Below are 72,089 nucleotides of genomic sequence, written 5' to 3' on the forward strand. Positions count from 1 at the left end.
TACCCTCCTTGTGAAGGGTGTCATTGATTGTCTTCTGGACAACTGTCAGATCAGCAGTCTTCCCCATGATTGTGTAGCCTAGTGAACCAAACTGAGAGACCATTTTTAAGGCTCAGGAAACCTTTGCAGGTGTTTTGAGTTGATTAGCTGATTGGCATGTCACCATATTCTAATTTTTTGAGATAGTGAATTGGTGGGTTTTTGTTAAATGTGAGCCAAAATCATCACAATTAAAAGAACCAAAGACTTAAACTACTTCAGTCTGTGTGCATTGAATTTATTTAATACACGAGTTTCACAATTTGAGTTGAATTACTGAAATAAATGAACTTTTCCACGACATTCTAATTTATTGAGATGCACCTGTATATATATTAAGAAGAAGCCATTTCTTAGAAGCATCAAAATTTTTTTTTACATTGTGACTATATATATATATATATATATATATATATATATATATATATATATATATGGATTAGCCTGTAGACTATAAATAAAGCAAATAATTATAATTAAATATTATGATGCTATTAGAAATACAAATATATTATGTGCTTTGGTAACAGATGGGGACCAGGTTGGCTGTAGCAATCCAAACGTTATTATAGTGACATTATCGCATAAAGTAGTGTAATAATTAAAGACAATACAGTGGGATTTCATAGTTTTGATGACTAATATTCTAAAATGTGGAGGGAGTATGAGTAGATTTTTCAAAACTTTTGACTGAAACTGTTTATCAAAGTACAATGGTATTACTATCTGATACCGTTACCATGGTACTCACACAGCACTTCTGTAAGAGTAAAATAAAAGTTTCGCTTCGCATGAAGTGTAATCAATGTACATTGGACTTTATCACAGTTGAAATGAGATTGAAGCAAATCACAGGCTGACGGAGAGCGGAGTCACGTGGCTTGTGACATCAGCAGTGACGTCGGCAGGGCCGAGCACAGCCGTTACCGGTGGAAAGAAGATGGTGCTCATCAAGGAATAGTAAGTGGAAGTACACCTTTTATGCTCGTAACATTTCACTTACTGCTTTCTAACACCTACCAAATGTGTTCTCGATGATTCGCGAGTACTTTTAGAGAGGACGGAAGGGCAGTCTCGCGGCCGGTAAGTGCGCGAGGCCCAGTTTTAGCCCCAGTCACAATCCACTTTCAATAGGGAACGCGTTAGCACGTGTGCTATTATAAATACTTCGTATTTGATTCCATTGAATTAGCTTTAGGATTAGTTAAGATATAAATTCCCGTTCCTTTAGGGTTGTGAAACTAGAGTATAGTTAGATTTTAAAGCTCTATTAATAAACTTTCAGCCTCTTTGGTTCCGTATGTTTTTGTACATGTCACTGACAGTTTCTCTCATTTGATGATGCTGAATAGTGTCTATAAGTGTTTAACCTTGTGACTTTCGGGACATTTTTGTCTTTTTCATTTTTGTTTTTTTCGATCATTTTGGCTGTTAATGCCAGTGGCATACATTTTGCCAAAGGTGTGTACTTTGGGGGGAATTTTGATATTTCAACCTCAGTTCCTATAATACATCTATAATACACTGTGTACACAAAATAGTTACACTCAGGACCTTCAGGACAAAAATGTCCCCATTGAAACCCATTAAAACTGCAGTATTTGATCCCAGTGCCATAAAAGCATAAAATCATGAATTCTATATTATGCTTTCATTCCGTATGTTTTAGAGAGGACAGAAGGGCAGTCTTGTTATTTGTTTATATTTTCCACCAGATGGCGCCATTTTTCTCATGTCTAGCTTATGGAGCAAATACATGCTTTTTCCCTATTTTCTGTTTGCTGTATTATAGAGCCCTGCAGGCCAATTGAATAAATGATGCAGTTAAAATTGTGGGTGTGTCTATGGATGTCAGAGTGTGTTTTGTATGCGTGTATGGAGAAATTTGTGTGTGTGTGTGTGTGTGTAAAAAAAACAAGAGTGGCATTATGTAAACAAACTGGCATTTAAAGGGTTAAAATCCTGAAAATGAATGAAGATTTGGTAGTTATGGTCAGGACTGATGTTGGTTAAAAAAATTAACTAATTGAAAGTGGAAAATAATATTCATATATAATATTATTATGGCAGTTTTTTGACTTGGACATTTTTGTACTCTAAGGACCTCTGACTAACTTTTTTTATTAACACACAAGGGTTAATCACTGTTAAACTGAGATAAATTGCTCTCTGGTTTGACATAACGAGTTAGCTCCCCTTGTTAACTGCTTAAGCTAATTATATTCACTTGTGTGACTTTGGTTACTTGGTTATTTTTAGACATTGTCTGATTTAGACTTTCTCTGAATGGTGTAGCATAGGCTTGAGCATTCATGGCAGTGGTGACAGTGATGTATAGGTGCCTGCGATCACTCAACTCCAAGCTTTTCTTGTCTCCTTTCAGGTTTTGTCTTTCTATTCTCATGGGATGTTGGTATCACACTTTGATTAGGCTCTCATCATAGGCACAGGACATTGCATGCGTGAAAACAGTTGCTGTGTAGCCATTTAATCTGAGTGAGAGATCAGATCTAGATCATTTTATCACATCATATTGTCTTATGAAATCCAGCTCTTATTTGTTAGCTATGTCCCCATGATGAAAGTTCAAAGGGTCACACCCTGTAGGTTTTGCAAGAGGATGCAAATTCCAGCAATGCAACAGGTGTGCATTTGCTGCCATTGTGCTCTATTGAGAACTGTCCCTTTAAATTCTGACTTTCATCAGTGACTTTCAGGAGTCATTCTACCAGGTTTGAGTGATCGAGTTCACTAAATAGGAAGACAACTCCTGTTGTGATACCTCCTAGTTTCTGAGTCACACTGCGGCTCAGAGAGCATTTCAGCCTCTTGAGGTTTTCGGGGGAGTTTCTGCTTTGAGGAAATGTTGAGCAATACAGAAACCATTGTAGGTTTTCCTTCCAGATTAAGTGTTAACTGTTGACGTGGATGTTATTACAGAGATCATCATGTTTCTGCAGTGTTTGTCAATTGACTTCCTTTGCTTGCAGGATTTTGACTTTGATTTGATGTTATATCCACTTAGAAAAGAGGGATAATCATATCTGTTACAAAGAGTAGAAGAGATTGATCTGCCTTGTACACCTGAAATTTTTATCATTACGATAACACTTGACTTGAGTAGTTATGTTAGCATGTTAGTTAGGGTTGTGAGTAACGATTCACTCATCTCAAGATTCGGTTCAAGATTCTGAACTCACGGTTCGGTTCACGATTCTTTAAACTAAGCCTGAATCAAGAAAAGTTACGATTGAAAGTTGTTGTTTTTTATTATTATTATTGTTATTTCTTTAAAGACATATGCAAAACAGTTCCTTTCCTTTAAAATTAAGGTAAAAGTTCTGTTCTTAAAAGTGCTAAATGATCCATCAGCGATGTACTGGGACTAAAAATCAGCCCAGAACAGGGCAATGGTGACAGTGACACCAAATGGAACTATTAGGCAATAATTCTGCTTACTGAGAATACAGAATTATGTTATAAACATGCTGCTTACACACTGTCACTGATTACATACATTTAGAATATTTAAAATTAAAATTGTATTTTTCTAAAATAATATTGTCTCTGATTACATCTAAATATTATTTTCAAAAATACATATTCAATGGAAGTGCATGCTTAGTGGGCGTAGTGGGCTAAAGCACATAACTGGTCATCAGAAGGTTGCTGGTTCAATCCCCACAGCAACCACCATTGTGTCCTTGAGCAAGGCACTTAACTCCAGGTTGCTCCAGGGGGATTGTCCCTGTAATAAGGGCACTGTAAGTCACTTTGGATAAAAGCATCTGCCAAATGCATAAATGTAAATGTAAATAATAATTTACTGATGAAATCAAATCAGACATGACATTTGACATTAGGATTATATTCCCCCATAGCATTATTATACATAATATTCAGCATTATATATAGTAGATTAATATGGCACTCTCATTAAACCTCTGTACACTTTCATTTTCTCTCGAGCAGTCAAACGGACATTCGATGCATCACACTGAAAAGGTGCGTATCTCCCCCGCTCATGATGCTCCATGTATTACTTTCACGTTTCAGTCAAACTCATTGTACAACACCTATGGCTGCTAGTGTGCAATTGTATTTTAGAGCTCCTTGTGTACAATGAAGTGATTTCCATTTGTATTCCTGCATTAAGTAGGCATAGGATGTCATGTGTACTGGATAGAATAAACACTAAAAAAAAATTCAATCTCCATGATACGCATCGTCGTATTTTTGAACTGCAATGTATCATTCCACGATAAACCATTACAACCCTAATGTTAGTTATTAAGTGTTAATGTGTCATCATGATATGTCCATCAAACTCCCATAGAGCTTCTAAGATGAGCAGTTAACTTAAACAGTTGTTTAGAATATCAATTGAGTAGTAATACCTAGAAATATTTATCAGGCCAATATTTGGCCATTTATGAGATTATCGTTGCAATATTTGTAGTTAATTTTCAGTTAATGTTGTGTACACAATTTATCATTAGCCATCGTTAAATTGTGTGTTTATCATTTGCTTTCTGAAAATCATGAAAACCTCGCCACTCTTCCATGGATGGCATTTTTGCCCAGTGTCTTTCTGATAGTGGAGTCATGAACAGTGACCTTTATTGATGCAAGAGAGAGGCCTGCAGTTTCTCGGATGCTGTCCTTGGCTTTTTTGTGACTTCCTGGATGAGTCGTCGCTGTGCTCTTGGAGGAATTTTGGAAGGTCGGTCACTTCTGGGAAGGTTCACTACTGTGCCAAGTTTTCTCCATTTGGAGATAATGGCTCTCACTGTGGTTCTCTGGAGTCCCAGAGCCTTTGAAATAGCTTTGTAACCCTTCCCAGACTGATGTATTTCAGTCACCTTTTTCCTCATAATTTCTGGAATTTCTTTCGACCTTGGCATAGTGTGCTACTGGGTGAGACCTTTTAGCCAACTTCATGCTGCTGAAAAAGTTCTATTTAGGTGTTGATTTGATTGAACAGGACTGGCAGTAATCAGGCCTGGTGTGTGTCTAGTCCAGCTGAACCCCATTATGAATGCAGTTTCATAGATTTGGGGATTTAGTAACTAAGGAGCAAATACGTTTTTACGCAGGCCCAGCTTGTATTGGATACATTTTTTGCTTCAATAAATAACATGATCATTTAAAAACTGTATTTTGTGTTTACTCAGATTGCCTTTGTTTTATGTTAGATTTTGTTAGATTTTTTTGAAACAGTTTTTAGTATGAGATAACAGAAGAAATCGGGGGGGCAGTACTTTTTCACAGGACTGTATGCAGCGATCAGCCACAACATTAAAAACATTAAAACCGTCTGCCTAATATTGTGTAGATACCCCTCGTGCCGCCAAAACAGCGCCAACCCGCATCTCAGAACAGCATTCTGAGATGATATTCTTCTCACCACAATTGTACAGAGTGGTTATCTGAGTTACCATAGACTTTGTCAGTTCAAACCAGTCTGGCCATTCTCTGACCTCTCTCATCAACAAGGCATTTCCATCTGCAAAACAAAAATATTGTTACACATATAGGCTATACAATAAATATGGTAAAAATACATGGATTTGGATGCATTTTGAATGAAATACATAGCCTATTATTGAACTGTCCTGGTCAAACTCTTTTAAAATGAATCAAACATCATCTTTTCTTGCATGTATTGCATTTTTCCAAACATTTTGTGTGCATCCAGCCTTATCCATAGGTGTCCGTGATCATTTAAAGATACATGATAAATCCGACAGTTTTATTCAAACTTGCACATTTTCGTCTGCAAAGGCCATAACGTTTAGAATGTGTTTTAGATGGCTTTCATTTAAGCATGTCTTTAACTCCAGCGACCACGCTTTGTGGGCTATGCCATTTATAGGTCAATATATATATATATATATATATATTTATAAATCATGTCTTTGTATGTCATTTATAATTCAAAATAAAGTGTTATTTCATTAATAATTTCCTTTTGTGTTATTTTTCCATGATGCGGTCATAGGTCTTTATTTAGCTCTTTACATCAATGTAAAAAAACATTATTTTCTCGTGGCCACGATTTTGTATGTTGATGGAACGCCATCTTTTTCTCGTGAAAATGATCTCGTTCCCTTGACATATTATCTAGTGGCCACAACATATGATCACATTCCCATGAGTTAATATGACGTGGCCATGACAAACTTAATCGAACCGAATATGTCCATTCATGGGCACCATACTATTGCCATATTTTATTGGAAAAAATAAAAACATAGGGTGACCTCTAAAAAAAGTACTTGGGATTGTTGGGAAAATAACTAGATTGTTGTTTGAGCAACATGCTTGTATGTTCGTTTATTAATATTTTGAGTGATCGTTGCAATGGTGGTATTAAAAGTCCTGAGTCTTGAGTTTGTTTTGTAATTGATTCTTTGTTTCATTTTACAGCCGTGTGGTCTTGCCATGCTCAGTGGAAGAGGTGAGTACTGGTTTTTCCTCTACACTTGTCTGGACAAGTTAAAAATTGATTGCAAATGCACAGCATCACTTTGTCTTGTTGAAACTAGCCAAGACCCCCCATTTCCTGTTTTTTAATATAATGCTGACGGGATATTAATTCCATAGCAGTATCTGAAGAGTCTGTTTTCACCTCTTCAAACTGATGTTTCCTTGGAGTTGAGCACAGTAACAGCCTCACGTGACATCCTTTATTGCTTTGAAATCTTCTGGCACACCGGAGGTTTGATCAGAAAACCAAGGACAAGACAAAGCATGTAATGCATGTAGAACACGGTCGCCCTCGGGGAACATTTGAGTTTCATGTTCTTTGGAAAGGTGTAACCTTGATGATCGCTTGATTGGCATCTTATGATATTTTTCATTTAGAATTCAGACAATTCATAGTGCTTAACACACACTGCAGTGAGACTACGTTTGTAGAGCTCTTTTGAACTGACAGCTGTCAGGCAGCCTATTGTTTAAGTTTTGCATATTGCTGTTGTGTTTAGAAGTGATGCAGTACACACAAGTTTTGCAGAGAGACACTCTACATCAGGGTTTATCATTCTTGCACCAAAAAAGCTACCTTCCTGTAGAGTTTAATTCCAACTCTGCACCAACAAACTGGGCTTTATTGTTCAAGTAGACCTAGCCTAAATACTTTGAATAGTTTAGGTGCTGGAACAAAAATCTGCAGGTTAAGTAGCTCTCTGAGAGCAGGTATGAATAATCTTATAATAGCGGATTTATGTATTTTAATAAATGTGTGTATTAGACCATGATTATCTTCTCCAAAGCAGATTAACTATACATATATATGTATACAGCACTTCCCTTCTTTTGTAAAGCAGGTTGTTTTGCAATGACGCTTGTGGCATCAATCAGTCACACAATGCAGAGCTTTGTCTTTAACTGAAATTGCTGGAGGAGACATATTTTAATTATACGAAAGCTATTAAATGCTCAAGACAATGAGTGTATTACCTATAAGAATTCTATAGGGTCTTGTATCCATGCATGTTAATTAAAGCACTTGGGAGGGAACAGCTTGGTTTTTATTTAGCCTAATACCTTGGAGACGTACAAACAAGCAAAAAAAAAAAAAAAATTCAGAAGTAGCATAGCAGATTTATTATTTAAATTACTCATGGCCAAAAGCTTGATGAAAAAAAGCAAAAAGAAACCAGAACTGTATTTGTTTAAAAAAAAAAAAAATCCTGGTCTTATTGTGCACAATGCACATTTCTTTAAATAAAAAAAGGTTGCATGTGGGTAGGGCTGTGTTGATGATACAATCAAATATCGATATATTGCTATACTTTTTCTCACGATATTGTATCGATACTTGGATCCATGTATCGTGATATATCGTGATGTTTTCAGTGCAGTCAGAGACCCTTCTATGAGGCATGAAAGAAACAAACCGATCCTGCAGGATTCACGGTTTCTCTCACGTTTGGATCTAGGGACGGGCAAAAAAAATAGATTTTCTACTTAATCTTCATTTTTACTATACTAATGTTGATTCTTAAAATGCCAAGATCACTTCTTTCTATCTGCAATCCCCAAACAATCAGATGTGTGAATACTTCCCATTTGCTACAAAAAAATATCAGTGATTATCCACTGGCTGGTAGTTTATTCGATTTTACTCACCAGTGTTTGAGTGGTGTAGTGGCATAGAAGTTCAGCACCGAGATCTTTTCACTGCGTGCTGTGAGTAAAAGCTTTGACTCTTTTTGTGTAATGTGAGTCCAAAGACTAGATCCAAGCAAACCATTTGTTGTTTGTAATAATGTTTCTTAATATCCTTTCTGTTCTCTACAGTCAGTTATTTATCAAAAACAACTAAATAAATATTTAATTATAATCACACATAGCATGGATGCTGTAAAGAAGCAATTCGACCAAACAAACACTACTGCCATAGTCCCTGCAACAGGTCTTAAAGAGACGTACCATTTATTCTGCATATTTAAGTAAATACTTGTAAAAAGTACAAATTAGGCATGTAAACAACAAACATGTAACAATATACTGTACATATTCAATATAATATGCAATTTCAAAACACCATATTTATTGATCTAATACATGGACTACATTTAAAAAAAAAAAGCTATAATGAAAAACTAATGATAATATAAAATGTATATGTCTGTATTTAACAAGTTAGAAGATTCCCTGTATAATGAATAACAGCATTAGCTGAAAGAGAATTTCTTTCATACTGTATGCAAGCAAAATGGACATTATAACTGAACTATACCCAAATTAAAAACGAAATTGAAACATGATATCGTGATGTATCGCGAATTGTGACGTGTATCGCAATACGTATCGTATTGTGAGGTGGCTGGCGATACCCAGCCCTAATGTAGGGCTTGGCTTAAAATATTGTTTTTCGATACACATCTTTAAACATAGCACAGATGTGGTAAAGAAGCTATGTGACTCTACTCTCATTAATAGACCTTATTCACAGCAGCGCCATATTTGATTTTTAACGGGAATGACAAAGAGGCTGTGAGGGATAGACTCTGGGTTTAAGCAGGTCTTAAAAAGGTCTTAAAAAGTCTTAATTCATTCTTCCACAAATTAAGGCCCTAAAAAGGTCTTAAATCGGAGCAACAAGTCTTAAATTCATAAGGTCATTGCATTAAAGGAATAGTTCACCCAAAAATTAAAACTTGCTTGTAATTTACTCACCCTCAGGCCATCCAAGATGTATCTGAGTTTCTTTCTTCATCAAAACAGAATTTAAGACTTTTAGGATTTCATTTCAGGCCTCCTCCTTTAAACAATGCAAGTGAATGTCCTCCATTTTTTGACGGTCCAAATTGCATATTTTGGATGCTTCAAAATAATCCACATGACTCCAGTCGACAAATAAAATTCTTCTGAACGCATACGATTGATTATTTTTAGAAACAAAACAATACTTATATACTTTTTAACTACAAATGTTCGCTTCCGTACATCTCTGTGACGTGCGCTCTTGAGAGGGATGACGTAAGCTCGTTGGTAAGGTCATATGGAGGAGGAGTCAGGAATCGCGTCATTGTTTACAATAGAAACTTGTGCCGTTCACAAACCAAAACAGTCCAAAACAATTAAAAAAATATATATACAACAAAACAATGTAAACAATGCTCAGGACAAAGCAGTGACTCCTGACCAATTATTACTCAAACATTCATTGATCACTGAGAAATCAACACACCATATTAAGAACCTATGAAATGTAAACTTTTGAACGGGATCATTTGTGTAAATTCGGTTACTATTTTGTCTTGTGGAATATACAGTATGTGAGTATCTGTTATGTCATATAGCTTCTTCAGGGCTGTACTAAATAAAAACAAAATGCAATTTTTATGATCCCTCTTTATTGTAAAAAAAAAAAAATAATTTTTTCTCATAGACTAAAGTTTGGTCGACTATTAGGGGCAGCCCTAGTGTATATATACTGTGTGTGTTTGTTTATATATATATATATATATATATATATATATATATATATGTATATATAAAACTTGCATATCCAGCTCAGAAACGCAACAAGCCTACAATAAGGCAACTGCTAAATTAAATAATGTTGGTTGAATACTCACTTGTAAATTGTAATGCCAATTCCAACAGCCGAAGCCGACACGGTAGTGTTCACCCTAGCGGGCAAAGAGGCTCCGCTCAGCATGCGAAGAATGAACTTCAGCACGGGGGTTCTCTTCACTTCTAAATTTCACTCTGTTCACTCCTATAATTGCTTCATCAGATGTGTTTTAATCCCTAATAACAATGACTCACGGTTCCTAACAGCTCGTTCCTCAGGAGGCAAAAAGAGAAAGTCACACAGGGGCGTGATTAATTTGCTATATGTCTCCTGACAGCTTAACCTCAGTGAGGCTGACCCATACTGTGGCGTGTTGACTGAGGTGAAATAGAAATCCAGACAACATGAGTTGTGGAAAATCAACTTTATACCGTTTTATGCATGCCAAATACTGTGTATATATACAATGTATATACACATGCATATATACATGGGTTTTGTACATTTAAAAAAGCTAAAATGTGAATAAATAATAAAAAATAAAAATGTTACGTACCAAGTTAGAAGGTCCCCTGTATAATGAACAGCATTAACTGAGAGATAATTTTTCATTTGTTAGCAAAATAACTAAAATGCACCCAAATATATAGAAATCAGAATATAATGAAGCTTGTGACTCTAAATTAAATTAGGAAATCTGTATCAAAACCCAGTCCTAGTTGCGCAATCATTCACTAATATGCAGTAAAAGTAATTTCAGATGGAGAAGATTATTTTCTATTGATGTAACAAAAGACTGCATGAACAGGAAAAAAAAATATTTTTACCAGTAATTTCTTATCCTAGTTTTCACCAATCCAATCAATTCCTGATGAATAAAGTTAAGTCCCATGACTCCTGTCCTATTCTTGATTTGCCTTATGAATAATATGTTCATCCAATAAATATGATATGATTAATTATATATATATATATATATATATATATATATATATATAATTATTATTATTCCAGCTGATTAGCCTTCTATCTTCTGGACTATTTCTTAAAAAAGAGCTCCATTTTTATATTTTCTCTTTTGTAGTATCAAGTTGGGCAACTCTTCTCAGTGGCCGAGGCCAGTAAAAACGAGACAGGTGGCGGAGAGGGTATTGAAGTGCTGAAGAATGAACCCTATGAGAAAGAGGGCGAGAAAGGACAATACACACACAAAATCTACCACTTAAAGAGGTAAGGAAATATGCACAACAATGTCTTTTTATACTTTAGTTGAGTAAGCCAAACTTTGCTATTATTAAAGCAATTTTTCATCATGAGGGTGTTGTAATTTTCTGTAATCACAAAAATATAATATTTAATTCTTGAAGTTGACACTACCTACAATTTTAGCATTATCATATGTGCCACATCTCAAGTGTTTTGCAATACCCCATTAGATGACGAACTGTTCATCTTAAAGCTGTAAACAATTTGTACTCAAAGCGCTTTGCTTTAGTTGTCTTCTGTTCTGTGTTTGTTCAGTAAAGTGCCAGGCTTTGTGAAGATGATCGCACCAGAGGGGGCTTTAGTTTTCCATGAAAAAGCCTGGAATGCTTATCCGTACTGCCGCACGAGTGAGTGGAACACTATTTCACATGCTATGCCACACAATCCATCACATTTTTATTACATATGCATTAGACAATATGTAATACATTACATATTGGCTCAGATATGGTCATGCATACACATAGCTGAGATTGTTTTTGTTTCAAAAGTTCTCACTTTGTGTGTTGTTTTGTAAAGCATTAGGCCTGAAAAATACTCTACGCAAGTACTCAAAATGCAGACGCGAATGCTTGGCCGACGCATTGCAAGTGCATAACACGCACTCTTACGTTACTTGTGGTAACAACTCTTATTACTCAAGGGGGCGATACCCCGATCGATTTAAACGTTATTATTCATGTCATGTATTCATGTAGCAAGCATCTTGACAACAGTTTAACTAAATGCTAACATATTCTTCGTTTTCTGTGCACCGTTCCATCACACGCACAGTGAAGCGCTTATCCTTTCAGAGTATTCACTTTTGACTGTAGGCCCAAAAGGATGCGTTCAGTGCATGCACGCTACGATTTTGTGATACTCTTTTAGCAGTCAACAGCAGTTGTATGCACCAACAACGGGCTAAAAAGAAGATTGTGTCTGTACATCTCGTGCACATTGCAAGCAACAAATTTTGTCATCAGTACAGTATGTGCGGACTGTCCGTGTGCAGCCATGATTTTCTAGACACATGAACATTGTGCTGATGACAAAATTAGTTGCGTTGTGCACGAGATGTTCCCACACACTGAAAACTGAAGTGTACTTTGGCCTTAATTCTTGCTAATGTCTGCTATAGTGCCCCTTGTGGCAACGCTTAGAATACAAAATGTTTTTTTTTCATTATGTTATGAATTGCGTTTTCGACACATTTCGGAATGCAAGTTTGCGTGAAATCCAGCTTGCATAGCTAGAATTGTTTGTGTTTATGTTCACGTACTTGTGTAGAATATGTTTTGGGCCTTGGAGTTTTGAGTTGTTTCTAGGGCTGAACGATTTGGACAAAAACGTTTTATTTTCTGTGAATTCTGGGTTTTAAAGTTTAATCACATTTTATCATGATTATCAGTGAAGAAACTCGTCCTTGAGATATTGCTTAAATATAATGTAATTATTATTGATTCATTATTATTATTACTACTACTACATTAAATATGACATTTTACTATACAGTAGAATAGTACTGTAAAAAATTATAAGTAATATATTTCTGTTGCATTTATTTCAATTTCATGCATTAAATGGAGCTTTTGTTTTGGCGGAAAACCAGATGTTTTTGATGACTTCACTTCTCACCTCTGGAAACAGTTTGTTGGGCTAATGTGCTTATTAAACCACAAAAGGCTATGATTAAATTATATAAATTTATAGTCTGCATGAGCTACAGGCTTCACAGTGAATAAAGTGCTCTGTTCTTTGTCAATAATACACACAGAGCGCGTGTGATGTTGATGCGGTTAGTGTTTCAGCAGTGGCTTTTCACATTCACTTACGGTTGAAGTGTGCAGCTCATGCAAACTGTATATTAGTTTAAATCTCAGACTTTTGTGGTTTAATCATCACACTAGGACATATCACGATTTTAAGTTGATTAATTGTGCATTTACTGTTTACATTCATTTTATCCCAAATATCAAATTCCGCATCATTGTGTTTTGTAGTTAATTCTGTTTTTATTATTGAATTCCACGATTCCATCTGTGTTTCTAGAAAGGGTATTCACACTTGAGCCCTCTTAAAAAGAACCAAACTAAATAAATCAATAAAAAGTGAAACACAGAGGGGGAAAAAACCATCACAATCATTGCATCTGTTGGCTGTGTACATTTTTTGTCCAATTTGTGAAAGGGTCAGCTAACGTTTAATAATTTTCATCAAATTTTTTGAAAATCTGTCAGCTTGATTATTAAAATATTGTAATAATAATAATAATAAAACATTTTAAGAAACTGTTATAGAGGCCTGGGTAGCTCAGTGGTAAAAATGCTGGCTACCACCCCTGGAGTTCACTAGTTCGCTAGTTTGAATCCCAGGGTGTGCTGAGTGACTCCAGCCAGGTCTCCTAAGCAACCAAATTGGCCCGGTTGCTAGGGAGGGTAGAGTCACATGGGGTAACCTCCTTGTGGTCACTATAATGTGGTTTGTTGAGCACAGATGCCGCAGAGGATGGCGTGAAGTCTCCTGATAAGATGCGCGGGTTAAAGGTCTCAGACGCGGAGGCAACTGGGATTCATCCTCCGCCACCCAGATTGTGGCGAATCACTACGCGACCACGAGGACTTAAAAGCGCAATGGGAATTGGGCATTCCAATTTGGGTGAAAAAGGGGAAAAATCCCCCCCCCCCCAAAAAAGAAACTGTTATAGAGTTATAGTATTATTTTATTATTATTCAATAATTTATTCTATATAAACTTCGTAACTTGCTCGTAACATTGCTATGCAGTCCAGTTAAATCCTTATTTTGGCGAAGTTTCTGTTGTTTGTAGTTGAGTTGACAAAAGCCTTTTAATGCAGTGAAATGCTCTCATCTCCCTTTCTGTCCACAAAAGGCTGGTGTCGTGGGGTTATTTTAGATTTGTATTTTAAATTGTAGCAGCCAAACATAAAGGTATGTGAAATTACGCAAATGTCCAATTAAAGTGCATCTGGAGTGCTTTAGATAAATTGCCCTTAGCGCACGTTAGCACTCGTCACTCAGAGCATCATATAGTGTGTGTATCGAGCACAGAACTGCTCTGAAACCACATGTGTAATACACTGACCCTGTTTACATGTATTTAAGAAAGCACTACATGCTACAGACAAAACAGCTGCGCGCATAAGCACAGCAGAGTGGGCAGCGCATTCAGACTATTTATTTATTTATTTATTTAAGTCACAGCCCTCGCGGTTTGATAATCTCACAGGTCATATCGCGATTTTATTCCGATTAATCGTTCAGCCCTAGTTGTTTGTATCAGTCTGTTTTGACGTTGAAAATATAAACGTTGTCTGTGTCACCTGATTATTTTTCTTCTCTTATTTTTGCATGCTGCTCCATTCCCTTCAGTTGTGACTGTAAGTACATCTTAAACTAGCTGTCCTGTGTAATCAATATAACCAGTGCATGATCGTTTACTATGAAGTGCCTGCGATTTGCCTTTAATGGAAAAGTTGCTGTTGTCTTGTTTTTGTGTGTAATCAGACATTTGTTTGATGCCAGATGTGGAGCAAGATACAGTGGCCCCAAAACTATTTGGACACTTACAAATGTCTGAATGTCATTGCATTAGATAACAAAATATAGTGTTTGCGCTCAAATGCTGCTGGAATATCTCAGAACTAACTGCACTTTTCTGAGCCATTGTTGCTCTGACTTTTAATCAGCTGATGTCGCAGTGATTTTTAGTGGATGTATGAAGTCAGTTCCCCTCAAGTTTTCACAGGTCTCCTAGCAGAGTAACCACAGGTGAAGTTCAGCACATTATCAACATGTTCCACTAGTGTTTGACCAGCAGAAAGTGTTCAAATACCATCTTCATTTTGAACATTATATCTATTGCTTTATCATTTAAAACTTCACAAGCTTCTTTTTTTTTTTTTATGTTTTTCTTGAAAAGTGTGCTTGTGCTTGTCTTTCTTAAAAATAAAAATTACACTTGGGTTGATATTTTGTTATCTAATACAGTAACATCCAACATTAAGTGTGGCATAATTGTCCAAATTCCTTTTACCTAGAACTGGGAGTACACCGGGTTTACTGACTGTCTTCTAGGAATGAGTCCACTTCAAGCTTAAACCCAGTTTAAAACATGTGGTTTGGACGGCTCTCAAGTTTTTGGACTTCAAAATACTCTTTGCAACATGCACCGCTAATAGATGTGATATTTATGCATTACATGTGCTACAGATTTGACAAAAACCCTAAAAAAAAACAAAACATGATTTTTCTGTTTGTGTGAATGTTTTTTTTTTTTATAAACATCTGTTTCTTTTTCTCAGAATGAATACATGAAAGATGACTTCATGATTAAAATCGAAACATGGCACAAACCCGACATGGGATCTTTAGAAAATGTGAGTATAGAGATTTTTTTGTAATTAGCGTAAAATGTTTTGTTGACATTTAGAATGCATCTGTAACCACATGCTGTGAGGTGTGTCATGGAATTTTTGCAGATCACTTTTTTCTGCGACTGATTTGTTTATTTCTTGTTGGTTGTGACCATGATCAGGTACATGAATTGGACCCCACCACATGGAAGACAGTAGAGGTTGTGCATATTGATATAGCGGATCGCTCCCAAGTTGAACCCGGAGTGAGTACACTTTTACATCAGTCCGATCGAATGCTCAGATTGTTTTACATTCCCACACGTTTTTCACACTTGTATAAACATTGCACACTTTGAACATTCTCACAGTTCACCACAAAATCCCTGCTGGTCATATTATGGTCAGCTGTCACTCAAACATAGGCTTTTTATGTCCAGCTTGTGGTATCTGTTGTTTGCATAACTCCGGCCTTTTGCTTCAAATGCATTTGGGTGACATCACACTCGAGTCCCTTTTGATGTCTGAGTTTGGTTTGTTTAGTGTTAAAAAACTTGTGGGACTTGGGTTTTACAGTTCGCATTTGGTATGAAAGTTCTGACCTAATTTTCATAAGTGAACTGCTATTGATTATGATGATGCATAATTTGACTATCACAGAAACTGAATAATTGTTTCCAAGATAAGGTCCAACGAAAACCTAAAACACAGATGAAAAACACAAGTTTTTTGAAAAGATTTCTTTTGCTTTGTTCTGTGTATTGTGTGTTCAAAGACGAGATCCAGGCACCCCAATTTAATTTCATGTCTCTTTTAATATCCTTTCTGTTATTTGCAGTCAGTTGGTGATCAAAAAGGAAAAAATAAACATGTATTGTAATTACACTGTACATTGCACTGATGGGGTGGGGAGCGTGCAATTTCTCTCTCGTTAATGTGCGCTGTGCTCATTCAACCGTAAATACTTGCTGACGGAGGTGCCGGTTCTCTTAAAGAGACAGTACCAATTAAGTGCTTGTCATACATATCAATGTAAACTCCATGTAAATGACACAAGTGCATATAAACAAACATGTTACATAATGTAGTAAGTGTAATAAATGTGTAAATACATAAACATTTAAAGATATAGTCATACATTGTGAAATAAACTTCAGAAAACACTATAAATATTAAAGAATTTAACAAATAGGCTCTTGCCGCATCTATGCAAGGGTTTGGTATATGTATTTATTTATTTATTTATTTTTGCATAGTAGTTTTGATATAGTAGCACTTAAATTTAATTTTGGAATATCATTATTAAATAATTGTAATATGTGTCATTCTATTTTCATTATTAGGTTTCCAACCTTGTGAATATTTTGTTAAAAATGTGTATGATATTTCAAACCGTGACAACAGCTTGTATCATTATTAAAAATTTCATTTCATATAAATTGATAGAATGTGAAATTTGTACACAAGCTAAATGTGATTATAATGACCCAAAGTGAAATATAAAAATAAAATGCACAATCTTGCATACTATATAAACCATATGAAAACTATATATATATGTGAAGATGCTCCCTTCTCAGACTGCTTAATATCTTTTTTCAGATTTCACTCACATATTAGGCTTACATGTCATAAAAAAATAAAATAATAATTACTAGCCAGTGGAGATTCTTTCTCCAACATGTCCGTAGAGGGTAGAGAAGTAAGTTATGATATGATGCATTGTGAAACAAGACTTGCTGATGAAGAGGTCAAATCAAACACTGTCAATGTGCGAAAACGGCCTTAACAGTCCAGGTTCTTCAAAACATGATTTTAAGGACTAGATTATTCTCTTTCATACTTGAAAGCTAGAAGTTTAAATCTGTTCTAAGAAAGAAAAGAAAAAAAGATTTTCTGCATCTTTGAAATGCATAATATTACACTTACATTGGCTTTTCTGTAGTCATAGTTTCTGTCTCTTCATGGTACTGAGGTGCTGCTGTGTTTTGTAAGACTGGATTAGGGTGACGTGACACAAGTGTATGGACCATTGACCTTCTAACCTGCGTAACTCCAGTTCACTAGTTTACACTTATGGTTACTTACCTCTGTCTACTACAGCTGCTAAAATGTATCTGAAAGCGGATAACCCAAACCTCCTGCAAGCAACACACACATACTCATTGTTAGAGTTAACTGGTTTTGCTTCAGGACCCAGATTTTCAAGTGGTGACCCAACACGTTTACCTGTATTTAATGTAGTCCTTTTATTTTCCTCTGCCTGGCGTAGTTTCGTTCACAGTTTTCTAGTATGAGGGCATGTAACACAGCCAGGCCATTTTGACATATGCCTAATTTGTAGCAACAAGTGTCAGATGTTTGATTGGATGCAAGTCCTTTGACGTCCACAACAAAAGATATGGGAAGTGTTTTCTCTGCCCTTTTAAAAGTTGATAAGCATATTTATGTTGCTATCCTAACTATTTTGATTATATGGAATTTTTTTTAATTTTTTTTTATTTATTTTTTCTTCTGCTGATCAGAACCAGGGTTGTCATTGTCATGAGAATCCTGGAAATATCAGCAAATGTTAAATGTGTTTTACCAGGCCTGGAGAAGTCATGGATTTATCAATTATAAATACATATACTTGCAAGCCACAGTGATTTCCAAGTTGTCAGTGAATTGTTCTATTTAATGAATTTGTCTAGAAAATCAGTTCACAAATTGGTCAAGATGATCTTTAGAAATCTGTATCCAGTAATCACAAACAGATCTGCATAACAGATCACACAACCTAGAGCAGATCTGTAGCCAGGGCTGCATGATTTGGACAAATCATATTGCAATTAATTACAAAAATATTGTAATTGTGATTTTAAAATGCAAAATGATAAACCCCAAAAAAAAAAAAACAATGATATCGTTAGACCAAAATTAAGAAATGTTTTGCCCATGCTCTACTGAGCACAAGACAGAAAGAGTGTTTTGAGCACAGAACCGCTCTGAAACGACTGAAAACACTGTATCATGAGCCTCACGTGTTCTCTGGGTATGTGTAATGCACTACAGACAGAACAGATCTGCGCACATAAACTTTGAAGTGAGTGGTGCGTCCGGGCTATTTATTATTTTTAATCGCAGCCCTTCAGTTTAATAATTGCACAAGGTCATATCATGATTTCGTTTTTATTTCGATTAATTGTGCAGCCCTAGTCGCGACCCACCAGTTGGGAACCACTAGTAAAAACGACTGTCTGCTGCAGTCTTTGGTTGTTGCTGCATGAAAACTTGATCCACATGATCAAACAAACTAGCAGCAGGTACCACACGCTAGAACACATGCACGCTGCATCCAACATCAGCTGCTTTGAATAAATCCAAATGCTCTCCCAGTGTTTCCATGTGAGCTCATTCTGGCCTGACTCCAGCTACATCAATACAACCGTGGCCGTTTGATTGAAGTCCAGTGCTGTGGCGTGTTGACCAGAATGAGTCCATTAGTCAATAGTGTTTATCTGCCTCTCCCCTCAATGCAGAGGGGTGTTGAGTGACTGGGGCTCCAGGCCTGCAGTATATTTATGCTTTGTACCTTTAATTAGTTAAGTGGATCAGTGCTGCTTCAGGTTAATCCATGTTCCATATGTTCACACTGGGTCAGCTCTGAGGTTTGAGAGATTAAAAGGTAGTATGCAAGTACATGCTTTTGTTTGTGTCGGTACAAGAGGTGAGAAAAATCATAGTCATGAGAATTCCTCAACTGGAGGTAGTGCTTTAAAGGCAACATGAAATCTAAATTGGCCTGTTGTAGGTCTGGTGGGGTGGGGATTTTTTTACGATTAATCACAATCTTCATTAGAACGATCTTGAGCCTGAGATCAAATCCTGATGGATAAGTCCCACTTTACATTATTTCCTGCAAATGCCTATAATTGTTACATTGTGCATTGTGATTGTTACAGTTTTCAAAGAGAACATTTTAAATGCAGACTAGTACTTAATTGACACTCAAACAATTACTCCTGACTGATCTAAACTGTCATTCTCTGCTGTGTTTCAGGACTATAAGCAGCATGAAGACCCAGAAATCTTTCATTCAGAGAAAACGGGCAGAGGGCCTTTAGGACCGGACTGGAAGGTGAGCGACAATATTAAACCAATTCATTCATTAGAAATGAAAAGAGATCTTCAGTTTTTGAGTCTGTTCTCGATAAACGGCTTGCATGATTTGTTCCTTCACAGAAAGAACTCTTGGCCAAGCCAGAAGCCCCTCGTATGTGTGCGTACAAACTAGTCACTATCAAGTTCAAGTGGTGGGGCCTTCAAACCAAAGTAGAAAACTTCATACACAAGGTAATAAAAACACACTGAAGAACTGCTCTGCCCTGCATAGCCAATGTGCAGTAAATACTAGGGCTCTCGATGTAACGCTTTAATTCAGTGCAATTAATAAAAAAAATAAAGTATTAAAAAAACTAACGAAATCATGTCCCCACACCGTAATGAGTATTCCTTCCATCGGAGCAATTCAAGCTTGAAGTACTACCTGTTTTCAGCAGGGGGCAGTAAGCGAAACTCAGGGTTGCTTGACACTAGCAACAGCACAAAACATGAACGCATTCTTGCATTCAAACACAGCTGGATGGAACGCAATTCTGAACGCAGGGATCTCAAGACATCTTTTTCTAGGTTTCAAAATAAGTTTAAATTGACACAGCGATCTAAAATGATGTTGATGACACAGCGCAACCAAAGTGACACGCTCCAAAAGCGTCTGTCTGACACATGTGTACATTGACGTGAAAAGCCCTTTTAATAAATCTATCTCAGATTGACGAATTCATTTACGAAATGGATTGCTGATGACTATAGGACAATGATAGGCTTATGTTCAATAATATCGAAAGAAACACTATATTGCCTTCTAAACCAATATATACATACATACATACATACATACATACATATATATATATAGAGAGAGAGAGAGAGAGAGAATTGTTATTTGAGGGCCTTTCTCAGCAAAAATGATATGTGATTTATTGTTATAAATTTGATTAAATAATATATTGGCATATACAGGAATGTTTTTAATTCGGTTTAAAAAAATTAATCTATTGTCAGCCCTAGAAACTATACATTGTCAAAATGTAATGTCTGAAATTAAGTCTCTTAGACTAGATCTGCACGATTAATCGTTAAAAGATCGCGATCTCGATTCAGACACCCACGCGATCTTATTCCTAAATGACGATTCAGCTATGTATGTTAATGTTCCCGTGGCATGCCTTTGTAAGGCGGTCAAATGTAATTTTGAAATGCGCTTTGAGACGTGTTTTTAAAAGAATTTATTTTAATTGATATGGCAAAATGCTTGATGTGATATTAATGTAAACACTGCTGTTAATATATTAAAATCGTATATTTCAAAATATTGGATCTGTGCGATGTGTAAATGCAGCCTAATATACCTGCTGCTCTCTGTTATAGTCATTCAGACATTCTGACTGCATCAAAGTAGTATTAATGTACATCTAATAATCACACAGTAAAGACTGTCAATAAATTAAGTAGTTTTATTTTGCATTAGATTACTTTTTTAATGTTTATAGAAATAGATCATTTTAAAATGTTAAATTGCTACAGTTACTGAAAACTTAAAGCACTGTTTACTCTGTTCTTTATTTAATTACTGGGTCTTGCATAATTACTTTCAAAGCTTGAAGCAACGTTTACAAAAGAAACACTGATGGCTCCATTGTTTTAATTTAATTCTTGTTTTTTTTAAAGCATATTATATTTATTTACCAGTGCATCACAACACCTAATGCTCAGGTTTTCTAAATCACTGAAATAATAAAAAAATTCTCTTCAAAATCGTAAAGGAATCGTGATCTTTATTCTAAGCAAAACAAATTGTGATGCACAATACTTCCAGAATCGTGCAACTCTATCTTAGACTGTAAACTGTCCTGTGACAGAAGGGTTTGAACTATGCTGCTCAGATTCAGTGAACAAAGAGTGAGACTTTTTTTGATAATACACATTTTGCTGGACAATCAAAAAACATTGTAGTCATTTTTCTCCGTTTCAGTGTTCTAGGTACTGTCTTTTGGCTTTGTAGGGCAGTACTGTTAGACCATTGGCCAACTCGACCTGATTTATACAGATTCAGCCTTATCTTGAACCAAAATATTTCATTAGTACAACTCCACATGCTTAGAAGTTGTTTAGATTTGCATCTTTCTTGTCCCTCAGTGCTGTGCAGTAAAACTTGGCCTGCTTGTTCCTCTGTGTTTGCAGCAAGAGAAGAGAATCTTCACAAATTTCCACCGTCAGCTTTTCTGTTGGATTGACAACTGGGTGGAGCTGACCATGGAGGATATCCGCCGAATGGAGGAGACGACGCAGAGAGAGCTGGAGGAGGTGAGAGAAACAAAACATATATTGAACAAATTGTTGACTTTGTCATTTGCTCTGCCAATAACCTCTCCATTTCGTTCAGTTGAATGAGTGAGTTGTTTGAACTATTCAGATTGATTTAGCAATTCAAAGTAAGCATTTCAGAATAGTGATTTGAATATGATTCCACCAGTTGAACGATGTTGCGCTGTGTGTGTTAATTATTGCGTTCAGCTAGATACAACAGCGTAATAGTGCGCAACATTGTCCACCCACCTTTTTAGCTGTCTTGGTTCCGGAAGTATTTTCACGTTTTCACAAAATCATTCATAAAAAAAAAAAAATCGGAAGCCATGAACCAAACCAGCCAGCTCCGAGGTGAATCGCAACATTACAAACTTTGATTTGAAGCAAAAAAGTATTTGAAAATTAGACTTAAAGATACAAAACAGTGTACTTAACGTCTTTAAGGGAATGAACAACAATCCCATGAAGCATTGCTAATGATTAAAAATGATGCAAAAATGTATCATTTCTTGATTTTTAAGTATTGAAACAATGTATTTTAATTTGATTGCAAAATATTCAGAAAAATACTAATATTTTAAGTAGTTTGGGAGTGTAGGGAGACCGACAGTTCTGATTGAATAGATAGAATCATGGCCACCAGGAATTCCACAATAAATACGATTTATAATAAATGAAGTTGAAATAACAGAGACTGATGGCTTTAACAGATGCACATGCCATCGATTAACAATCTCAAGCTCACGGTAGGTCTGTCTTTTGAAGGTTAATCAGTTCTCATTAAAAGTCAATTCCTCTATGGAAAAAATGAATGGGATTTTTTTACTTCCTGAACCAAACTGTTGCACTTTGTATAGAAAATAAAAATAAAAGGTATATGTATTAATTTGCTGTGCTGGAAACACTGGGCTCAAGAATATTTAACCCATGTATGTACATCCTCAGCCTACTCATCTGGTTGGTTTTTATAGCATAAAAGTTGGTGTTTATGTGTGGATAAAATATTAGTGCCTGTAATATAGCACCAGGAGTAATTTTTTGACTATAGACTTAAAAAATGGGCACTGAAGTTTCGTTTTCTTCTGGATGTTATTGAAAGGGTTTCAGATTTGAGAGATATTGAGTTTTTGTTTTTTTTGGCGGGGGGGTTACCGCAGGATGCAGCTGGCAGCTCACTTAATACTCTCTATTTTCAGTGTGTGTTTGTATTGAACGCTGCCCAGCTGAAGTGTATAGTATTTGGCTCGGCTTCTTTCCTCTTCCCAGTAACTGCGATGATCCAACTGCACGCAGTCCGTCCAAGCTATGACACACTCTGTGATCGCTTTCAGCATGCAGCCAAGGAAAACCACAAACTCCTTACTGCCTGGGAAATATCGATCTATACATTCTCTTCCAAATCCCGTAGGCATACTCGCTTATTAGTTTTATTCTTAAGCTACAGTTGGCCAAGACCAATAAAGTATTCCTTCAGTATCAACCAATCAGTCATATTACAACTTACATCTTTCTCTAAACCAGTTAATCAACATCTGTTATTGCCTTCAGCTATAGAACTGGCATTTATTAAACAAGCACTTTATGTAGTAAAACTTATATTTAAAAAAAAAAAATTAAATAAAACGTTTTTGGTGCTACTACTATCCAGTTGCCAAGCAGAAAGTTTGTATTTGGACTAAAATTTTACAAATCAAGTTTACTTTGGCTCTGCTGCTTTTTACAAAAACCTTCCTAGGTGGGTGGGTGGCTGGGGGTGTGTGTGTGTGTGTGTGTGTGTGTATATATATAATATATATATATATTTTTTTTTTTTTTTTTTTTTTTTTTATATTATTTTTTCAAACCTTTCTTGTGGAAATCATGGTGAATACATTTCTAGTTATGATGTCAGTTGTTACCCATTCAGTGCTTAAACGCTGACAATTATCAACTGTTAAATGGGTTAATGTCATGAAAACGGTCAAATATTTCAGCTCAAAATCAAAAGAAGAAAATGGACATTTATGGTATCTGTTTAACCTAACCAACTGCAGACAGGGCAATGTGCAGGAAACATATTTTAAAGAACTTTTACCAATAAAGTGCAGTGCCCGCCCACTTTTTCAGCCATCTTTGTTCCAGAATTTTTTTTCTCATTAATTTGTTCCATAGGGATTTCATAAAATCCTTCATAGAAAAGTTCTAAGCCATGAACCAAACCAGCCAGCTCCGAGGTGAATCACAACATCATTACAAACTTAGATTTGAAGCAAAAAAAAAAAAAAAGAAAATCGTACAAAAATACAAAGGTACAAGAATGTGTACTGTACTTAATGTCTTAATGAGGGAATGAAGTACAATCACATGGGTAGTGTGGTTATTCAGCTGAAATTTGGCTATTTAAAAAAAATTAAGATGTAATACCATTGGCTGATGGCCTGAACAGAAGCATATACCATCAATTAACAACTTCTGAGCTCACAGTATGTCTGATTTTAAAGTTTTATAAGCTATCGTTAAAAATCAATCCCCCCATGGAAAAAATGGAGATATAATGGGATTTTTACTTCCATTTGGTGACACTAGTTGCTCAGAAATTACACAACTCACTTGTAATGTTCCTACATTTCTTTTTATGTAAATTTTGTTCCATTTTTTCTTTTGCCTTTGCTGTGAAATGTGAAATTGATTTTTTGTGAAATTCCCAAATACACTTTTCCTGTTCTGATTTGGCTGGTTTGATGTTTCTTAACCCATTCCTCTCAGGTTGGCATCGGTAAGTGGTAAGACTGCATTTAACGGCATGTTTTGTTTGTAGATGCGTCAGAAGGGGTCTGTACGAGGCACAACGGCAGCTGAGGAGTAGCTGAATTCTTTTTAGTAACGTAACGCAGGTGGACTGACTCTGTAAGTCTTGCGAGAGGAGAGATGGACATTCTGCCGCGCATTCTACCTTGTTTTAATTCTTTAACATTCACTTTACACCAACACCACCTACTAACTCGGTACTTCGCTGCCTCCATTCCAACTAACCACAACTAACTTCGTTCTGGTGTTCTCCTTAGCATGATGAATGTAACCTAAGTTAGTGTTAGTCATTTCAGACAAACTCTTGGCTGAACCACCCAGTTGTGTTCACTCAGGCCAGAGGAAAATAGTGCCTCAGCGGTGGAAAAATTTAAAACAGGTGCTTGTAGCTCTCTGAACACTGCTCATCTGATAGTTCTAATGGTCTTAGACTCCAGTTGAAAGGTAAAAGAGCTTTTTTTGGGCAAGGATAGACTGGCTCGATGTTTAAAGTAAGTGGGGTGGCCAACGGCCTTCTGTCTGAAGTTGTTGATCTTCACTCTAAATGGTGGCAGTCGGGGATGTTTAAAGGAGCTGCTGCAATTCCATCATACACCAGTGCCATCGTTTTCTTTTCCAGTACTACTTCTTAAAAAGGAAAATTTTGGCATAATTTACTCTTCCTCATGTTGTTCCAAACCTATATGACTTTCTTCCATGGAACTCAAAAGGAGATGTTAGGCAGAATGTTTACGTTGCTCTTTTTCCTACCATGAAATTGAATGGGGACCAGACAATGTCGAGCTCCAAAAAGGTGGGGGTAGTAGTCCATGTGACTCATTCCTCCTGCCAAGCTATCGTATGGCTTCATAAGACTTGGAAAAAAAGGCATAATTCGCTGGAAACCTTGCCCTATCAAATCTCATTATGCTTGCATTAGTGGAAGATTAGTGCGAATAAGATTTTAGACTTAAAGGAAAATTCTTGGTTCAATACAAGTTAAGCTCAATCGACAGCATTTGTGGCACAATGTTGATTACCCAAAAAACAGTTACAAAAATGTTAGTGACAGTGACCGTGTTCACTTGCATTTAAGAAATTGGTTTAATCCAGGGTTTTTGCAGAAAGCGGCGTTCTGAAACGTCATGTAAATGAGAACGGCGATTTCCTTACGCTGCTTAAGGGATTAAGAGCAAGCGGTTTAACACACCTGGGTTTTCCCAGAAAGTGTGGCTTATGTGGACATGTAAACGCATAATCACCGTTGTTACAGGGTTTTGAGGAGTGCACATGTGCAGGGAACAGATGAGATAACAAACGTCATAGGATGGAGCCCAACAAGTCAAGACAGTGGAAATAATTCAAGATTCCTGGGAGTACAGTGGGAAAAGAACATACACAATAAACCATACCCATTCATACACACGAATGTAAAATATCGGCTGTTCTTCACTTTCGCGTATTTGCACTTGTACATGGGGAGAATCCCGGAGTTTTATGCAAGCGGGAAACCCTACTATTGCAGCGCCGCAATAGAAAGGAAACAAACATGGTGACCTCTCTGAAATATTTGGAAACAAAGCAAATCAACAGAGAATAACATAGTGACGCATTCCTTGGATGCCATATTTGTTATTTACACAAGCGTCGTGGGGGAATGATGCTCCTATGAAGAAAGCTGCTTACTGACTGAGCCACCTGTATATGGGAGTATAGAGTACGCTGCCTATACATTTTCTTTTAACGATAACGCAACTTTCTCGCAATAAGCCACTTTCTCGTGCAATGGAAGTGAATGGGGCCAATCTGTAAATACTGAAATACTCACACAATGCTGTTGTATGGCTTCAGAAGACCTAGAATGTAGAGGATGAGTCGTATTAATTATTTTTATAGTATATTTATTTATTTTTGTATGTGTTTTATTTTTGAAGCTTGACAGCCCTGGTCACTGTATTATTTAATTGTATGGAAAAGAAGCTAATAAGTCAAACAGGTTTGGAACAACATGAGAGTAAGTAAATGACAGAGATTTCACTTTTAGATGTACTGTTCCTTTAAACGTTTCTTACTGTTTCGCTCAAGAAGACAGATATTTTTGTTCATATTGTTCATGTTTTCTATGGATTTAATTTATTGGACGTCTTTCAAAGTAGCTAGTATCTTCTGTTGACATTCAAAACATCTCTGTATTTTATTGCGGCAGTTATGAACTTTATTTTATAGACTTTCTTCTTGCAAGAGGAATTCTATGTCTATGAAGTGTCAGAGGCAGTATGGAGCACAGCCGCTTCATATTTTCATGCTATTCTCTCTCCCTGTGTGTTTGGCTCTGCTGGAGAATGATCTGGAAGAGATGAGACTCCTCTGACACCGTTTCCAAACGCCTCTGCCCAGATCTTTTTTTCCCTTCGTTTCTCATTTCTCCTCATTGCTCCATTTCTTATCTTTGCTGTGTTCGTCGTGTCTAATCACCGCTTTTGTGTTTGTTGATTTTTCCACAGTGTGTTTGGACTTGGTGCATGTGTGTGTTTCTGCGCTCTTATTTGAGTGTGCATGCATGTGTGTTTATTTAAAGGAAAATGTGTAAAAAAGTACAAAAATAAAATCAGACCATGGTATCTGAAGTCCACCAGTGAGGGTAAAATGTCCTAACCAGACATGATGCGAGAGTTTCCAGCCTCAGGCGATTTTACTGAAAGCTAATTACTGCTGTAACAAGGTGACAATCACAACCAATTAGAGCATAATTAGTGCTGTTTGCAAAGGCAAACATCACTTACTGTTGCTTATACTTCATGCTTAGACCTAAACTTAAGTATTAAACATCAGTGCGTAACTTGTCTTGCACCGTTTGTGCTACGGACATTAATGAGGCCTCAAATCATGCCATTAGTCAAGTAGAGGTGAACTATTACTTCTCTAAGTGCACAGACTTGGATTTTTCACCTGACTAATGATAAAATGGATGAAAAAAAAAATCTAGTTGTGCAGTGGTTTTTAATTGCTTATTGCATTATTGTGTTGTGCCTGGTTAGGACCTTGTTGGTGGCGTGATATTACCAGCAATTAACTGGCTTTTATTTACTTGGCTTCTAAATGCATGTGATTGAAAAAGGGGTTTTAAATCACCAGGTTACTTTCATTTTATTCATAATAGTTATAACTGTTATTTTCTTGTTTTCCTTCTCTCAGCTTCGTAAAACTGGTCAGGTTCGAGGCACCAGTGCTGCTCACGAACAATGAGGCAAAACTAAAGAATCCTACCACAAACGACGCTTGACGAGTGACATAACTGCATTCAACCAACCGGCCAGTGGTGGCGCTGTTCTCCACCAGACTGAAGAATGACACAATGATCAGTAGTACTGTATTCACCTTCTGTACGACACTCACCTTCCAACAGGCAGAAAACAATTTTACACTGGACAAACTTTTGCCTGTTTTCCAAACCGACGAGAATGTTGGGCAGGTTTATCCAGTGACATTTACCATTTTACTAGGAGTTTTAGAAATATCAGAGTATTGCTTAATGGTTGTGTTATTCTATTGCAGAAAAGAAAAAATAATGGAATTACTTAATTTTGACAGGAATTGGACCAATTAATTGTTTTGTTTGGTTATTTGTTTATAATGGTTTGAATCTTTTTTTCCCCCCTTTCTGTGTTTAGTCTTAATATATAGCACTTCTTTTGGTTTATTTAAATTTTAAATCATTTTTTAAAGGGTTTGTTTTCCAATTGTCATTCGTTGTATCAGCATAATCCTGCCTTTCATCTTCATGTTTTTATAAGAAATGTGTAATGCTGTTGCACACTTGGAGAATTTCCCAGCTACAAAAGCAAGCATGCACATTTGCGCATGCAAAAACACGTTCACAGGCCACCGAAGCTTCACATGAACTCAGGCATGTTAGCTGCTGTTTTTAAGAGTGTGTTTTCAAAGACCCTCAAAGATGAAACCTCTCAGGACTTTTCAAATGAACATTGTTTACCCTCCAGAATCCAGACCTGTGCAAACGCTGCTGCTTTTCTAGAGTCACTATAGGATAGGAAGTGCTTTTATATTGCTAAACTGCCTGTAACGCTGTGCTGAATGTGTGCGTAGATGCCTCAACAGATGATGTAGTCTTTGGTTAAAGAGAAGAACTTTAAAAAGGCATTAAAAATATACATAAATATATTTAGCTGAGATTAATTTCTGTATCATACCTGGTCAGAGTTGACTGTGGATCTAGTGTGCTGCAAAATTATCAGTTTCTCTGGATTTACTATTTATAGGTTTGAGTAAAATGAACATTTTTATTTTATTCTATAAAGTACTGACCACATTTCTCCAAAATTCTCGATAAAAATATTGTCATTTCGAGCATTTAATTGCAGAAAATGACAACTGATCAAAATAATAAAAAAGATGCAGTGTTTTCAGACCTCGAATGATGCAAAGAAAACAAGTTCATATTCATTTTTAAACAACACAATACTAATGTTTTAACTTAGGAAGAGTTCAGAAATCAATATTTGGTGGAATAACTGGGGGTGCTTCAGTAAGGCTGGAATCGGGCAGATTCGTCTTTGTGAAGGACGTATGAATCAAGCCATGTACAAGGTTATCCTGGAAGAAAACTTGCTTCCTTCTGCTATGACGATGTTTCCCAAATTTTGAGGATTGTTCTTTTCAGCAGGACAATGCTCCATGTCACACAGTAAGGTCAATCAAGGTGTGGATGGAGGACCACTGGATCATGACCCTGCCATGGCCAGCCCAATCTCCAGACCTGAACTCCATTGAAAACCTCTGGAATGTGATCAAGAGGAAGATGGATGGCCACAAGCCATCAAACAAAGCCAAGCTGCTTGATTTTTTGCACCAGGAGTGGCATAAAGTCACCCAACAGCAATGTGAAAGACTGGTAGAGAGCATGTCAAGACTCGTGAAAGCTGTGATTGAAAATCAGGGTTATTCCACCAAATATTGATTTCTGAACTCGTAAGTTCAAACATTAGTATTGTGTTGTTTAAAAATGAATATGAACTTGTTTTCTTTGCATTATTCAAGGTCTGAAAACACTGCATCTTTTTTTTTATTTTGACCAGTTGTCATTTCCTGCAAATAAATGCTCTAAATGACAATATTTTAATTGAGAATTTGGGAGAAATGTTGTCAGTATTTCATAAAAATGTTCATTTTACTTACACATACCTATAAATAGTAAATCCAGAGAAACTGATAATTTTGTAGTGGTCTCTTAATTTTTTCCAGAGCTGTGTGTGTATGTATATATATATATATATATATATATATATATATATATATATATATATATTTTTTTTTTTTTTTACTGTATTACGTTAAATACTGTAATGTTTTTAATGGAATATTCCATGTTCAATACAAGTTAAGATCAACCAACTGCATTTGTGGCTAAATATGATTACCACAAAAAATGTATTGGACTCATGTACTCGTGCGTCAGATGGACACTTTTGGATTGTCTCACTTTAGTTGCGTTGCGTCTTGCTAGTTTTCAGCAGCTCTAGTCCTAAGTGTTTATAGGATGCTGTCAAGTTAGAGGTAGTTTAAAATGTCGAAAAACCTGTCTCGAGATCCCTGCATTCTGTTGTGCTCGGTCCAGTGCGTCATCTGTCGAAGGCTGTGCTTTCTGCTCACTGAATTGAGGTGTTACTGTACAGCTGGCGTGCAGACTGCCCCCTACTGCTACAAGGTGGCACATCAAGCGTGCTCCAATGGTAGGAACATTACTTATTACGGAATTTAGGATTAATGTGTTATTTTTCCACATAATTAATCACAGTAAACTAACACATTAAATCGACAGCTCTAATAAATACTGAACAATTTAAAAAAAATTAATTATCAAGATGCATCATTTTCAGAAAACAGTATTTATGAGAATGGAGGGGTGAGTTGCTTAATTGTTGTGAAAATGTCACAATGCCAAAAAAAAATAAAAAATAAAAAGTGTAAAAAAAAAAATAGGCTATGCCTGTGCTCTTCTGTAAGTTACGAAACAATGGGAGAATTGTAATCTGATTTGATTTTTATCATATATGTGGCCAGTGCATTAGTCTATTTTAATTATGTTGATTTCAGCATGGAAGTAAACTAGTGCTTGATGTCTGCGTTTAAATGTGCTTATGCAATTCTGAGTATCAGTAAAATGTTGCATTGTGTTTAGAGTGATTTTCAATGTATAGTTGCTCATTTGTAATAGATTCAAGCCTTTCTGTGCACAGAATGGGGCGCCAGAAACTTCCTACACACGCAAAGGGAGTTTCTTTGGATGTAACGTTCTGTTACTTTAATTTCAAGGTCCACAAATGTTCACACAATCATGTAACTTGATGCGAAACGTCACAATCTATCCTACGATGAATGTGCCACCCGAAGGGCACATTAGCTGACAAATCAGTCATGTACACACTGCAATGATGTGTTTAAGGTTGTCACTCCTCTTCTGTATGCACAGAGTTTGATTGTTTTGGAAGTGAAAACCAAATTCATTTTTGAAGAATTCAGGTAGTGACAATCAAATTTTCATAAAACCTGTAAAGTGTGTACAGGACCAAAACAACTAGTAGAGCATCATGTTAGGCCATGTCCACACAAATCCATTTTTGTTATAAAACTGTTGTCACTTTCCTATCATTTTCTGAAGTAGGAGCTTTTCAAACTGCTCCATTTTCGGTGGAGGAAAACGGCATTACATTGTGGATAAATGGTGTACATGTAGCAAACTATGCATTTTCAAACAAATATTAATGTGGACTTTAGAGTAACAAATAATGAGCGCTTTTGTCATTAGAGGTTTATTAACAGTTGCTGGATCATGATTTGCTTTGGTTGCTATTTTTATCAAAAATAGCTAACACCAAATGGGAAGACAATTGTATATCAAATGCACTTATTTTCTTTTTTGGGTTTTCTAATGGGGGGCTGCAGTTTGCAGGATGTCAGGTTTTGATTTTTCATCCTTCTTGTGTTTTCTCTAATGTCACAATTGAACAATCAGTGCACTGACGTCTGTGTTCACTTAAACACCTCTACAGAATACTGTCCCGAGTCTCACGGAGCGTATAGTTTACTTTTGTACATGTACATGGCTTTTAGGGTGGGGGGGATGGCGGGGTAAAGGCAGGTTTCAGATACAATGAATGAATCAAATATTGTAATAGAAGCATAATTGCGCACTTGGAGAATCTGTTTTCCTTGGGAACTAAACAGTGCTGTTTTACTGTCTTTCTGATTGTTTGTGGGAAAATCAGGGGAAATATCAGTGAATGTACAATGGTGTGATTTAATCTTTTTTGCCGCTTTTGAATTGGTTATGAAAGTAAACGATTATAATTGTATCTAATAAATTTCGACAAGTTGTGCTTCTCAGTCTTTATTATGGATTTTTTTCACTATGCTGTCTTACTGTGAAACGCAAATTAATGTTCTACCTTTGATACTTTTGGATACGTCTTTTTTTTTTCTTTTCTTTTTTTGCAACAAGGGTCAATGAAATGGGATTCCCACTGTCTTCTAGGAATATCTGGGAGTTTTAAAATGTCTAGGCCAGAAAAAACATTTTGTGGAAAGCGTCAAAACATGCGTCCAGTGTAGACCGTAAACGTAATGGACATTTCTATAGTGTGTTTTTTTTTTTTTTTTTTTATTAATTTTTTTTTTTTTAATCACTAGAAAATGCTCATTGTGGGTGCAATCTCTCTCTATTATTAAAACAAATCCTTGTCCAGTAGTTACGATGAATGGGAAAGTCATAGTGATTACTTGATTAAAAGCTGTGGGAACCCTGATGACATGAGAGTTAATTGCACATGCAAGTGTTGGGTATCAATATGATACACTAGACTCGAGTATAATCTGAATTTCTGACTAGTTTTCATCAGTCTGCAAGTACCTGACATCACCATTAGATGGTACTGTTCCGCTGTGCCAAAATAACAGGTAACTATTTCTCATGGTGACTAGATGAAACAAAATTAACTGTCTTTTACCTTGATGGTGCAATTATTAGGTATTTCACAAACATACCGATCAACAGATGACTGCTAATATTTCAGCACAAAGGTTTAGTTTTATTGTAATATATTGTTTCATTCCATAGTATTTTTGTGGGTACTAAATGCAATATTGCATGCACAGGGTTGGATTTGCTACAGTCCCTATAAACACTGTTCATTTGAAAGCTTTGGTTGTAAAGATAAACTATGTGACCCATGCAATAATGAGTTCTAAAGATAAAATCACAATCACCAGTTACAGCAAATGAACCCTATAGAAAATAGATTAATTATCTCTGGCTGTCATTTGTCACAGCTTGAAAATGAAGCCTTTTTCACGCATGTACTAATTTTCTAATTAACTGCTGCGTATTCACTAAAGTATCTCTGGGTACATAATAAATATAGATCTACTGTTTTGCATATGAAAACTGAAAATGATTAGATTTAGACATTGACGTGTTTGGTCTAAGTTTTACCCCTTTATGCTGATAAATTAGTTACAACTTATATAATGAAATGTGTAAATTAGATATCTGGGTAATGTTTCACATAGGCTTAGAAAACTCAGAAGATGAAGGAAGATGAAACTATTAGAAATGCAATGTTTATTCAGTTCTTACATGAAAATATCTAGATCCCAGTGTAAATAGGAAATTGAGATTTATGAAGTCCCATGAAAAAGGTAAATATCGTTGAAGATTAGAACGTTTTTGTTTCTTATGTTCATTATTTGTATCTGTTTATATTTATAAATTATATTTTGAATTGTGATTAAATCCATGCATTAGTGCAAATAAGAAGCCTATTTTTTTTTCCTTTTTTTTTTTTTTTACATGTAAAAGTATTAAACATCATTAAAAAAGACATTTAAGTTTGATCATATATATATATATATATTATGATGATTTTAATACATGTTTAATTATATGTAATATCTTAAACTTTATCTCTTTTAGACTTCCTTAAATAAAACTCCTATATCTGTGTGTCAAACCCAGCCCCCGGTGCACGACACTCCGCCCCCTGCGCATGTGTCCCTGTGTCGGCATTGGTGAGAAATCAGCGCTGTAACAGATGAGGGAATGTCAAACTTGTTGCCGACAGCCAGGGGTCAACACATCCTGCACGAGCAGAAATGAGAAAACCCTTCTGGAACCTGAACCATTGGATGAAATAGCGTGGATTGCACGGACATCATCCAAGAAAAGGGCGTTTAATTTCTTTGGAGGACGCGTTTCATACTGTGACAACAAAAGGGATCCTGGGCTCTCCAGGTTATAAGACGCGCACACACATTCTGCGCTCTCATAGGACTGAAGGGACGCGCAAAGTTCTCTCTAGTGGACCTTACATTTATTTGCTTTTTTGATTGAATCAGAGTTTGCTTTTATTATTCTAAATAATTATTGCGCGCATTGCATTGGAAATACGAACATCGGACAAGCTCCTTTATGCACTCGTTTGGATTTGGAAACGTTACGCATCGAAAAATAATGTCAACGAGGATTTTTGTAACATGTGCGTTTTCCAGAATCGTTCCTCAAAGAGTACATTCAGATTCCCATGCATCGTGGATAAAATGCTGTGCGTTTTTATGGTGGAAATGAGGTATTTCCAATTAATGTCACTTGATATCTTACTTTCACGTCATTAACTATTAATGCAGCATTATCATGCATGCATGTGAAATGATGTACTTTAATTTTTTGGTAGGAATGTTGTTATAAATGTATAGTAATTTAAATTTTTAAATTGGCTCATAACATGGACCCCTGGGAGACACAAAAGAAAAAATGATTGACTCCAAGCACCTAAAATGGAGTGGATTTTTGCAAAGGATTGTTTGTTTTAATTTTTTTTTTTAACTCGTTACAATCAAACAAAGGAATTTAAATCCAGTGGAAATTAAAAATGAACTCTAATTATAATAGCACTGGATTCCATATGAAAGGGACATCAGTGGCTGTGGAGCCGATGATGGGCCCCCTAAATGAATCCCCCATGCAGGGACTCAACTTCATCTCAAATAGAGACCAGTATGGATTCCAGACTCATGGCCATGGGGATATGCTCGGTATGGGAGTTCAGCCGCAGCATCAACTCCACATGCAAGGACCGTTCAACCATCAACCGCCTAACCACGAGCAGCATTCACATCTGTACCAGGACAATGTGCCCTCCTGCCTGCATGGGGACAGACACATGGGCTTTAACGGCACCAATGCAGGTCACCCGCACATGTTTGAAACAGGATTTGGTCAGCAGCTCGCAGAGGCGCAGCCGCAGCAACAGAGAATGGCCACAATGCCTGATTTTCAACCTCACGGACACCCTAATGGTAACCACGCAGTTCCAGCACCATGTTTGCCTCTAGATCAGTCGCCTAACCGTGCCGCATCGTTCCACGGCCTGCCCTCCTCCTCACCTGAAACTCACAGACTTGAACATTACAGACTTTTCCCTCAGGGTAGGATGGGTGGATCAGAGCATTGTTTTCCCTGTGATCCTCTATCAGGGAATTTTGATATGATGGGATTCTCTACTGTGGACTCCTCAGAGCCCAAGCTCTCCTATTGTGACACAGGGAACCAAGTTGGCGGGGGCCCTTTTTCCACTTGCAATCGAAATGGTTCCCGAGGGCCCATGATGGGTGGCTCAAAAGTTGACCAACAGCTACCTCAGCAAAATGTGTTTTCAGACAGATTTGGAAATAGGGGGAAAATGGATCCAGGGGTTAACGCTAGACACCACCTCATGGTGCAGCAAAGAGCTGGACCTGTTGATAGACAGAACCCTGGTTCCCCTGCCCTTCCTCGGTTTTATCACACTCCGGACTATGTACCGAACAATACGGACATTCAAGGTAGTGGCCCAATGGCCCACGTTCAGCATAGTCATTTGGAACGCCCCATACATAGACTGAACAGCCACAACATGCATTCTTTTGGGGAACCAGTATTTGATGTCCCTCATTTAGCGCCTCAGGCCCCTCATCACCCTCACCTTAGCTCACTGCCTTATTTGAATATGGCAAAAAGGCCACGGTTTGATCTCCCAAATGGCTCTGCTGGAGAGAGCTGCAGCCCCCTTAGCAACAGTTTACATAATCGTCCCAGTCTTGAGAATCATCTCTCCCCCTCCGCTTTCCCCTCTCCCATGGGGGACTTCACATCTCATGTGATGGATGGGTTTCCATCAGGCCCCCTACCTCTGAGCTCCGGCCCACAGCAACAACAACAGCCGCTACAGCGGCGGCAAAATGCTGCGATGATGATCAAACAAATGGCATCCAGGAGCCAGCAGCAAAGATTGAGGCAACCCGACCTGCAGCAGTTAAGCCTCCACGGGGATGTTACATCAAACGGTATGGGTTGCAGAGGGCCTCTGGGTAGTGTGTCTCAGTCAAATTTTGAGAAAAAGAATAATTTTCATGGAAACTTTGACAGTCCCCATCTACCTCAAGAAAACTCATGGTTTCCAGAGCCACAGCAGCACTTTAGGGAAACAAACACTAATGCCTTAGAGCAGACAGAAAACGGACATAATATTATTTTTAGACAAGGCGTCACAGGCATGGACATGCAGTCTTTGAATTCTCCAGGAGCTCATCATCCTTTTGAAAATAATGTCAGCAATTCTCTGCAGATGCAGTCTCCTGATGAGGGAAACATGCAGTCGGGCGCACCCATGGATAGAAGGCCGGCTGAATTTGGTGGAATTGCTATGAGGAGGCAGCATAGTTTCCCTCCTGGAGGGCAGAATCAGCAGGGGGGCCCCCAAAGCAATCCTCCAGGATTCAGCGGCTCTCCAGGGAACTATCCCCCCCATCCTGAGTACCTCTCCAGCCAGCACCTGTCAGTCAATAAGCTTGGGGCCCTCTCTTTGGGGAATTTGAACAAAGCCAGTACAAAAGACAGTGTGTTTGGCCAAAGCTGTCTTGCAGCTCTTTCCACGGCCTGCCAAAATATGATCGCCAGCCTTGGGGCCCCGAACCTCAATGTGACTTTTAATAAGAAAAGTCCAAATGAGGCCAAACGCAAAGCAGGTCAGGTTGAGCAGGACATAAATAGCAGTGGCACTAGCGGAGCTTGCGGCCCAGGGGCAGAGTATTTCCAGAGCAATGCTTCTCAGAATAGTCAAACGCCTTGCTCTGGGAATAACAACAATACAACTTCAGGTCAAAGTGGTATTGGCCAGATGGCGAAAAGGGAAGCGAGCACCCTTTCCCCAAACAACAATATGGAGTCTGGATGTGAGGGGAAAATGGCAACAGGCAACAGCAAAGGAAGGGGGAAGAAGAGACGCGATAGCGGGCACATAAGTCCCGGAAACTTCTCCCCCTCTTGTAACCCTGTTGTCAGTCCAAGTCAGCAAAGTTCCACTTTGAGCATGGGCATGGAGAGCAGAGGTAAAACTCCAGAGAGGTCCCTGGTCTCCCCTTCCTTCGGAAAACCTGACCTTGCGACCTCGATGGACAGCGGAATTCAAAGTGTGGGCAAATCGGATGGCGTTTCACCATGCATGGATTATTTAGAAGAAGCCAGCCCTAACTACAACAACGAGGACGCACGGCCTTGCCGAGCTGGTATGAAGTGTAATTCTGAAAACAGGGCTGGTTATGGTGATGCTCCGTGCATGGACCAGGTGCGAACACCATTGAGCAGCACAGGCCAGGATGAGGTCCATCCTCTGGAGATTTTGCAGGCTCAGATCCAGCTGCAAAGACAGCAGTTCAGTATCTCTGAGGACCAGCCACTGGGAGGGAAAACAGGCAAAAATGCCGACTGCCAAAGTGGACTAAACGGGGAATGCGCCCTGGCCAATTCAACCCCGGTTGCAGGGAAGGGCTCTGTGAATACCATTGACCTTGACTCTCTCATGACAGAGCAGCATGCCACCTGGTATGTCCCTGGAAACAAGGCTCTGATAGAGGACCCTGTTAATGACAAGTGCCTGGGATTCTGGGATCGAGCACGAGGCCAAAGTGACAACAAAGAAGGTAAATTTAATTGACTGTGAGCATGATGAATTGCTGTTTTTATGGACTGTTGAGTTTACTTTGATGGCTTAATGGTTGAATAATGAACAACCATAGGTAGCTTAACCTCAGGCAAAGGGACCCATTTACAACTAATCTGTCACCCTGAAGTGATCTTTAATTAGCACGCTTTAAAACACACTGTCTTGAGCTGAGAGAAAACAGGATGCAAAACAATAACTAACCTACTGACAGCAGTGAAAATTTGCTCTGAGATTGTTTGGCTCTGTAATTTGGGGAAAAAAGTCAGTTTGTTATATAATTATATATATATATATATATATATATATATATATATATATATATATATATATATATATATATATATATATATTAGCCTATTTTAGGATTGTAGCCTATTTAATTTTTGGATTTTGTGTAAATCCATTGTTATTAGTTTTAATGATTAGTATTGGATTTATTGACCAAGTTAAATAACTGTGACGTTGTTGTCTTTACATTTGCCTCTAATTATTGGCAATAAAAACCACAATTAGTTGTTATATGGTATTAGTATATTATTATTACTATTATCGATATTTCTGACATGGTTGAATTCTACACAAGACATGCTCTTGCAAGTAACTATTTATAAAATGTTAAATGGCAACAATTTACCAAACCGTTTTTCTCTGCCTAGCAGAAAGATATTCTCTTTTCTGTAGTCTTTAATCTGTTCCTGGTAGCGTCAGTGTTTTTACCTCTGGTTTTCTTATCAAATGATTTACTGGAAACTTTACACGGCCGTTTAGATATATTGTCAACAGTATAATATATCAGTCAAGTAAGAGCATAGTAGGTCATACATACACACAGCTCCAGTTCTTTGTCATTCTCGTAGAGTGCTACAGCAAACACTGGGTGTTATTCTGTTATTTTGGAAACAAACGTCATGTAAGGAGGTTAATGCAGCCAAGATTGCGATTAATTTGACTACAAACACGTACGAGCTCGAATTCTCGTTATGAACCCGTGAGGCCTGATAACGGCGCAGCGCGAGGGTTAAACACATATCATGCGCGTGGCTAAGATTTGGCGCGCTTTTACCTCAGAATTAATTTTCCCTGTCACCTCGCGCTTCTTTCACTAAACCAGATATCAGATATGTCATAATTAGATATGTGTGGCGTCATAAAGGGACATTTGATTTTTTTTCCTCTCCTTTTTTTAGGGAGTGTTTAGATGAGAGTTGAGCGAGCCAACGATTATGAATAATTTTTTTATTAGCCTAATATGTTTTCATAAAAACTTGATATCTCAAGATTTATTTTAAACATCCAAAAGCTTTGAAATGGCTCCTCTCTCTCTCTCTCTCTCTCTCTCTCTCTCTCTCTCTCTCTCTATCTCTCTCTCTCTCACACACACACACACATACACCACAGAGACCACACATTATTTATTTATTTATTTATTTATTTCATTTACCTGTTTCCATCATCTGCCTGGGGTATTGAGTTCCTTTATAATTTTCTTTTTTTTTTTTTTTTTTTTTTTTTTTTTTTTTAATGCAGTAGCTTTCTCTCTGTGCACACTGGGTTTTGTGCATTTTTTCATTGCTGTTTAGAGAGAGAGAGGACATGCAGTTTTATTTCATTATATGTTATTATTAGATTTTTATATATACATTTTTTTATGGTGGTTTTACATTCCGTCATTTAACCGCTTGAAGAGACTGCTAGATATTTTTGCTGTATATAACTTTGCAATAATAATAATTTAAAAAAAGGTTTTGCAGCAGAAAGTCTGTTATCATAAGTCAGTACAGTTGAGAGCAAGCCTGCACATCAGAAAGTCATAGCTAACGCCAACTCGGAGTGTGTTTTTTACTGTTTTGCCTAATAAATAGAGAGGGTTGTCAGATGCAATTTCTCAGACGGGGGCTGTCGGATATTCCGACAGCTTTGTGGCTTTGAGAATAAACACTATAGGCCAGGACAGACAGAAAAACAAGGAGAAGATACAGTGGCCTCCTGGGAAAACCGACTCAAAACAACACTCTAGAAACAGGCTGAGAACACAGGTATAAAGATGCATTTTGTGAGTAAGGGACATTATTGATGTGAAAAGAAAAGAGGGCTTGATATCTGGGTGGAAAAAATCAGCAAACATTGTACGCTCAAAACTCAGTGTAACTTGCAGGTCCTTTACAAAATTCCATATCTTTCAAATAAGCGATATAGCTCAGTAGCTCTTTGAAAAAATCTGCAAACAGTGTACACTCCAAACTCTGTGTAACTTGCATATCTTGTATAAAAAGCAAAAAGCATTGACATCTTTGAACGCTTCCTAATAATGCAGACTGCTTAATGCATTGTCTCTTTTACTTGTCCTTAATGTGACATCAATGCAGACACGCAATAAAACTCTACTTATTTTTTATCTGTTATAGTTATGGTCACTATTTGCATACAACGTGGCTCTTTATAATTAAATGCAGTAAATTTAATAGCTAATCACTCTGGCTTACATGATTGATAGCAATTTGTCAGTGAACAGTGCACACAATGGCACATCTTTTAATGGGAGTGTTTGTTTGCAGAGCAGAATTAATTAGTGTCTTCTCGTGTCCGCGTGGTACACAGCATTTTTTCATGAGGAATGTCAGGGTAGAAAAAAAAAAAAACATGATCTTGTCTTGCTTGTCTTGGCATGTATTAAATTCCTTTTTTGAATTTTGTCAAAGGACAGGCCTGTACCACCAAAGATGCATCAGCAAGACCAAAGCCTTTGCTTTGATTTGTGCATCATCGCTACATATTAAACATTAAGGAACGGCTTACCCAAAGATGAAAATGTTGTCATTTGACATTGATGACACCTTTAATTGAACATACACTGTGCATGTATACTAAATCTAAACTAATAAAACTAGAAAACACATTAGAGTTGAAACATCGTAAGAAAGAGCAGCAGTGAACTAAATATTTCGCTTCAAAAAAGAAAGTGACTTCTTGCAAAATTGAGGGTATGCGTGGCTCAAGTGAATCGTTTAAATTGAACCATCTGACTAAAATTAATCATGTTCTCAACGCAGAATAGAATTGAATCGTTTCTTTCAGTCGGTTCAAGTACGTCAACTTACCGAAAGATTCACTTAGATTTCCGAGCGCTACATATGAGAGGACGGTTTACGTTAGCACGTTTGATTACTCGACTCCATTGCTGCGTTCACAATACAGTGTGACAAATGTAGCGTTTTGTGTTGCTACAGCGATACTCATTGAAAAATGTAGCTCACCGCTGGGAAAGCTTTGAAAATAGCGGCGCTATAAATTTAAGTTAAGTTAGTAGCATTGCTACTTTTAGTGAACTACTCCCCAACACTGTTAAAAACTGTGCATTAGTGTGTAATAAGCGCCTCAAGTGTTTGCTGCTGTTTTTAAAGGCACACAACCATTACTGATAGGTCATCCCTCAAGCACCGAACCAAGATGTAAATTTTCCGTGTCACCTCATGTGTTGTTGTTTTCATATGTGTCTCTAAGATCATTAATGTTCCTTCTTAGCAACCCCACCCACAGAAACATAAACCAACAACTTCTCCCCCTCATTTGTAAGTGACCAGGCAAAACTGAGAGCTCGCCTGTGAACGGCATATGGGGTGTTGCTTTTCCATGCGTATACTTTAGTGCATGTGTTGCGCTGGCCAAGAGAACATGTCTAAGAGCCAGACAGAGCAGTCAACCATCCAGACGGGGCCCCTCAGCTGGCCCGATATCCCAGCCCTTCCCCTCTTCTTGCTCCAGGCCTGGCACTCATGAAGGCAGGCCCTGTCCATGGCAGTGGAAGGGGTGGGGGGGGGAACGGCCCCAGGGTTCTGATGTGAATCTCCTTCAGTGCTTTGGGCCTTTGAAAACTGTGAAAAGCTCTTTCATATCCCTTGACCCCGCTCCCGCGCTCTCTTTAGAATATTTTAGAATAATTTCATTCTAATTTGTCAATGGAAATTCAAACCATATAACAGCATATAAAAACATGTTCTAGAGGGATTAGTTTATGTAAAAGAGAACGCTATGCCAAGCTATTTCCATGCTCTTATGTGGGGAGGCACACGCTGCGTCCCCTGCAGTTCTGTTGGCTCCCGTTTAGAAACTTGGAATACAGCCGCTTAACAATGATATGGACACCATCCCAGCGTTTGAGTAATGAAGTCTGCACTGTCGAGATGATTTGCAAGATGTGAGTTTTAAGGCATAGTTCACCCAAAAATGAAAATTCTGTCATCGTTTAGTTAATCTCAGGGCATTCCAAACCCATATGAGTTTCTTTTTTCAGTAGAACAAAAAAGGTGAATTTTGTAAGAATATCCACGCCGTTCTTTTCCATATAATGAAAGTAAATGGGGACTGGGGCTGTCAAGCACCAAAATTACAAGATATGCACCATAAAAGTATCATTGAAGGAAAATTCCGGGTTCAATACACGTTAAGCTCAATCAGCAGCATTTGTGGCATAATGGTGATTAGCACAAAAAATGATTTTGACTTATCCCTCGTTTTCTTTAAAAAAGGTAAACATCGAGTAGACAGTGAGATACAATGGAAGTCAATGGGGCCAATTTTTGGAGGGTTTAAAGGCAGAAATGTGAAGCTTTTAATTTTATAAAAGCACTTACATGAATTCTTCTGTTAAAACGTATGTATTATTTGAGCTGTAAAGTTGTTTAAATCTTCATTTTACGGTTGTTTAAGGGTTTACTAAGGGTTTGATATGTCGTCATGGCAACGAAGTTGTAAAATTATATATATGATTTTACACAGAAAAGCATAATTTTACAGTATCACACTAAAATCATGTGAACACACATTATGTCTTGTGGGTATACTTTTGAAACAGTGAGTATTTTAATGTTTACAAATTGGCCCCATCGACTTCCATTGTAGGTGCCTCACTGTAACCCAGATTTTTGCTTTAAAAAAAAAAAAAATTATTAAAAAAAATGGACAGATGAGTCAGAATAATTTTTTTGTGTTTCTGTCGTGTGGTTTCAGAAAACTTGGAATATTTCGAATGAGTCATATGGACCACTTTTATTGTGCTTTTTTAAAATGTATTTTTATTTTTATTTTGGAGCTTAACAGCCCCATTCCCTTTAATTTTGTAATGTTCAAACCTTAACAAGTATGCTTTTTTTGTTCTCTCGTATCTCCTCACAGGACATGGGTAGGAGAGCTCCTCAGACGGCCATCTGTGGCTCCTTAGTGTATCACTAAAAAGGTAAGGCGATAAGAAAAATCAGATTTATCGATCATCATAGGCCAAGTCGGTAGAGTGCAACAGTCGGCTTTCGAAAGTAAAAATCTCATTCATTTTCCCCATAGAAAAACTGATTTTTAGAAAACTGACATTCTTACAATCCAAGATATATCAACTGTACGGTGTTATATGCTTCTGTAGAAGCCACAAGTTAGTGTGATTTCAACTTTATTTTCAATTTTTTTTATTTAATATCCATAATCCTTGTGAAGAACTACACTACCAATAATTCTAAAGAGATATCAACCAATTGGAGAAGTCGCTATTACCATGGAAACTGAATTTGTGCCAAAAGAGCTCAGCAGCGACTGCCCTCTATCAAACTACTTACTGCATACTAGAAACTATTTATACTATATACTGAATTAACATATTTTTGCAATAAACCTAAAACATATTGTTTTATACATCAAAATGTTACCTGTTTTTGATTCGATTACCAAGTAGATTTGAGTAGTTCATTCCCTCATAAAAAAGTTAAGTGCACAGTCTTGTACCTTGTCTTTGTCAGATTTTTACATACTGTATGTTTTCTACTTTTACTTCCAATCAAAGTTCAAAATGTTGTTCTTTATTAACTAAAACATTTGTTTCATGACTTAGAACTATTTATTAAATCATATTTAAAAATCCCAATGGAAAAAAATGAATGGGAAAAATACTTCGGGAACTAAAGCTGCTGAAAAAGTGGGCAGTCACCGTTGCACTCTATTATCGGTACCGACTTGCATGATTTTCACAGAATGAGCAGTAGACATCGTGCCATCTGTCTCGCCAAATGATTCCACCCTATGAGTGCGACGACACCCGTTGCTATTTCTGGGACTTGTCTGCGGTGATTCCATGGCGACAGAATGACTGACATGTGTTGCATCTCTGTGTGCACTCTCCACAGGTGCTGCATGATCTCGCTGTGGGGGTGTGTTTTGGTCCTGAAGGAAGCCAAACGCGGTGCCCGGATCCTCAGGATACGGGGTGGGGTGGGGGGGATGGAGGGGCCCCATTGCTTCTCTCGCTTCCAGATGTGACTCTAAAGTCATCCAGAACAACTCTAAACCACTTTGAGACCTTGCTGGCTGCTTTCTGAAACTGTAAGGATGATGGTTGGCTTGGTGTTTTCCACCAGTAATTGGATACTCTTCTTTGTCTAGCACCAGAGAAACCACAAAGCTCTCTGGGTGTCCAACAAAATCTCTTTGGATTCACAGGAGAAGACACACAATGGAATACAGGAAATGCACAAGCACACCAAACTGGAATTTTGGACAGCTAGGCTCAATTGCTTTTATTTTTATCTTCTAAAGCTGGGTTTTCCATTTTTGCTTGGATTACCTCATTTTTTTAAGACTTCCGATTGAGGGTTAGTTTAGTTAACAAGATTGTGCTGCTCTCTCTATAAATATTTATTATCTTTGTTTGTTCTACGAAGCTCCTTTATTTGTGTCAGAACATTTCAGGAGTCTTCTATTGATGGATAAATGCGACCCTCCCTCCCCCCACCCCAATCATCGTTTAAAGGGATAGTTCGCCCAAAATAGAAAATTCAGCCATTGTTTACTCATTCTCATGTACTTGTATGCTGTTTTTTTTTTTTCTTCTTCTTTTTTTTCTGTGGAACAGAAAAGGACAATTTTTAAAGAATCTTTATGCAGCTCTGGCCATTCGATGACAGTTCATGGGTGATTATCACCAAACATGTCAAGAAAATGTACTGGTCTTATTTTACTTAAAAACCAAAAGAAACAAATAAGAAATTAGATTTTGCATAAAGAAAATGAAGACTACTTTTAGGGCCATCATTTTTACATTGTGACATTATTTTCCCCCTCAATTCTCACCGCAAATTAAAATAATTTTTTTTTTAATACAAATTCTGATGTATGCATACATCATAGTTGTAGTCACTTTGTACTGGCTTTTCATTTTTGGCTAATTTCCATTAAAAAAAATCTTTGTACAACAGAATCTTTTTTTTACTGTTACACAGGTACGGTAATAGAATCATCATTAAAAACAATGGTATTAGTAAAAGTAAAATGTCAAGTGCTCTGAATATAATGTTACAATGCAAAAAATCTTAATGGTTTTAATATTGGCTTTGATTTCTTTATGCAAAATAATTGCATAATCCTCTTTTTTTGTACTGAGGTTTGAGGTTAAAAATGGCCAGGACATTTTCTTTGCAGGTTTCACGAGAACCGCCCTCATAAAAACAAAAACGCCAAAAAAGCGCCATAAACATATAGTCTGCATGACTTAATTACTATTAATCGGTGGCTTCTGAAATCATGCAGTAGCTTTGTGTGAGAAACAGGCTAAAATGAAAGTCGAAATACATGGATTATATTCACCACCGCAAATTTACTAGTTCGGTTACTACACATGTGAGAATATCAGCGAATACTGACTTAAATATCTGTCTGTTTCTCAAACAAAGCTAGCGTATATCTTCAGGAGACTTGGAATATAGTGCACAAGTCACATGAGCTATTTTTCTGGTGCTTTAACATGTGATTATTTTGTTTTCTTTTTGGAAATTTTTACGACAAAATTTTTTACGAAATTCTTTTTTTTCCCGCTTTTCTGTTCCGTGGGAAAACATGGGGCATACGGGTTTGGAGCGGCATAAGGGTGAGTAAATAAAGACAGAACTTTTGTTTTTATAAAACGTTCCTTTAATACACTTTTTTGGTTGCGTCATTGCCATTTTTGTTCTTTTCTCTCTTGTTATCGTAATCAAATTGGACGAGAGAAATCCGACAGTGTGCCGTTGTCCAATAAGTCTGAATTCTTTCACATGAGAGTGGAACCAGCGTGTTATAAAGCTTCCCATTCTCTCCGAGGTCTTCAGCACCAAGCTCTCCATGTCTGTGGTGGGTCAACCTTTTGACTTTGAAAGGCCAGTGGGGGGTTCTCTCCTCTCCCTACTGTTTTTGGAAATTTGATATTCACCCTGAGAACATCCCATTGTGACCCGCCTGGCCAGCATCGGAATGCCATTGTTTCAAGTCGAAACTCTCCTCTGCTTGGGTTTTCCCTCTTTACCAAGCCTCCATTGAAATATTGAGCTTCCCTCTGCCTTTAAACCAACTGACGGTGAATATGTTTAGTCGGAATTGGCAGGCCATTCAAGCAAGGACAATGCTTGCAGACAAAAGACTTTCCTTTTAAGAAACTAGGTTTTCTTCTAGAGAAAAAAAAGGGTCTTTAACCAATCTTTTGGTCTTCGACACCTCTGTTGTTTTCATGTTCTACCTCTTTTTCTCCGTTTTTCTCTCATTATTGTGATATACACGATGCTTAAAGTGACATTATTTGTGCCCGCAGAGTTTTTTGTAAATAACCTGTATATTATGAATCAGTTATTAACAATAAATATGTTGTAAATTATGCACTTTTCCAATGCTTTGCTTGATTTTACTGCAAAATCCCAGCATGTTTCTCATAGGGTAACCTTTGCAAAGTCGCTGTCATTTAATGAAATATTTATCTTCAGAAATGTGTGGTTTTTCCCAAGAGAAAACCTAAATTAACACACTCTCTACTCCCTATATTAAGGACTACTGCTACTTGAAGTTCTCAAATGGCGACGGGGATTGTTTTAAAAGCAGTTGCTGTATGATTACATCCAATTTTATTTGATTAGGGGGCACTGGGTTTGAGAGATTGCCTGAGAAATGCTGTCTTTATGTTTATCCTGAACTAATCTTAAACAGTGGGAAAATAGTTTTGAAAAAGACTGGGAGAGAGAGAGAGAAATCTGAAGTCAAATGAGGAGATTGTTTGTGAAATGCTCGACTACAAATCTCCCTTGGTTTGAACGGGCTGTGTGAGCGCTGGGTTGGGTGGTGAAGTCCCGAGAGTAATTCTAAAGAATTGATCATGATTACTTTGGTATTCCTTATGTAAATGATTGCTTATTGATAGTGGAACTTGATCTATGATGTCAAGAGAAAGTTCTAACATGATTTTGTATGCAAATCAACCACATAGTTTCCAAAACTCTTTATTCCTAGAAGAAAAGAAAATACGCACACAAACGCACGCAACATTTGCTGATTACAATTCAAGCAGATGATTTTATGTTGGACATCAAGTGGCGACCCAACACGGTGCCAGATATATTTATTGTACAAAAGTGTCCTTAAAATCTTGCAAACATACTTGTCTTTGCATAAACAAGTTCTTTGTATCACGCAACTCGTACATTCGCTCTAGTCTTGTGCAATGGAGGAGTCAAGCCATGGTGATTCTGATTCCCAAGAGTGACGCACCGTCTAAGAGATGGAATCTTTAACAGGAAATGCAGTCTGAAAAATGTCCTAGTGCAGTTCGACCGAAGGTGCATTTTCTTTGGCCGGTGTTGCACATTCTTGCTCTTGTTTTTCCAATATACTGGAGCTGCAGTGAGACAGTTTTCCCATTTGGAGATGGCTGCAAAGCTCTGCTTTTACTATTGTTGATTGTCCTTGTAAGACTGCTTCTAAACTTTTGGTTTTGTTTATAGTATTTAACAAAAATCCATTTTCGTCATCAACCATATGGAAAAAACTTTGCACACAACTCGCAAACATACTTGTCTTAAGCAATAAACAAGTTTATTATAACCGATTTATTCTTAAAAAGTGTAAATTAGTTTTTATTATATTTAGAATGCTAAAATTTGGGGTAATTGATTGGTAAACTATGTATAATAATTAATTACTAAAGTGCCCTTCCACTATTTCAGCCGTCTTGGTTCTGGAAGTGTTTTTCCCATACATTTTTTCCATAGGGATTTCATAAAGTCATGAACCAAACCAACCAGCTCCGAGGTTAATCACAACATCAAAAACTTTGATGTGAAAATAAAAAGTATTTGAAAAAGGTACATGACCGTTACTTAATGCTTTAATGAGGGAATGAACTACAATCCCATCCAAAGCATTGTAATATAATATAATTAAAAATGATAGAAAAATAAAAAACTATGGATTTAAAGTTGTTGATTATAGCTAAGTATAGAAACAACATTTTAATTTTATTTCCAAATATTCAGATATATACGAATATGTAAGTAGTGTGTGAGTGTAGGAAGAGCGACTCGATTGCGTCATTCACAGTGCGTCATGGAAGTGAGCGGTCGTTGCAGAGCCCTTTTGGTGCGCTTTGTTCGCCTCTATTCTCTGATTGGTGGATCCTTTTCCTTCAGCATCATGGGTAGTGTAGTTTTTCACCTGGAATTCTGCTGTTAAACACGATTTTAAAAGAGTAAAGTTAAAAAAGCATGATTGCTTCAACGGGTGAATATACCATTGATTAACAACCTCAGAGCTCATGGTAGGATTCTCTGTAAAGGTTTTTAAGTTATCCTTGTCTATGGAGAAAACAATCTGTATATATAGTCTATGGAGAAAACAAATGGGATTTTTACTTCTGGAACCAGACTGCTGAGCTCTATTACCAGTCAAAAGTATGAACACACATATTTATTCTTTATTATCACTATTTACCCACATTTTAGAATAATGAAGTAATTTAAGCAATGAAATAGCACAAATAGAAGTATGGTATTTATGTTGTGACCCAACAAAAGTTGTCACCACGCTCTCCCAGTAAGTTCAAGTGCTAAGGCCAAAAAACTTTCACATAAACAAGAGAAGATCTGCACTCCGAAAATGCCTCTTGACAAGGTCCTGTTATTATCTTTCAACATGGGAACAAATACAGATATTTCTTTTTTGAAAAAGGTGAAAAAATCCTCAATCAATTTTCCATGAAGTTAAAAAAAATCGAGTTAATACTTCATAACTTCATGAGGTGCATCCTGAGGATTTGTTTTTTATTTCTTCAATTAAATTTTTCGTTTTGTATAGTAACTCATAGAGAGGCACTATTTATATGTCTATAAAACTAATTTCAGGTATTTAAGTATTAGTCTTTTAATCAAAAGTTCTTAAGATCAAGCTAAACAAATTCAATCAAGTGTTGTGCAATCTGTTTGCATCCAAGATTTATCCATTTTATGAATGCTTCTGCAATGTGAAGCAGGCATGACAGCATCCAACCTCTTTAAACATGCAATATTCTCATGTGTTTAAGACGACGATCGTTTTGCCATTCCCCAGCGCGTGCATTTGCCAGAGTGCGACCACATGGTTTAGTCCTCACATACATGTTAATATGCAACACAAGTGGCTCTAAAATTGCAGACCTTTGAGAGCTCTGACAGTCTACGCATTCATTCATTCCCAAAGCAGGTTTTCCTATTCATCTCCCCACACAGAGGAACACCATGGTGGGACTGCTGGTGAACGAGAGAGTGGAGGAGGAGGGGTATCTGAGCCCAACTTGGTGTAAAGAAAGGGATTCAGCAATTGGTGTGCAAATGGCAGAGTGTCCCAGAGCCCAGTGATCCCCAAGGAGCCCAACGGTGGAGGGACACTGGCTTGGGTCTGAATTTTTCATAGGTCAGCCTTCACAATACACACTTAAATAGCTGGGCAGAGCCGATGGAAATCAACATAGACCGAGAAAGAAAAAGGAAAAATCCACCCCCACCCCCCGAACAATGGGAATAAACAAAGATTTTGGTATCTTTTTAAGGAGAGCTCATCCAAAAGCAGGCAGCTTGAAAAGAACAAGTCTTTTTCTCAGTGCTACTCCTTTTTCTTTTTTTTTTTTTTTACCAAGATAGGATGTGGAAAAGGGTATGGAGAGGATCTCTTGTTCTCCAAATGCTTCAGAATCTTTATATTATTCTTGTTTTTTTTCTCCCCTCTATTAGGGTGGACTCAACCCAGGATGCCTGAAACTTCTCTTTGTTTGAGTTGTGTGGGCCAAGTAACCAAGTGGCATGGACCAGTCGAGGCTGCTTGGATTTACTTAACATTTCTGTTATCTTTAATGGTTTTGGATGAGTTGTAAAGACTTCCCTTGTGCCTTATCCACCACCTGGAATGGTTGGGAGGGGGGAACCTCAAGATGTAATTAGTTGATTGTTACATAAAGTCTTCAGTCAGTGTAAGGACAATAAATGTCATTGAAGATATAACGGATGATGGAAGAAACATTTACATTTGCTTTAAATATGTGCATGCAAAGTGTGCCACCAATTTAATCATCCAGATCAGTGGGTCTCGTTGACATGTTCTGTGGTGTGAAATGCTAATAACTACTGTACACCACATTTAGCTAATTCTTTAATAATTATTATGTATGCAATTTTTTATGACCATATTATGATGACCGGGTGAGAATTTATTTTGTGAAATAGTTTTGCGTGCCCTCACAATACGTTTTGTGTTTTTTCGCAATTATTTTGGGTTACCTCGCAATAAATTACCATGGATTTATTATAGTAATATTATAGTAACCATGTTTTTTTGTTTTTTTTTTTGGCAGAAACCATGGTTTGGATCAAATTAAACATTGTTAAATTTAGTAAACATGATTGAATTATTCATGGTGAAATGGATAATTCAGTCATAAATATCTTATAGTTACTACAGTTTTATTACAAATACCATGGTTAAACTATGGTTACTATGGTAAAACCATGGTTAATTTTCATTAAGCTTAACTGTGGTTTTACTACAGTAACCATAGCTGAACTATAGTTACCATAGTAAAGCCATGGTAATTCTTTTCCCCCTATGGTTTTATAACAAATACCAGAGGTCAAGTTTGGTTACTGAAGTAAAACCATGGTTAAATTATTACGAGGGAACCCAAAATAATTGCGTGGGAAGGCAAACTAATGTGAGGGCATGCAATATTTTTTTACAAGGGAATGCAAAACTATTTCAAATAATAACTTTCCTTCCTGTCCTATAAGGGGCATCAACAACCCCTATTTATTTTTCTATCCCAATTGCATTTTATCATTTTCATGACCCAATCAGATCAGATCTGCAACACATTTCTGGGTTTCGAACCCAGCAGTTGAGAACCACAGATCCAGACCATATGGATGTGGATTGTATGCACCCCATCCCCCTTTTTGAGTTTGACTTGTGGCTCTTGGTCGGTTGCCGTACCTATGACTCAACATGGGTTTGGGATTCAAGGGTGGAAACATCAATACTGCTTTTTCTTTTCACCTCTTTTTCACTGACTTTCCCTTCAATTCCTCTAAACCCCCCAACTTTAGCTGCTGGCTGACCCCTTGTTGTCTTCCAGAGAAGGCCTCAGCGTGTCAGGATTGGGGGGGTGGTGGGTGGGTGGGGATGTGGGGGGGGTCTGTGATAGACTTAAGAAAGCAGCTGTGCTGACGACCCACTGAGCAGTACTCCCCCCCCATCACACCGAGCGAAGGCCTCCTACCGGTTTCCTCCGCCAGGCAGCCCTTCGCTGTAACCCGAACCTCAGCTCCCTCAGCCTTGATTAGCACAGGAAAACTAAGCAGTTATATGCTGTTTGGACAGAATCAAAGCTATCAATTCCTCAACAGCTCCAAGATGTATCTTTACACAGGAGGGTTATTATGTCTAGCTTTGGTAAGAAGTTGCTGTGGTGGAGAACACCTTTAGTGTTGTAAAACGCATTATGAACTGAATAATTCTGGCTTTAAAATCAGGTTGGATAAGACACATTTTAAGTTGTTGTAAAATAACTGATATGTACACACTGAATTCGGCAACAAGAGGTTGAAAGTTCTACTGAAATTGGTCTGTGCTTGCCGAAATTCAAACTACTGCCCCTCGTGGCCGAAGTTGGAAGTGTTTCTGAGGTGAAAAGTCGACAGAGTGGCGCAAGAATAGAGCGGTATTTTTAGTGGTAAACAATGTAATACAGTCAACAGGAGTGCATATTTTATTCACCCTATGTAACCGGTCCTGCTCGACCCGCTCCGAGCGAGATTCGAACCGGCATCATCTGGTGTCATAATCAAATGAGTCCATCCGCCCATGAAAATGGGTCCGCATCTGACGTCATAATGATTCCTAGCGATTCTATTGGATCATAGAACTTTTAATGAGTACTATATTCACTGCCTGAGTAGAAATCCTACAAAATCCTTTTATGATGTGTGTCACTTTAACTTTGTAAATACGACAAATTTAATAACCTATAGATCATATGTTACACATTATAGTATATTACCACTGCTATAGATTGTAAAATTAAACATTTCTTGGTCTGTTTGTTTTTTAGTTAGCTTACATTTAGCAATATGTGCCACAGAATTATTAGTCTACTGAACCACAGTAATACAAAATATTTCCCATATTTACACACCTTACAATCACACACCAGCTATTATGATGAAAAAAAAAAATTGTGTCCTGAGCAGGTTTGAGTACATTTAAGAACATTTAGCTAAAACCAACTTACCTAAAACATTTCTTTAATCCTTGATTGTTTTTTTTTTTTTAATTAAACATGTTCACTAATTATGTGAAGCCAGTCAATTTATTGTCATATCTATAGTGCTTTTCACCGCTTCAAAGCTGTCAGAAAAACAAACAGTCACCCCCTGGGGACTGTATTTCATGGGCGGACTCATTTGATTATGACAACGGCATGGGAGGCGGGCACGCTAACGAGGAGGCTAAAGGCTACAGCCTCTAGCATCAGTCGCTAGTGTGGCTCTTGAGGTCAGGGGAGTGAGGTTTACACATACCACACAGCTATCAGATACCAGCTGGCTCCCGTTACACCTACACCCAAACCCCAGCCCTAAACCTAACCACCAATGAAGTAAAAATGTAATATTAAACTTAAAATGCAACCTCTGAATCACGTTCACCATTGTTTATGTGAACAGGATTATTTCTTGGTTCCCACAAGACCAGAACCGCATCTCAGTGTGTTGTGTGAGCAATTGGCATCAGTAGCACCACAGGGAAAGGTCTGATGGGGATGCTGCCTGTCAGTAATTTGGCAGAATTTGGTTGATTTCAGGGTGCATGAAAGTTCAGAAACAGAATGTTGATTTTACCATGTTGGTGCACATCAGTTGAATTCTGTACTAGATTTGTACATTTTTTGAAAAAAATGTGATAAGTGCTTGCCCAAGCAAAACTCACCACCATGATAGGGTTCTGGGTGTTATAGGGCATTGCTAGGCAGTTGCTAGGTGGTTGTTTACAAGTGAAAAGAGTACACCTTCAAGACAGGCCAGTATAGGATGAGATCCTGAGCAATAGGTTCTCTTGTTTCGCCGTCAGACCAGGGAAGGGGAGTGCTTGGTCTTTTCGCCATCCGAACAGGGAAGGGGGCGTCAGCCATTTCTGGGGGGCACTAGGAAATCTAAGGGGGTCGATGCCCCCCTAGCCCCTCATTAGACCTGGCCATGCTTCCAGAAGTCTATGATAATCTGGTGTCTAGATATGACTCGGCCCCTCCTTCAATGCAGTTTTGTAAGGTGAAATAGTAAGTCTGGTCGCTTAGAAAAGTTGCAAGTCTGACTGTTTGTTCACACCTCTAAATGTAACTATGAGCAACAGTAACTGTGATGCTTGTTTTATGACTCAGTAATCTCATGATGAGAGAAACTTGTAGCCACGGCACTACAGAACGAAACTAGCGCAAATGCAAACAGTCCATTTGTCTGGCACGCAGATAAACCCCAGCAGAGAGGTGGATGATTATTAATTAATCAGCAAACTGGCTGTCTTGACTGAATAATTCATCCTACGCCCTGTCTGTAATTTCTCCATCTCCATATTAGATTCTGGATCTAATGGGGAGTGTGCAGCTTGGCGGCGAGGTTACCTGCTTCCGTGGCCTCTGTCATTCACACTCTTAATGAGATGATGGACTAAAAGATATATGATTCACTTTCTAAAACAATTAACCCAAACCTTTAGAAATTGCCTCTATTGATGCAATCCCTCACATAACAAACAAGCATGGGGAAACAGTCCTAATTACTGGTAATTATCTATCTCGGCTAATTAATGGTTAACCCACAGGGTCACTCATTAGAGGTGGTGTGTTTTGCGTTGGCGTAAGGCATTACATTGCAATAGAATTCATTTGTAGGTCTTTACAAGCTTGCTACTGAAGCCCTTCTCTACTGGGTGACTTTAGGCAGGTAGGTTACCTGATAAGGAGGCAGGAGAGAGAGACCCGAAGCTGAAACTAGAGCTGTTATGGAGCTAGAAAATTTATCCGCTGCTGGGGGGAACCGAACTGAAGTCAGTGGCACTAGGGATATCAGATCAAAAGAGATGATATTGGGCTATCCTGTTATATAATGGTAAACTGTGAGTTCCTCCTTCCATGCTGAATTTCCATGCTGGATAATGTTTGTCTGATGCTGCTTTAGCCATCTAAAATATAACATTGTCTAGATGTTGACTAGCTATCTCGTTTTTTTATTCTGCAGCGTTTATTTCAACGAACTTGGTAAACGCAACACGGTGCTGCTTGGCATCCTATCAAGTCTACAACCTTAGAAGGGTCATAACCCTGTGGTGGGGTAGTAGTAGGATCAGCATTAGATTCCCTCTCTTCCTCCTCCTATGAGAGTGCTTGTGTTTGTCGTGTAGGCACTCTAGCTCGTGTAATTAGACTATTAGCCCCGCTCATGTTTCGGGGTCACGGCTCCATTGAAGAATGGCCCATCGTCTTAGCTGTAGCTGGCTGAGGTCCAGCGATGGGAGAGGCACCTTGATGTATGTTTAGTCCCATCATTTAGCAATCAGTTTAAACGCAGACAGCAGTGACAGTGGGTAATCCTCTGGCACTAACGCAGCGTGTTGATAGAAATCGCAGAGCTGCACTGTTGCATCGTTTTTATCTGTAATTTCAAACAATGCATTTAACATGTTTAGACCCAAACAATGGCACTAAAAAGTGTTCGGACACTTTTGGATACTTTAGTACCACTTAAAATTAATTTTAGAATGTTGTCTGGGTTGCATTTCCTTTTGCCTTACAGAGTTTTGATTACGGTTTGCGATGACGAGGACGTGTAATGTTGAATTTAATCCAAAATAATGTAGAGTTTGATCAGTTTGACCTTTCACATCAACGACAAAAGATATGGCATGTATTTTCTTTTAAAAGTTGATGGGATCATTTAATGTGCTGTCTTAACTTTAGTTAAGTTGCATTTTTATTATTTTTGTCATTGACAAGTAAGGTTGTCTGAGGTGATAAAAATGAGAAACCTTTTCAAATCTAGTTTAAAAACACACGTGTCAAGTTTCTATACTGTAAATGTAATCTTTGTGTCCATGTTGATTTCATACACTTTGAAAAACATTTAGCCTATCAAATTTCTTACAAAAAGTGTTACCATAAGTCAAATTTATTAAAATACTTCCCATGCTCCTCGAATACACATGAGTGTACACAACTTAGTCATTAATTTCAAACAACTTTCAAGGTATAATTATTATTATTTTTATTTTTTTTACAAAAATCATGAATTGAGTCAAGAATATAGAAACCTTTATATAGTATATATAATTTTTTAAATGTATTTATTTATTTATTTATTTTTTGTCATATGACAACAAAATGACATCTGACATACACCACCTGACTTTGAATTGATGGACAAAAGTTTTTCCAAATATTTTAATTACCTTTTAAAACAAAATGGTTTCACTGATTTAAAAAAAAAAGAAAAAAAAAAAAAGAAATAACAATAAAATATTATTCTGCATTCTCATGACAACTTTTCTTTTTTCAAGATTTTTTTTTAGCTTTTATTTAGATTAATTTATATATTTGCTTATTTTATAGTCTCGGGACAGAAAGACTTTGAACTCAGTAATTGAAAACATGTCAATTAAGGTGTATTCAAGGAATTGTTTTTGCATTTTTGCCCCAAGAGGCAGAGCAGGAGTCGGAAGGGTAGGAGGGGGGGTTGGCAGTTGTTTGTGTAGAAAGAATAACTAAATTGTGCCCAAGACAAAAAATAACCAAAATGGCAATTGCGAATGGGGTCACACCTGGCCACCCCCTAGCTCCAATACCCCCCCCCCCAAACAGAACAGGTATGGGGATCATCCCCCAGATCCACTGCTGTACAAAAAACAAACAAACAAGATAATTATGTCTACTGGAATAACCTCTGGAACTGAACTGGTTAATCTCTCTACTTTCTCACTCCAGACTCCCCAAGCTAAATGTGTTTTTCCCCCTCTTACCCAAAGCCAAATATCTCTGAAATAAATTAAGCGGCACGATACACCATGTTTGCAAAAATTACCTCGTCAAAAATAGCTGCTTGATACCATTTAGCGCACGATTCTCCACGGGACGCTAATGAGCTCCAATCTGGAGTAAATCCCAAACGACCAGCCAGAGTTGACAGCCAGCCCTGGGGCTCTGGGTGCGCTGCTGTCGTACGCTTCAGATGCGGGGAACCGCGGGGCCCCCACCATGTGCTGCTGTCTGCGGCACCCAGGAAACGGCGCACAATGGAACCATCAAAACCTGCCAAGCCGTAAGGGAGCCGAGGGAATTGCGATGATTTTTGTACCCCCAAAGGAAATGTGTTTGTAACTCCAACCCTGTTCAAATAGACATAATAAATAAATAACTCTATAAATAAACCAACAAAGTGATAAAATCGTGGTGGATATACGGACAGCCGAGGCTACAGGTTTTTCTTTTTTTTGGTGCGATTTAATGGGAGCAATCAAGCGCAGTCAATTAAGCAGAAACGCAAACAAATTGGGTGAGAGCACATCTTATGCGATGTCCTGCAGCAACGGGGATTGAAGAGGGGCGGAGGAATAGACATATTTCTCTGTTAAGTAATGTCGTCTCGGGGTGTAAATCTCCTCTCAGCAGTGGGTAAATGAATTCCCTTTCTGTGGTGGGGGACACATTAACGGGCGTTTTGATACAAATTAATAGGCATTACGTCAAAATGCATGCCCACACCTGCAACTAGACCTCACAGATCTTATTCAGAGTAGCGCCATATTTGATTTTTGGCTGGAAAAATCGAGGTTGTGAGGGACAGACTTCCAGTCTATGAAGGTACTAGATCATTTCAATTCAAAACTCTTGTTTTATGGGTTTGTTGTCTACTGGAAATCATTTGAAAATATGTTTTTTCAGCGTTTCAAGAGCTGAATGATCAACACCAATGTAAACAACAATACAACCCATTGAAGAGAGGTAAGACTATCCCAAACAGCCTTGTTTTCATTTCAGTCGAAAATGAAACCTGGTGCTTCTCTGAATAAACTCTATTCCTCTAAATGTGATATTTTTAAAATGTTCACAAAAATGAGAGTTATCTTTCACAATTGTGCCCAAACATGCAACTAAATAATAATTGCCTAATAAAGTGCAATAGTGTCCTCACACTTTTTCAGCCGTCTTGGTTCTGGATGTATTTTTTTCCATAGGGATTTTTAAAAATGTCATATGAGTGTATTTAACGGAACTACAATCCCATGAAGCATTGCGAATGAGGTAATCGTATTAAAATGTATGGAAGAATATAAAACTATTGATTTAAAGTAGTTGATTATAAGTACATAAACACATTTGAATTTTATTTGTGACGTATTCACATGTATACAAATATACAGTAGTTTGAGAGTGTTGGGAGATTGCATCATTCACAGTGCATCATGGGAGTGGCAGTGCTCTTTTGATGCGCTTGGTTGGTAGCGATTCTCTGATTGGTAGATCTTTCTCTTCAGGATTGTGGGAATTGTAGTGCTTCACCAGAAAGTGCACTATTAAATACAGTTTTAATAAATGTAGTTGAAATTACATGGACTGATGGCTTTAACAGAAGCATATACCATCACTTAAAAACCTCGAAGCTCACGGTTATCATTAATCAATTCGCCTATGGAGAAAATTAATGGGATTTTTATTTCCTGAACCAGACTCTTGCTCTCTGCCAAATCTTTGGGTTGGTTCTTGTAAAATGGGCTGTATTTAGAAAAGTGAGTGTGTGATTTTCTCACGTGAGATACAAATTTATGTACATTCTGTTCAAATCCATGCCTAAACGTCCAAGTAAAACTAATCCCACTAAAATTTTAGACTTTAAAATGTTCCAACAAAGTAAGTGTGTGTGTTTCACAGGTAAGGTGGTCGTCCTACGGTTGGTGACAGCCCGGCTAATGCCCCCTCCTTTGTAGATGAGTGCCTTGTTGTAAGAAACCGCACACCCATCGCAGAAAAACAGCTCTAATTGGTTTATTTATAGTCAGTCCTGGAGAAGCTCTCTTGAAGATAACAGAGTAACACAGACTCTTATTCTCAAAGGATTCCAGCTGCTTTCCAAGGACAAAACTGACAGCCCACACACAATACAGCACAAACAAACAAACAACCATAGGCTTTAGCATTATTATTATATCATATAATTATTTTTATTATTATTTTGATAAATGGTACTTCAATATACCCACTTACTCGCCAATAATTCAAGCAGCAGAATATGTTCTGAAGATTACATTAAAGAAATATTCCGGGTACAATACAAGTTAAGCTCAATCGACAGCATTTGTGACACAATATTGATTACCGCAAAAATTCGAGTCGAGGTTACTGTGAGGCACTAAGAATGGAAGTGAATGGGGCCAGTTTTTGGAGGGTGTAAACGGAAATGTGAAGCTTATAATTTTATAAAATCTCATGTGTTATTTGAGCTGTAAAATTGTTTAAATGGTCTTTTTTTTTTGTTACAGTCATTTTAGGGATTGTTGACATTACATCGTCATGGTAATAAAGTTGTAAATTGGTTATAACTTTACACAGAAAAGGTTAGTAAGTGATTTTATCACACTAAAATCATGTTTACACGCATATCCTTTCTGTCTTGTGGCTATACATTTGAAATGGTGAGTATTGTATTTGTATTTCATTGTAAGTGCCTCACTGTAACCCAGATTTTTCCTTTTTTTTTTTTTTTTTAAAAGAAAAGGAGGGGCAAGTCAAAGTAAACTTTTGTGGTAATCAATATTATGCCACAAATGCTGTCGAAGGAGCTTAAAGGAATAGTTCACCCAAAAATGACAATTTGCTGATAATTTACTCACCCTCAGGCCATCCAAAATGTATCTGAGTTTCTTTCTTCATCAAAACAGAATTTAAGACTTTTAGGATTTCATTTCAGGCCTCCTGCTTTAAACAATGCAAGTGAATGTCCTCCATTTTTTGACGGTCCAAAATGCATATTTAGGATGCTTCAAAATAATCCACATGACTCCAGTCGACAAATAAAATTCTTCTGAACGCATACGATTGATTATTTTGATAAACAAAACAATACTTGTATACTTTTTAATTACAAATGTCCGCTTCCGTACATCTCTGTGACGTGCGCTCATGAGAGGGATGACATAAGCTCGTTGGTAAGGTCACGCATCACGTGGAGGAGGAGTCAGGAAGCGCGTCATTGTTTACAAGAGAAACTTGCACAGAGCACAGACCAAGCGCCGTTCACAAACCAAAACAGTCCAAAACAATATCAAATAAAAAATTATTTCCAAATAATAATATTAAAAAAACAATGTAAACAATGACGTGCTTCCTTTTTCACAGTCTAATCAATTCCTGATGGATAAAACCATTTATCCAATCTCATGTTAACTTTAAAGTTTACATAAAAATGTAAATTCTGTCATTATTTTCTCACCCCCATGTTGTTCCACAACTGTATGCTGTTATTTTTTTCCACATAGTGACATCGACCATCAATCAAGCTTCAAAAAGGACCAAAATACACCATAGTACACGACTAATTCTTGTGTGCTTTATGTGTGAGGAACTGACCAAACTTTAAGCCGGTGCTGTGAGTGATTTTAGCGTTCTGAAGCTTTCACGTGACTGAGCCGTTGGATTAGCCACGCCCCTCATTCCACATCCCCGCCCCTCACACCAAAACCGAGCAAAAGTCAAATTCAACCGTGGCACAATAGTGCCTCAACTGACAAACATTATGAATCATAGCCTCAATGATGCGCTTCAAAGACAACACTATGAGAATGAGCAAAATGATTGACAGGTGAAAAGCATCAGTGTCTGCGGACACATTTTTGTTTGCTGCTTACAAAGTGTACAGCTATCACAGAGACCGGTGAGATATCTCAGGACACTTATTTCATTCATATAAAGGAGTAGGAAAATTTTTTGCATAATTTTCCATGAAAAATCACTCAGCATCTTTAAGGCCTATTCACACCAAGCACACATTTTGGTGTAGAAACAACTTTTGAATAGGAACAATGAATTCCTATGGCACGATTCACACGGGGTCCAACAAATCGTCTGCTGACAATCCAAAGTTTTTTTTAACAGATAGTAGTCAGATTTATTTTTTCCGGATTACGAATAAACCTGAACGACCAATGAGATAAGTGCTGCAAATCACGTGTCCAGATCTACAAAATCCAGCGTGTTGGTGGCGCCAATGCAACAAAAGTTATTTGCAAACCGACATTAAACACCTAGGCCGAGTTCAAAATGGCATACCATAGACAAACGTGGCAGAAGTAGTAAGAGTAGGATGGGTCATGCCGAACTCGGGCCTAAAGAAGACAAACTAGGAACTGGCATTGAAGATGGATGTGGAGCTGCTCTTGTCTTTGGTATCTGAGTACAAGGAATTATTTGATAAACGATGCAGAGAGGAGGGAGTTATTATGGCAAGGAAATGTGGATAAAAAAAATCGGAATCAGTGGTGAGTTTTAATAAAATGTAATTTTTGAAAAGTAGTCTTGCAATTATGCAGTTGTCTGCAGTCTTTTTACTTACAGTTTCATTAACGTTTGTGCAGTGTTGGGTGTAATGCATTACAAAGTAATTAATTACTGTGATTAAATTACCTTTTCATTGAAAAAGTAATTAGTAATAAGTAATGCAGTACAGTAATATAATTACACTGTATAAGATGTAATTAGTATAATTAATTAACTTTATCAACACTGCGTTTGCGTGTTGTGCCGTGGAGGATGTGAAATTAAAATGGAGAAACTTGAACTGTACTGGAATAAAATTGCTTTTCGTTAAGCACCACCTATTGTTCGGGAGTAAATTTGCTTTTCATATAGCCTGAGGAAAAATCTTGATGGTCTTGGTGTGAATCATGGGAGGTGCTGAGCTACTGGGGCTTAAGCCACAAAATATTTTTTCATAAAGCCCTGAATGTTTTTATCATCTTGTTGTAGCGATGTCAGAAGTACCAGTTCTTTGGTATCAAGTTGATACTAAATCATATTATATTTTAACAATATATACACTTTTAATATTAAGTAAGTCTTTCTACAGTATCAATAACACCAAATACAGACTCAAACCAGTACACATGCGATGTCTTTTTGGCAGCAGATTTCCAGCTCTTACGTGTTTGCGTACATGCAAGAAGAGTGCTCGCGACACGCGATTGCGGCTGTATGTCTGGTCAGCATTCCTGTCTTGGCGAGATATTGGAAACTGTGTTGAGTTGGTACATCTAGATGCAGTAAGTACCAAATATTAGATATATAACCCTGAAAAGAAAGAGTAATATAATGTATACAGATGTGCTCAAGGAATTTGCAAACTTTAAGCCAGGACATTTGCGTTTTTCGCCAAGCACTTTTAGTTTGACACGATGCAATAAATAAGTACCTATATTATTAACAACCTGCTATCTTCTAAACTAACTTAAATGACCCGACGAATCAATTATATAAAATTATACACCATGTGCATCGAACTATGGAAAAGCGAAAGGGACAGTATAGTGTTTTTTTAAAATCATGTTTTAGTGTTAAAAGCACACAATTTCTAATCTTCGAGCGTATCTGAAACAGAGACAAAAGTTAGTGGGACCTTTTAGCTTTGGTAATATTTAAATATTGCCTCTCTAGAGCTGGGGAGGGGGACAAGGGGAGGGAAAAAAAAAGAGGAGAGGGAAAGGGCAAGGCAGAGCAACAGTGAGAGAGAGAGAGAGAGAGAGAGAGAGAGAGAGAGAGAGAGAGAGAGAGAGAGAGAGAGGAGAGAGTGAAAAAAAATTGCTCACTGGTTCCCAGACACGCTGTCGCCTGGTCCTCGAACACTCCTCCACCCTCTGGCAGAGGACAGCCGCACCTCCCCGGCAGACTGGAGCGAGTCCTCCGACCCCTGGCGGATGGAACACCCCTCCGCGTTCTGGCGGACCACAGCTGCTTCTTTGAGCGGATGGCAGTGGCGAGGACTCCATGACAGTGCATCCCTCCTCCTTCCCGGGCTTCGGCACCAATGTAACAGGGTTAAAAATGGGAAAGGAGGAGGCGGGAACCAGAGGAAGCATCAAAGTAATATTTTTAATGAAAACTTAAACAATAAGACACAGAACACAAACGCACACATGGCAGCTGCGTGTGGCTCTGTCTCTCCCGACCTGCCGCATCCGGCTGCATTTATCCCTCTCCTCGGCTGATTAGCCCGATTGGGGGCCGGGCGTGCGTAGTCACAGCCCGGCCCCTCCCTCCTCCTCGTCACAGCCTTAAGCCACAGTATTAAGATAGAAATGCACTGAAATAGCACCAATGCAAGTAACATTAAACGCTTCCAAAGTCAAAATGGGAGGTTGACTAATTTAAATAACTTTCAGTAGGTTGAGTGTTTTACATTTACATTTACGTTTATTCATTTGGCAGACGCTTTTATCCAAAGCAACTTACAAAAGAGGAAAACATAAGCGAATCATCTTAAGGAGACAGTGGTATGAAAAGTGCTGCTAAGTTTCACTAGCATCAGAATAGTATTCAAAACAGATTCAAGTGCAACAAGAATGTTTTTATTTTTTTTAATTTTTTTTATTAAATTAGTGACTGGTTCAGTGCTCATGGAAAAGATGTGTTTTTAGTCGTTTTTTTGAAGACAGAAAGTGAGTCAGCTTCACAGATAGAGTTGGGGTGTTCATTGCAATAGGCATTAATTCTTATAAACTCCACAATACAAATCAGCCAGCAGACTGTGGCTATCCACTTTGCTACTACAATCGTGAAGCCGCGTTCATGATTCGCTTCAGGGCGTCAACGCCAGCCTCAAGCGCCACTTTGAACTTCACATGAAAAGAGCTGCAGACACTGTTTTGGAGATAGTTAAGACTTGACGTGCTTCTGTAGTATTTAAAATGCACCTTACCTAGGCTGAAAAATATTTGATTTCTATCACAAGTCCCATCTGGGTTTGTTTTGTACAACAAATACCGTTAAGAGCTCCTTTCTCCATCATTTTATCACTGACATAGAAGCGCTGTTGTTTGTGTTTGTGGTGTGTGTCAGTGTAATGACTCCAGAAATGACTCCTTCCAACCAGTGTTTATGCTGGTTTATGCCATATTAACAGTAAATGCATTAATCACGATTTTTAATTAATTGCATGCATTAACGCGTTAATTTTGACAGCTCTACTTGGAATATAGCGCACAAATCGTATGGGTGACTCTTATGGTGCTTTTTTGGAGACTGACAGAAGTGGTCACTATGAACTGACTGGAAAAAGCTGCATGAAGATTCCTCAAAAATTCTCCTTTTGTGCCCCACAGAAAACAAAAACAGCATACATGTTTGAAGTGGCATGATGGTGAGTAAACGGACAGAATTTTCACTATATTCCCTTTCGGTTTAATTTATCAAATATGGAGCCCTGAAACTTTGCCATTAAAGAAAATGTGCCATATTCACAGTGCTCTGGTCGATAGGTGTAAAATATTGTGTAATGGCTGTGATGAGGTCATCATCAAAGCTCTAAAATGCTGAGAGTGATGCGCAACCGTCTGGTGTTCAGTGGCAGTCATAAGACAGCGAGTGGTGACTGGCGTCAGGATAAGACTGTGCTCTCAGAATAGACACTCGCGCGGTTTGACGGGTGCCCTAGTTGGCTGCACTGGCGGGCAGTGATGCAATGCAACCAAATTAATCACAAACAGACCTTCTCCCTCGCTGTACCCTTGACACCAAATCACACTCCTTCACGATCTCTCGTTTTGATTGTGCTGCTCAACCCGTTAGATGAAATTAACCGGGCGAGAGCACAGAGCACCAGCCCCCCTGTATGTCTGTGAAATGAACACCCTGTTCACTCGCTTGCTTGCTGTCCTCATGCAACTCCAAAAATATCCAGTGTACATCATGCACATAAATACACCCACAACATTAGCGATGCACATGCCTCAGATTTCTTCCACAGGGACTAAAGTTACCGAAATAAAGATGACCTGAGTGGCACCAATGAGCTCACACCCGTCAAAACCAAAAGGCCCCTCGCAGGACATAGAGTTGCTGCTAGTTATTAGAAAAGCAATTGTAAAAGTTATTTATCCTCGAAACAAAGAAAAATCACAATACTAGGGAGAAAATTGTAATTGTAATTTCATTAAAATAAAGAGTAAAACATTTAATGTTTACTTTAAGTTTTAAGTAAAACAAGGTTTTGCAATTATAGCAAAAATGTTTATTAATTTAATTACAATAAATAGTAATTTCTACATGTATTTTACACTTTATCGTAAGATTTTATTGTAAATAGTAAAACAAGCATAATTTGATTACAATAAAGAGTAAAAATTTTTTTATGATTCATCAAAAGATTTGATAGTAAAAGTAGAACAGACATTTTTTTTGCATTATAGCATTAAAATGTTTATAGTTTAATTAAAAGAAAAACATTTTAAAAGTTTGTTTTACGTTTAATCATAAGATTTTATCATAAAAGTAAAACAAGCTTTTGCAGTTGCACAATATTGTTTACGTTCACATTAATAATCCATTAGGCAGCCTATCATGAACAGTTTTTCCACATCATTTATTAATCTTGGTTAATGTTCATTTATAAATGTATTGTTGTTCATTGTAGTTTATAATACATAATGTGTGTTACTGCTTTTGCTAAGGCAAGCATCACTATTATTATTGCTCATATTAGTGATTTGAACAAACCCCTAAACCAAAATGCACTGCGTATTTCGCCTTGAAACGTTTGCACACAGGACGATACATCAAATTGTGTGCCTTGTTGAAGAGAGGTATGCTAGTACTTTTCCAGGTGCTACTCACATTTTCCTCAGAATATGTAAAAATCAAATTATTAATTGTTTGTATATACTTGTTTATTTATAGGGCCAAACAGTATTACTGTAAAACAGTGAAGCCCCTTTTGGCAGGCAGAATTAGAAATACACAAGAAAAAATATTTGATTTTTATAGTGTGGTTTATGTATTTATGTGTTTTTACACAAAATCTCACAGCATAACACTTTGTCAGTTTATTGCAAATACAAACTTATACCTCATATGTTAGTTCATGCCTTGTAAAAATAGTTACTGCACATTTATATGTACTACTTTGTATATTTGTTTGTTTATTAATGCAAGGTTGTCATAAGACGTCACCACGATGGTTTCCAAATGTGTGTGTGTACGTGGTCCAAGCCTTTTGTGTATATTTCTCCAGCATTAGCTCATGTCTGGATTTTCACTCAGGCACTGTGGAGGACACACTCCCTATTGATTGATGCACTGATGGGGGCCTCGCGGCTGTTGTGGAATTAGTTTTATTTTACATCCAAAGCCCTGTTGGTTTTTACTTGCGTACATTGCAGCGGACAGACTTTGTTTATTACTGTTGAATGCAGTAATGCAATAAAAATGTGGAAAAAGAGTAACTGTGTTATTTGATTGCTCAGATTTTGCTCTTTCATAGCTCAGTAATATTCTGGGTTCAGTACAAGTTAAGCTCCATTGACAATATTTGTGGCATAATATGAATTACCACAAAACTTGGCAATTTTTGGTAAACAAACAAAACATTTTTGTTTACAGCTTAACAAAATAATTAATGTAAGAGCTTTTATAAAATTATAAGATTCACATTTCTGCTTTAATCCCTCCAACAATTCCATTCACTTTCATTGTAAGTGCCTCACTGTAACCTCGATATTTGAATTTATTTTATTTTATTTTTAATTTCTGTAAGAAAAGAAGGCACATGTTGAATTTGTTTTCTTTGGAAATCAACGTTATGCCATAAATGTTTTCAGTTTAATTTATTAACTTTTATTGAACCCGGGATATTCCTTTAATGCAGTTCTCAATGATGCATCAACTTTGTCTCAGATATTTCCACAGAAATTCCTACTTTATGTTCTCATCAAATTATTATAAAACAGTACATCCTGTTTGATTATGACAGAAATCTGTATAAGATCAAAATGATGGCTAAAAATACAAATCGTCAAGTTGACATCCTCATGTAAGTTAACTGGATAACTTTTGCTCTTTATTTCCATTCTGTTAGGTTTCCTCATAATAATTTTATTGCCATTGTTAAAATGCTTCAAAATGAATGAAGTTTAAGCAATTAATTAGCTCAGTTAACTTAGAGTTCCCACAGTAGTTATATTTTAACTTTGTGTTACTTATTTCTCCTAATATTAGAAACAAATGGACACAAATGAGACAATTGTTGGCATATAGTAAGAGTAAAGAGCTATAAAATGAATATGGATACCATAGCTCAGATCATTTGCTCTTTTGAATCATTTTGATGTGAAATGTTTGAGTCCATCCAGAAATCTTCTGATTGCAGACTTCAGTATCTTGAGAACTCTTCTAAAACTCTAGAGGACACACACGTGAGATGCTTGAAGATTCTTCAAAATTCGACTTATGTATGCACAGAAAACATACCAACATGCACGATTTGAATGACATGGGTGATGAGTAAATAATAACAGAATTAAAATTTTTAGTTGAAGTATTTCTTTAAAGTGATTTAATTTATGATCTTTCTTTTCTACAAGATTGGGTCTTGTATTAAGATTGTAGTTCTGGAGCTGAAGTGTGTGTCGTCCAGGTCTTCTCAACGGTTGCGACTGAAAGAGGAGCCTGTCTCGCTCTCTCAGACACACTGGCTGGTGCAGTATGTTTTCATTGCAGTCAGTCAGTCTGTTTATGTTAGCCGTCTGACTGCGTAACATGAAGAAGATGGGAAGCCCAGAGTGAGTGTGTAAGTTTAGAAGACAGCAGTGTCCACAGGTCGCATCTTGATGGTCGTATACATGTCCTAAGCTTTACTACTCAAGCGGATCTCATTTTCGTAATTCATGTTTTTAGCGTAAAAGTGGATCCATGAGTGGAATGCAGTGATAGGATAGACCACTGCAAATATGTTGGCAGCAAGGATTCCTTCTCAATGTCTGTGTTGAGAAAACACTTGCTGATATACTGCACAAAGTCATAAGTCAAATCACAAATCTTGTTGGTCACTAGGGAACAAATGTAAGGGGAATTCAATCCAGTGACAGCATTTTCTTTTAAAAGTATATATATATATATATATATATATATATATATATATATATATATATATATATATATATTCAATTATTTGTATTTCGCATAATTTTTTCCTTGTGTCCACGGTGATATTTTTGGGGCCGCGAACAACTGATCTGTGACATGATGTTGACAGTCACTTTGTTAAGAACCGTATGTGTAAGATTAGCAATGATGTTTTACATATAGAGGTGCTATTACAAGAGACAGACCTATAGATGGACATCAAGTGTGCACAGAGTGGTATTTTTGGAGCCCACCGTGTTTGACATTGAGGATATTTGAGACGTATGGGTAACGGGGAAGGGGTTAGCATTCCTGCCCCGGCCATATATATTACACCCCCAAACACACACATGCCTGCAACACACAGATGAGAGAAATTTAATACCCAGCCTGAAGGGCACTAGTGTGTGGAGTCTTTCATTTGAGCGAGTCACCAACTCACCTGAGTCAACAGCCGCGCTCATTACATTACCAAAAGTAATTGCCGTAGCCTGATTTCTGAGTGGTCCAAAAGGACTAGAAACCCATCAGAGGTAACCATTTACACCTCCCTCGGGTAACCCCTGCTGAAAAAAAAAAAAAAAAAAATTAAAACTAAACCAGACTAAGGTTTACTGGTCTTGAAACATTACTCTGGCGTCACTGTTACTGGTTTTGTAATGTTGCGCTAGCTTTGCACTTGCTGATCCTGAAACGTCATTCCAGATTCGCTCTTGCTGTTCTTGAAACCTAATTTTAGCATCACTCTTACTTGTCTTGAAGCATCACTCTAGCTGGTCTTGAAACATCATTCTATTGTCACCCTTGCTGGTCTTGAAATGTCATTCTAGCATTGCCTTGCTGGTCTTGAAATGTCACTCTTGTAAGTTTTGAAATGTCACTCTAGTGTCACTTTTGCTGGTCTTGAAACACCACTCTCGCTTCACTCTTGCTAGTCTTGAAACGTCACTCTAGTGTCACTCTTGCTGGTCTTGAAACGTCACTCTAGTGTCACTTGCTGGTCTTGAAACATCACTCTAGTGTCACTTGCTGGTCTTGAAACATCACTCTAGTGTCACTTGCTGGTCTTGAAACATCACTCTAGTGTCACTCGCTGGTCTTGAAACATCACTCTAGTGTCACTCTTGCTGGTCTTGAAACGTCACTCTAGTGTCACTCTTGCTGGTCTTGAAACGTCACTCTAGTGTCACTTGCTGGTCTTGAAACATCACTCTAGTGTCACTTGCTGGTCTTGAAACATCACTCTAGTGTCACTTTTGCTGGTCTTGAAACGTCACTCTAGTGTCACTTGCTGGTCTTGAAACATCACTCTAGTGTCACTCTTGCTGGTCTTGAAACGTCTTTCAAGCTTAACTTGTACTGCACCTGGAACATTCCTTTAAAACTTCACTTTTTTTTTTTTGCATTTTTGGGCATGCTTGAAGTTAACAATCTAACTTGCACAATACAATATGCATGTTAGCAAGCTAACCTATGTGATACAATATGGCGAAAGTCACAAAATGTTACAGGCATATAAATTGACAGAAACATTAATGCAAAACTTACATTACAGACTAACAGGGCATGACAAATATAGAAAGCTACAGTATCTCTTCCATGTTAATGATTCTTTGTACTAACCAGCGACTTGACAATATGTTGGTTGCTTGGTTTCTGTTTTAGTGGCATCACGTGGGCTCTGAAATTGTTTTAATTGGTCCAGAATATGTTCTGTTTGGCTGTCACCTTGTTGCGCAGCATTTTTCACTTTTAATGAGGACAGACACATTTCTTGTTGCTGGAAACTGAAATTTGTCGTGTCACGCCTGGTTTGGACACAGTGTAACATTAAAAGTTGAAGTTTCCTCATTAAAAACATAACTAAATCACGTGACAATATACAGCTTATGGTGGTTTGCCGTTCATAGCTGGTTTAGCTGGTCTCACAGCCTGTCTAGCCGACAAGTGGCTAAAAACCCTTTAAAACCATCAAAACAGCTTACCAGCTTAGCCAGGCTGGGAGACTAGCTAGGTTTACGCAGGCTGGTTTATGCAGTTTTTTAGGCAGGGAAAACAAGCTCCCATTGCAATGATCCCATCTCTGTTTGTCTAGTAAAAATCCCTCCCTAATCAGTCGAGCTCCTTAAAACCTTGATGGTTTTCATTAGCCGACTATAAATCTCAAGTAGCAACAAATGTGCATTAACGCAAATGGGAAGTTACTCTTCAGTAGCTAATGAATATATGGTGGGGAACCTGGCTATTATAGGGAGTCAGTCTTTAATTTCATTAAACTGGGCCTCGCTAGGTAAAACAGCAGGCAACGGGCCCTCAGGATTATCTAATGGTCCTGTTGCAGTTAAATAGTGACTCGGGTGGCAGCGCCTCATTGGCCATTGTGTGTTTAACGCGCCGTTAAAGTGGCAGTAATTGACAACAGCTGGGAGCCTGCTTGCGGCAGGGTCTGGCGTGGGTTCCTCCATAAGATCATTCTTCCCTCCCTGTGGACCAATTGCACTCAGAGACGCAGAAGTTTACGAGTGTCTGTCTGCATGCGCAAGTCCGGGACTTGTGGAAGAACATGTGGCATTCATGTACTGGAGAGATACAAATAAATAATCCTTAATTGATCGCAAACCTTTCAATCAGTATGTCTGATCGTATACGGGATTGCATGTCTCTCGTTTCAAAATCGTGGTTATAAACAACAGCATGTTTTCTTTGCAGTGAAAAGCAGGGCCTGCACAATTGCAGCGTGCAAGCTTGTGTTCTGTGTATGCAAGGTCGAATTGACCTAAAGGTGATAAAGGGGGTTTGCTGGACCCCCAATGTGCCTCTGGGGGTCCAGCAAAAAGATCCATGTGTAGATTACAACATTCGACACAAGTATTCTTAGCACCTTGTAAACAATGAAAGTATGGCGTGTGGTGCAACGAAACTACAGTTATTCCATTATAATTAACAAATGCCAGCAACTAATTCTGCCATCTGTTTAGAGCAAGAATAACGCTTGTCTTGGTTTCTAATTCATACACATTGTTATGTATGGTGTGATTTTTATTTTTTATTTGTAACACTTTACAATAAGATTGCATTTGTTAACATTAGTTAATACAGTTAACATTAGTTAATATGAACTATCAATAAACAATACTTGTGCAGTATTTATTAATGTTGGTTAATTTGAATTTTTACATATACTTGCGGCCAAAAGTTTGGAAGAATGTACAGATTTTGCTGTTTCGGAAGGAAATTGGTACTTTAATTCACCAAAGTGGCATTCAACTGATCACAAAGTATAGTCAGGACATTATTGATATAAAAACAACAGCACCATCACTATTTGAAAAAAGTCATTTTTGATCAAATCTAGACAGCAGCCATCACTCCAACACCTTATCCTTGAGTAATCATGCTAAATTGATCATTTGGTACTAGAAAATCACTTGCCATTATATCAAACACAGTTGAAAGCTATTTGGTTCATTAAATGAAGCTTAACATTGTCTTTGTGTTTGTTTTTGAGTTACCACAGTATGCAATAGACTGGCATGTCTTAAAGTCAATATTAGGTCAAAAATGGCAAAAAGAAACAGCGTTCTCTAGAAACTCATCAGTCAATCATTGTTTTGAGGAATGAAGGCTGTACAATGCTTGAAATTGCCAAAAAACTGAAGATTTCATACAAAGGTGTACACTACAGTCTTCAAAGACAAAGGACAACTGGCTCTAACAAGGACAGAAAGAGATGTGGAAGGCCAGATGTACAACTAAACAAGAGGATAAGTACATCAGAGTCTCTAGTTTGAGAAATAGACGCCTCACATGTCCTCAGCTGACAGCTTCATTGAATTCTACCCGCTCAACACCAGTTTCATGTACATCAGTAAAGAGAAGACTCAGGGGTGCAGACCTTATGGGAAGAATTGCAAAGAAAAAGACACTTTTGAAACAGAAAAACAAAAAGAAAAGGTTCGAGTGGGCAAAGAAACACAGACATTGGACAACAGATAATTGGAAAAGAGTGTTCTGGATCTTAACCCCATTGAGCTTTTGTGGGATCAGCTAGACTGTAAGGTGCGTGAGAAGTGCCCGACAAGACAGTCACATCTATGGCAAGTGCTACAGGAAGTGAGGGGTGAAATGTCACCTGAGTATCTGGACAAACTGACAGCTAGAATAACAAGGATCTGCAAAGCTGTCATTGCTGCACATGGAGGATTTTTTTCTGAGAAGTCTTTGTTTTTCAACAAAGTTTCTCAAATTGTAATAGTAATTTTTCACGTTATTAATGTCCTGACTATACATTGTTATCAGTTGAATGCCACAGTTTCCTTCCATAAGAGAAAAATCTGTACATTATTCCAAATTTTTGGCCGCCAGTGTATACTGTACTAATATTTTGTTTTTTAAATTAAACGTATACATTTACATTAGTTAATGCAATACTTAACATAAACTAACAATAAACATTACTTTTATAGCATTTATTAATCTTGGTTAATGTTAATTTTTACACATACTAATACATGTTTAACATTAAAAGTTGTATACATCATTATTAGTTAATGCAATAATTAACAAACTAAAAATAAACTAATCTTTAACGTATTTTATTAATATTGTTTAATATACATTTTTACATATACTGTACCGATTAAATTTTGTACTTAAAACTTT

At 37.5% G+C, this 72,089-nt stretch overlaps 2 protein-coding genes across 2 annotated transcripts; both read left to right on the forward strand.

Moving 5' to 3' along the window:
- Window positions 1–922: 922 nt before the first annotated feature.
- On the forward strand, window positions 923–29,051 carry LOC127432627 (phosphatidylinositol transfer protein beta isoform-like). The gene is made up of 12 exons (XM_051683939.1): window positions 923–999; window positions 6,469–6,499; window positions 11,157–11,302; window positions 11,594–11,685; window positions 14,710–15,108; window positions 15,378–15,716; window positions 15,875–15,958; window positions 19,735–19,812; window positions 19,917–20,027; window positions 21,978–22,100; window positions 24,901–24,989; window positions 28,065–29,051. Exons 6-11 carry the CDS (start codon window positions 15,651–15,653, stop codon window positions 24,946–24,948), a joined length of 510 nt encoding a protein of 169 aa, XP_051539899.1. The 5' UTR covers window positions 923–999; window positions 6,469–6,499; window positions 11,157–11,302; window positions 11,594–11,685; window positions 14,710–15,108; window positions 15,378–15,650; the 3' UTR covers window positions 24,949–24,989; window positions 28,065–29,051.
- A 4,955-nt stretch (window positions 29,052–34,006) lies between these two features.
- On the forward strand, window positions 34,007–46,586 carry LOC127432563 (transcriptional activator MN1-like). The gene is made up of 3 exons (XM_051683800.1): window positions 34,007–37,901; window positions 43,097–43,157; window positions 44,092–46,586. The coding sequence occupies exons 1-2, from the start codon at window positions 34,814–34,816 to the stop codon at window positions 43,105–43,107; spliced, it is 3,099 nt and encodes a 1,032-aa protein (XP_051539760.1). The 5' UTR covers window positions 34,007–34,813; the 3' UTR covers window positions 43,108–43,157; window positions 44,092–46,586.
- Window positions 46,587–72,089: the final 25,503 nt, after the last annotated feature.

The sequence above is a fragment of the Myxocyprinus asiaticus genome, chromosome 42 (assembly GCF_019703515.2).
Source record: "Myxocyprinus asiaticus isolate MX2 ecotype Aquarium Trade chromosome 42, UBuf_Myxa_2, whole genome shotgun sequence".
NCBI lineage: Eukaryota > Metazoa > Chordata > Actinopteri > Cypriniformes > Catostomidae > Myxocyprinus > Myxocyprinus asiaticus.

Coding starts and splice junctions, on each gene's coding strand:
- LOC127432627 (XM_051683939.1), top strand. CDS start 15,651: ATGAAAGATGACTTCATGATTAAAATCGAAACATGGCACAAACCCGAC. Junction 15,717..15,874: donor ACATGGGATCTTTAGAAAAT/GTGAGTATAGAG, acceptor GACCATGATCAG/GTACATGAATTGGACCCCAC. Junction 15,959..19,734: donor GCTCCCAAGTTGAACCCGGA/GTGAGTACACTT, acceptor GCTGTGTTTCAG/GACTATAAGCAGCATGAAGA.
- LOC127432563 (XM_051683800.1), top strand. CDS start 34,814: ATGAACTCTAATTATAATAGCACTGGATTCCATATGAAAGGGACATCA.